General features: G+C 47.9%; 4 protein-coding genes and 1 non-coding gene across 8 annotated transcripts; 3 read left to right on the forward strand and 2 right to left on the reverse strand.

Moving 5' to 3' along the window:
• The first annotated feature begins 12,620 nt into the window (after positions 1–12,620).
• LOC144937792 (uncharacterized) lies at positions 12,621–27,612 on the forward strand. Its single transcript, XM_078865252.1, has 3 exons — positions 12,621–13,055; positions 23,662–25,002; positions 26,091–27,612. The coding sequence occupies exons 1-3, from the start codon at positions 13,013–13,015 to the stop codon at positions 26,849–26,851; spliced, it is 2,145 nt and encodes a 714-aa protein (XP_078721378.1). The 5' UTR covers positions 12,621–13,012; the 3' UTR covers positions 26,852–27,612.
• Positions 27,613–35,922: 8,310 nt separating this feature from the next.
• Positions 35,923–41,611, reverse strand: TMEM169 (transmembrane protein 169). 3 transcript variants are annotated; one of them, XM_078868859.1, is made up of 5 exons: positions 41,347–41,611; positions 40,770–40,911; positions 40,074–40,137; positions 39,269–39,603; positions 35,923–38,546 (listed from the first exon to the last, which is right to left on the reverse strand). In XM_078868859.1, exons 4-5 carry the CDS (start codon positions 39,587–39,589, stop codon positions 37,725–37,727), a joined length of 1,143 nt encoding a protein of 380 aa, XP_078724985.1. In that variant the 5' UTR covers positions 39,590–39,603; positions 40,074–40,137; positions 40,770–40,911; positions 41,347–41,611; the 3' UTR covers positions 35,923–37,724. The 3 variants fall into 3 exon arrangements, with proteins under 3 accessions (XP_078724985.1, XP_078724992.1, XP_078724974.1); XM_078868866.1 differs by lacking the exon at positions 40,770–40,911; XM_078868848.1 differs by lacking the exon at positions 40,770–40,911 and having other exon boundaries at positions 40,074–40,140.
• Positions 41,612–42,451: 840 nt separating this feature from the next.
• Positions 42,452–52,419, forward strand: PECR (peroxisomal trans-2-enoyl-CoA reductase). Of its 2 annotated transcripts, none has more exons than XM_078868892.1 (9): positions 42,452–42,670; positions 42,991–43,099; positions 47,541–47,674; positions 48,608–48,773; positions 49,643–49,724; positions 49,994–50,090; positions 50,832–50,942; positions 51,397–51,508; positions 52,040–52,418. In XM_078868892.1, exons 2-9 carry the CDS (start codon positions 42,997–42,999, stop codon positions 52,123–52,125), a joined length of 891 nt encoding a protein of 296 aa, XP_078725018.1. In that variant the 5' UTR covers positions 42,452–42,670; positions 42,991–42,996; the 3' UTR covers positions 52,126–52,418. The 2 variants fall into 2 exon arrangements, with proteins under 2 accessions (XP_078725018.1, XP_078725026.1); XM_078868900.1 differs by lacking the exon at positions 42,452–42,670 and adding an exon at positions 42,693–42,746 and having other exon boundaries at positions 52,040–52,419.
• On the forward strand, positions 45,283–45,389 carry LOC144947223 (U6 spliceosomal RNA). Its single transcript, XR_013640009.1, has one exon. It is a non-coding gene; the product is annotated as a U6 spliceosomal RNA (small nuclear RNA).
• An 866-nt stretch (positions 52,420–53,285) lies between the features above and the next one.
• On the reverse strand, positions 53,286–60,624 carry LOC144942122 (reticulophagy regulator 3-like). The gene is made up of 9 exons (XM_078868880.1): positions 60,264–60,624; positions 58,119–58,240; positions 57,989–58,019; positions 56,895–57,021; positions 56,719–56,803; positions 56,385–56,522; positions 56,091–56,170; positions 55,789–55,924; positions 53,286–55,456 (listed from the first exon to the last, which is right to left on the reverse strand). The coding sequence occupies exons 1-9, from the start codon at positions 60,437–60,439 to the stop codon at positions 54,630–54,632; spliced, it is 1,722 nt and encodes a 573-aa protein (XP_078725006.1). The 5' UTR covers positions 60,440–60,624; the 3' UTR covers positions 53,286–54,629.
• Positions 60,625–62,263: the final 1,639 nt, after the last annotated feature.

Raw genomic sequence — 62,263 nt, forward strand, 5'->3', positions numbered from 1 at the left:
CGGATAAATGTGAGGATAAACGAATCAGAAATAGGCTTTGTTCATGGACTAACCCCATGACATTCTGCAGCAGAATATGAATTGTTGTGGAATTCTTTTCAATTCTTGTAATTTTCTTGATGGAAGATAGCCATTTCAAAATTCAATTGGGGAGGGGGGGGGGCACTTGAATTTCGAGGTATATGCTAACAGTTACTTAAGGGGAGGCGGCAAAATGCAATTTCGCCAGTCCTTGCAGGGCTCCACAAACAGGTATGTTTGTCGTTAATTTAGGACATTGCCTGACGTTCTGCCCCAGACCTTTAGGAAACTTTGGGCAGCCCTGCGGACTCAGAATGGTGATGCATGGTCAAACATCTCCATATAGCTCAGTGGACCTTACCGAGTAAAAGATATCCAAGGTACCATGTTGTAGTTAATTCATGTTATTTCAAGTGTTGCAATAGTACCTCCGATTAGCACGGTTGGCTATGTACGGTGAGAAAGACGTTCAAACATTTAACAAATTTTAAAAAATTCACAAAATGCCTTTTAAAACACAGAACTGTTAAAATGCTAAAATACTACAACCAATTTACAACTTAATATTTGTCAGTTATTTGCAATGTCTGCACATTAAAATATTCTTCAGGGCAAGAGACAGGTGACAAACAGAAAATGGCACGCAGGAGGCGTTTTGAATAGAACGCAAATAGTACTGGATCACAACAAGACATTTTAAATTAGGATCCATCAAATGTGTTGCAACAATTCAAGCGTGACGCCAATCCTCACGGTGAGAGATGACCTTCTGGTAAATGACTTCGTGTAGCTAGCACCGTCGAGATCAATGTTCAAATCTGGACAACTGCCCAAGTAAAAAAGAAACTGGGGTCTGACGGTGTAACAAATTAGTCTCGGGTCTGGCCACTGCATAAACATATGTTGGCACTCAACATTTGATTTAATTGTCAATAATTAAATTTGGACTGCAAGGAAACACATTACATCTGTAGGCGGGTCGGTAGGGAAAACGCAGCTTACAAGTGTGGATAAGAGGTCACCCGAGAATTGGATTTCATCTCTGCGATATCGCCCGGAACAAGAGCACGGGGCCGTTGTAACTTCTGAAAGAAGGTTCCGAATGGCTTCATCGCATGACAATAGTACAAATTGCAAAAAAAAGGGGGAGGGGAGGGAAAAGTGAAGTTCAAAGAGATTCATGGTCTTGGGTACAAGTTTATTCAATATTGTGTTGTTTTTAAAGTTTCATCTTTGGTTTGCTCCATGAGGCTGAACATAGGATATCAAAGCATACATCATAGGTGTTTTAATTACTTTGTTTCATTTAAACTACGAGCATCAACATCAGTATCGCCAAGCACATACAGGACTTGCACAATGTTGGTATTCCAGTGAACATTTAAATGGAATGTGACAAGACTGCATTAGTAACAATACACATTATCACATGCATTGAAAAATATTAACCTAACACCATCTCCTAAGACTCGAGGCAATACCATCCTGCACACGAGAATGTGGGTGTAACATTTGAAAGGTCATTCAAGATTGAAAATATGCCCGATTTTCCAAAGATTGGCAAAAGAGGCATTTTCACCATTTATATTAAAATTGGCCAGGTACTTGCAAGTAGCCAAGACAACCCCTCTTAGAAAGTGGGTCTTGGACTCAGGACCGAGTTTACAGCAACATGCAATGCTTTCTGAAGAGATGCCGCGACTCTAAGGTAATACCGATCGCCTTTACACTCACATCTGCTGCTGTCACTTCTCAATTTTTCGGGCCTTAGCCGAGCTTACATTTACAAGCAAATTTCTCTCTCCTACTCACTCTCTCCTACTCGCTAACATTCGCTTCCCCGCCAATATCTAAACCTTTATAAACAGCCTGCCTCAGCAGATTTTCATCTGAAGACGATTGCTTGTGTGACGATCGAAACGTCGTGATTTTGGTTTTTGTAATTTTTTTCTATCTACGTGGCTTTATCGAAAGACCCAAAGAATATTAAAGAAATATCGTTAAAATAAAAAATTCAAAAAAACTTTACAGAATTGAAGGCGCCCAAGAAAAACGATTAAGTCTCACTTGCCTGGATTGTGTACGCCTAGTCTAAGAAAAAAAACCAGGTTAAATAATTTAGAGACAAAAACTAGCATAATTTTTAAAGGACACGTACTCAAATATCATGCGTTTTTTTACTTGCCTGTGGCATGCAAGCAACTTGGCCGAGTGTTGTAGACAGGAGTGGTGGTGCACATTATGGAACCCGTCTAAAAAAATGGTACGGATCCCATCATTAAACTATTGCAGACTTAAATCATTAACTTCCTTAATTCCACTCCAATAATCTACACTATTACAAGACCCCCCCCCACCAAGCGAAGAACTGCCCCCCCCCCCCATACTAATTTACTACAACGACATGTCTTTTTCGGCCTACACAATAGGCCCAAATAAGACAAAGCCATAAAAACAGGCAAAGTACACACATTTCCAATATCATGAATGTTATTGCACAAAAGGCTGTGCAAAGCAGAACACCAACGTCTGCACGCCCCGAGGCGAAAGCATAAAGTAAAGCTGACGGATACTTTAGGACAATCTGACTAAGGGGGGGGGGGTAGTCCACTACCAAACGCCGATGAGAAGTTGTCAGGTCTTCTCATTACAGCGATCGCGATGGACAGCACACATCACCACTACAGCCGCCAGGCACGAGCACCAAATGCTTCAGGACCGTCTCAATCGCTACACCACACACACAAAGCCACCAAAACAGCACATTGCCAACAGATTCGCGTATCTTTCAAACCTGGTTTAAAAAAAAGTCAGGTTGGACATCAAATTGAATTAATTTCAACCGTGTAACCTAAAGACGGTATAGAGATATATAACAGGTGGCTTGTCAAGGAAAAAGCACTCCTTTAGGGTTTGAAAAATCGATATTGCGTAGTTCAACTTTAGACATTGTGTTTTGGATGCGTTATATGATCGTAAAGCGATGTGTTAAACAAGTCTGCCGAAGTCGGACAAGGGTGACGCCAATTACGCAGCCGTCTTTAGGCTGTACAGAGCAGTTACACTAAACTACGATCTGAAAAATAAAAGGGTGCTCCTGATAGTGCGCTAAATGGCTACTCGTGGGAAATTAAGGCCTGGCAATCCACAGCAAAATTATCCGCTGAACCAAAAAACATCGACCTACATACACCCACAATTCCACCACAGCAACAAACACGTAGGCACTGGGGGGGGGGGGGGCTTAATGCCGAAAGACTTCTGGAGGCTGCTTGTGCCACGAGTGCAAAGTCAACGACGAAGACCGGCAGCCAGCGACAGTTCTACAACACGAGACCGGGCTCAACCCACATGCACTACACAACCAACGCACGCAAGGCTAATTTTTTGCACAAAGCCAACTGCAGCTGTTTTATTATTGAGAGGGCGCGGTCTGTAACAAGCGACGCAGTTTCCAATAACGTGCTCGTGACCGAAAACTCATCTCGCTCTGCTTTCCTGCAACTTGCTAGACCCCAGGGGTTGGTGGTCGAGGGTTGAGCAGTTACCCCCCCTCCCACCCCACCACCAGTTGTGTCGAGTGGAGGAGCATACGCGTGGATCTTGTTGGGCTCTTCTTGGAAGCAAGTAAACCGGGGAAAAAGTTGCAGGCCGTCAACTTGCTGCCTTGTCAACACCTGGGAACGACAATTTGTGCAGCGGTCACTTGGCAGGCAATGCAATTGTGCCATTGAGGTTATGCACCTGTAGGATTCTTTGGGTTCAATGTTATTGTCAGAGGCTTAGGGGCTCAACCAAGTTTGAGCCTTGTCTAGGTTTCAGCATTAGTGTATAAACTCAAATTCAGTACAACTGTCCTGCCTAAGAAGACTTGGCAAGTTGTACTACCGTCTGCACTCGATTTGTCTTGCATTATACATTTGAAACTAGAGCAGAATCGCTTTGCTTTTAATTTAAAAAAAATTCGGACCAAGAAAACTCAATGCTTTTGCCCCGGTCAGCATTCACTTGGGGGAGGAGGGAGGGAAGGCAAGTGACATGCAGCAAGAGGTCAACTCCAGTTGAATCTTTGTCTCAAGGTCAGCACGCTGACAAAACGCGCTGCTTTGAATTCAAATACCCTTCAATTTGGCGTCTTCTAGTCTAACACCGTTTGAGACTAGGCTCAAAAGAAAGCTGTCTCTGGTGTGAACCAATCAGTTCCAAAGACAATGTATATATTAGCAGTGTTTTTTTGTTAGCATTCTGACCACAAGTATTGTGGTTAATGCAGACATGATTCCTCGTGAAAGGTTTCAGTTTGGTGTTTTAACATGTTAACACAACTGTTTTTTGTTGCCAGAAAAAAAAGGGGAAAACCTATTCTCATATTTTGATACTGACAAAAGGAGGTCCCATGCTCCTGCTAGATAGATCACGTTCACCTCCCACAACCACAGGAAGAACATTGGATGTAAACGTAAAAACCCACCACAAATGCGCACATTAGACTGGAGTTTTTTCTACCATTTTGGGTCTCGTAAGACAGCCCCCCTCCCCACGATCACGCCCCCGGATTCTATTTGTACAAAAATTTAGGACTCCAATGCGGTCTACAAATACAAGCTGCGGACGAAAGCACCGAACGAGAAAAACTCAGCGATCGGTCGATATGGCCGATCCATCCCGTAAAAAAAAAAATCGGCAATGGACCAGCACATAAATCGCATTGCGCAAACGATTGGAGCAAGCCTTGCGGTTAAATCAGGCAAGCCGGATAGAACGGGCCGGAGGGGCGACACGAGCGATTTTAAGTCCCGGCCGGCACACGCACACCCAAGACATGGACACAAAACCACACGCAAAAAAAACTTACCAGAAAACGCATTAGAAGTAACGTTATGTCGCACGAGAAATTTGAGCGCCCATAATGCCCTGAGAACAGAAAGAATGTCCAGCAATACGCAAATTACATGCGCTAAATTAGCTTAGCACCAAGCGTGTTCAAATGGCCATTAAAACAAGGACGTAAAGGCTGGTCTGCGGAAAGAGTATTATAGCCTGTGGAGAAAAAAATTGTTCAATGGAACAATGTAACAAAAATTGGTAAATTTTAAAGTCATTGTTGATCCACCGCTGGATGAGTTGCCACACCGGCAAATTTTTAAAATACCTGAAAAAAAAGTTGACACAAGTTCCCATGTTAGGTTAGAGCTCATTATCTGTGGCCCAGAATTGTCAAAGTTAAACGTTGAAGCACACTTTGGAAAAAAAAACGATGTTTGGTTCTTGCACAGAACAGTTTTAATATTTTTTTGTAGTTTGACGTCATTGCTACTCATTTTGCGATCACATTGTGTTTTTTAAAGAACGCGGGACTAAGTACGTCCCATTTTTTCGCAAATCCGTGGCTATTGTTAAAATCTGATTTTTTTTGATTGCACGGTGAAGAAATTTCAGACGTTCATTTTGCGTTTGGACATTGCAGTTTATTTCGATGTCACAGTTTAAATTTCATGGCGCTCCATCGCTCGATTTCATCATCAGGAGACAAGTTTCTATTACAGTAAATGTCCCCCCCCCCCCCCTCGGTTTCCGTTTGAAGCCATCAGAGCATTCGTGAATTTCAGGTCGTGTCAAAAAAACTTCGAACATTGCTACCCCTTTCCAGACAATACAAAAAATCCACCCTGCGTATCAACAGCCGTGTTAAAAAGTACAAACGGCGTTTACTGTTCACAGGACTCGGGACCACACATGGTTACCAACCGCGTGGATTTTAAGCAAACGCACACACACACACACATCTCGTTCCATTGGTGTTCAATTTTACAAAGAACACCAACAGCTTCCAAAACGCCTATTCCAACCGCTTACACACTTAACTCTATGAATTTCCTTACATTCAACGGCTATTTTTTCTCCCCCCATTGAAAAGCGTGACTTCATGGATTATTCAACGAGAGAATAAAGGGTTCGCCATGTACAATATTTACTTCCAACATGAAATAGATTCCAGTGAAAAATCCAAAGCGCAATAACCTTTTCGAATCGCATACTCGTGCCTTCAATCGGGACGTCGTCTTCGTAGAGCTGGGGAAATCAGTTACATATAGTTTGATGTTAGCAATCAATTAAACGACTTCAGGGCAAGGCAGGGTGTATGGTTGCGCTGCCACAGGGAACGGATCAGAGGGACAAGCGGATCGCACATTAAACGAGTTTCACAGAACAATTAAAACCCACTCATCGCACACGCCAAATCACACAAAAACGTCACAGTTCTTAAGATACACGGCGCGGACCGAAACAACAACGCGCATAACGCGTACAAAAATCCTGGGCCACGCTCGCTACCACCGATATATACAGAGGCGGCACTCACGTGAACCGGCGCACCTGCGCCAGATTGACGATTAATCAGATAAAGTCCGCTCCATTGTGGAGCCTTAGTTGAGTGTTACGCATTAGAGTGGTTTGTATGATATCTCTGCTTTAATTGAGACGATTACATTTAAGAGCGAGCGCTCAGTGTGAATGTAAACACGTATTCCCACGTTACGTTAACAGCGTTTGATTGCTTAGTGCGGCACGTGGGACGTGTGTAACAATTACAGAGGGAATGCAGCGTGGAACGAGTTAATTTGTATTTGAATGGGAAGTAAATTGATGAACGGGGAAAGACGGAGCGTGGTGGGTCGCGGGTACTCGAGGTTTGGGATAACCTGACTCGTAACGTGTCCCTATCATAAACAGGTGAATTGTCTGCAGGGTTCGTCGAGTGTACAGCGATAATGGGCCCCTCGTGTTATGCGGAATATTAACCGGCTTGCATGGATGGCAACGTGGACTCTATAACCAGGTGAGAGCCCATTCGAGACAAAACGTCTGCGTTGCAAGGCAGAACTGCAGCGTTAACAAATAGATTCAGACACAAAGTATAATTTCAGAAAACAACAAAACCCCAGCAAGACGATTAAGTGCGTACGTGAAGGACGTCTTCATTTTATCAGGAGCGGAGGGGGCTGGGTGCGGTCCTAAGCCGTATGCCTCACGACCTGCGGCAGCCTCCCCACGCCCCACGCCACCCCCATGGCACGAGCGCCCCCCTCCCACATCCCCCCTCCCCCATCCCCCCCTCCCCCATCCCCCCCTCCCCCATCCCCCCCCCATCCTCCCCCCCTCCCCCTATCCCCCATCTCCCCCTATCCCCCATCTCCCCCTATCCCCCAGCCCCACCTCCCCCATTCCCCAATCCCTCCCATCCCCCCCCCCATCATCCCCCATCCTTCCACCCTCCCCCATCCTCCCCCCTCCCCCATCCTCCCCACCCACCCACGGCGGCTACAATCGAGCCGTGAACCCCCTGCAACAAGCTTCACCGCGGTGCCGTGTCCTCGCCGCCTCGGCGGATTGAACGTGGCTAGTTAAAGAAGGACCCGAAGACATATTCTTTGGTACTTTCTACGTGGCTTTGCCGAAAGACCCAAATAATATGAATTCCTGCAGTCACGAAAGCTTTAAGTCAATAATCATACTGAAGACAATAATATTGTAAAGGGGGATAGGGGGCAGCTATGGTGGAGGCGATGCGGGGGGGGGGGGCAGGTGGTAGCTGCGAAATCAGCCGCCGTGCGTGGAATCGCCACCACTGACGACTGCTGCATTGCGTCACTGCAGCTCTCAGAAGCGCGGTCGAGAGGAAACAACGCGCAATTCAGGCGACGTAAAGGGCACTTGACCGATACTTCCTCGTCACCACTGCGGTGTCGTAGGGCACTCACGCGCGCGTGCCCTCCGTGTGTGTTAAGAGCGAGGCCTTCACGCATTGAGGGATCGCACTTTGTAAGGAAGGACGCAGAAACTTTATACCTCCGTGACGTCACTTTGCAAGAAATAAGAGCACGTGGGGCTGAAGTAGGATTTTTAATAGTCGAATACAAACGAGTAATCCTTCTCATCCAATAATTACACGTTGCCGATCTGATGAATAATGTGAACAGGTGACACATATTACACGTAAAAAAAAACTCCATGAAAATCATCCATCCGATCCTGTGCGGTTTTATAGACTCATCCATCATGAGCCATGTTCAGTCCACTGCTGAATGCAAATCTCTCGCGATGCAACAACAATCCATGAGTGACGCCACCCTGGCTGATCTCACCGCTCCATCTGCTGTGTGAAGCTCTCCCATTCTCTGGAAATCGTGGCGCGAGATGGAAGGCGATTCGCTGCTGTAATCTGCATGTCGAGTATAGGCAGCGCAGCTGGGCAGTTGGAGGCAGTCGCCCTTCAACAACAACGGAGGGCAGAGGAGCGACGCTCACAACCACGAGTGGAGCATCGGGCGTCTAAAACGCAGCAGATTGGCACAGTGGAGAGCACAGGTCGTGAATCTGTCATTCATCTCAGTCAGCCCATGGCACTTGGGTTTGTCCCATAACCTCCTGCTAGCGGGGCTTCGACAATTCACGTGGCCTCAATGTGCACCTAGTCTGGCCTCAAGCGCCGTGGTGACGTCGCCACCACTTAGTGGCGAACGGCGGTTGCTGTGTATCACTGCGTTACAATTCCAATAACCTGCGTTCGATTCCAGGTCGTGGATAGACGCGATGGTCAGTGGTAATTGAGCTTGCTCTGGGCTTCTCACAGGTCGGCTCAGTCTTCAAATGAGCACCAGCATCGGGGAGTTTGTGCATTCACGTGTGATATACAGTACAACGCATATCGCAAATGTATTAGCCACATATAGTTACATAACGTCAGGTCTGCCTTTTAAAAAGATGCTCTCAGTCCCAATTCGATTTCAATTGGTTAAAGTAGGGTGCTCATCGTCGTCAGCTGTAGTCAATCCACGACTGGATGAAGAGAATAATTCTACTGACTTGAAGAGGATTTAAGAGTCCTTTATTGTGACTCAATGTGCAATACAATCATGGAAACCTCAACGAACGCTTAGCACGCGCGGATTGCTTTTAATAAACTATGTTAATCCAGTCCACATCCTTATGGAAATGCGTCTGTGCTCTCCCTTTGTGCGTCCTGAGGGCTAGAGACACGCTAGCGACGGTAAATCGCATTAATAAATTTAGAGCGAAGGGGCCCTGTGGATGCTGGTCCTGCGTGTCTTCTTTTAGGTTTTGCGAAAATCTATACCCATGGAGACTCATGCCAGAGAGACGCCACATTCATTTACGACCACTGCTAAATCCGCAGGCTTTTGCGACCAATTTCATCCATAATACAGGGTTTTTGGGGGGTTAGATCGCGTAAATATATAAATGTGTCGTTAAACCCGCAACCACCTGACACAGCCAATTAGTAAGGTTTGTCACGTAAACAGAACGTGGCCAATTCGTTACTAGTACATCACACCGGTGTGTTGGAGAGCAGAGCCACAACATTTACAATCTGAGTACGACGTTTCGCCAGTAATTACAACTAGCTTCATCAGGCGACGCCCAAGTAGTTGCGTTCAATCTCAGTGTCGCGACTTCGGCCGCTGGAATGCGCATCACGTCGGGAGTGATTCGAGCAACGGCCTCCGGAAGTTAACATCTCAGAAGTAGTTCTCATGTGGGCAGCTTCTCTAACGTGGGGTGACGCTACGCTGGGATTTTTTTCTGCCAGAATTCCAAATGGTATTGATGGGTTTTCGTGTCGTAGGATGACGTAAATTAGCACAAGTGTGTATGGGACACCTGGTCCGTGGGAGAGGTAACTACAACAACACACACGCACACTGTAAATTATACCATATTAGAAAGAAAAACGTTTTGATGGCTGGCGGGATGGAGGGATGGACGGACGCGTCCAAAGGAAGTGCGGACTACTCGCCAGAGTTATACAGAAACACTAAAGATAACGCATTATACTGGATTTGATTTATTAAAGCGGGATTTGGACATTCATAATGCTTAACCCAAACTTCAAAATAACATAATCAAGATTATACAGGTTTTCAAACCATGTTTCACAAACGCCATCATAATGTCGAAGGAATGAGTATACAATATAGCAGGTGGTCGAGATTAACGGAGTGGCAGCCTTGGAAGGGTCTCGGCCGAGAAGATGTCAATCAGTGGAGATGGAGCGGTGAATTCAGTTCTTGCGCGGGCACTAAATGGATCGTCGCATTGCAGGGACCGTTAGGGGAAGCCTTCACATAGCAGTAGATAGACCACGAATCGTGGTGATGATGATGATGAACGTGTGTGGATGTCGGAAAAGACGCGGGAGTACATTGAGCGGTTTTAATCGAGCCATGTAATTATTTCCACCCTTCCCACTCGTCCTTTTGTGCTGCATTGTCAGTGTTACGATTCGTTATTGAGTAACAATTCCTTAATATGCTACAATTATGCAAAGTGTTCATGTGTTATGTTTTTTGAATGTGTGTTACATACATTTAATGTCTTACGAACATGTCTGCTGGCAGTGAAAGTATACTTTGCACAACCTGTATATTTACGATTACGATCTCATAAAGGGACCGGGTGTTTATAGCCGGAATAAATTATTTGTTTTGGGGTTGCTCATGTACCCCCTGTCCTGAAGGAGTACCCTTGCCCGTAAAGTTAACCTGCTTAACACATCTTCTTTCCAGCCGTCGCGATGGAATGTGGTCAGTAAAATAATACAACCACACACACTGCTCTGTTTCACTGAGAAAAAAAACCACATCTAATAACTTGTTGATCCATCACCATTCCGTTCTATTTGGGGGAACGATATCTATCAGTATTTGAAGATGCCGTTACAATGTTGCTGTGTTTCACTGCATGGGCCCATGGTTTTCTTGGAAAGCCTCTTGTAAATAACATCAGGCGACCCAACAGCATCTGACTAACTTTGCTGATGAGACTTGGAACGTTGAAACCTGGCTCATCAACGTTTGTTTACGAGGCCCATCTTTGTTCGTGACTCGGCATCAAATGGGAGAATATGGAAAGCATTGCTCCACACTTAACCAACATGTCGTTTCATTTTCACGTGACGCAACATCAGTCTGCTCACAAATGTCGTATGCACTTTCTATTGTTGAATTAACATCTGCCAATTGTAACTCGGCGACCTCTAATGACGACGGCGCTCACGTGTTCCCACGAACCAATTCTGATACTTTCTGTGGACGATGAGAAACTCACCAGAGAGGAAAGTGCACATAGGCTCGACGCAAATACGAGCATTAACGCGGGCACGAGGTGTCAGAGGTGCGATTGGGCCCATAAACTTGTTCCTCTCGGCATGTCTTGCATGCCGCGTGTATGTTTGTTGAACTTCTTTCGCGCCGTACATAGCCAACCGTGCTAATCGGACGTGTGGGGGAAGGACAATAAACTAAACACAAAGTGCAGTGACATCACCATACCGTTTGTATAATTATAGTGCACAACAACAACAGCTTTTTTAGACCACCCAACAATCACTTGATGGTTTCTTCGGATGAATCGAGATCGGAGGGCGGCGAGTCACAGATATTCAGTATGCCGATGACATCATTTTGCAAGCTGGTCCGAGGTGGCGTTGCAGGAGTTGCCAGATCGCTTAGATCGGATCAGTCGCAAGTTTAACCTCCTCATCAATGTGGACAAGACCAAAGTGATGGTCAGTGATGTAGGAACCTGCAATATCTGGATACATGGCATCCAGCTGGAGCAATTGGACAACTTTCCATATCTTGGATCGGTCATCACTGAAGATGCAAAGTGTTCAAAAATAAATTTGAGCTAAACTGAGTAGAGGTCAGGCGATTGGGTCATCCCTGAAGAAAATGTTGACGAGTGACAGCATCCCCATGGAAATGAAGATCAGACTTCTGCATGCCATTGTGGTGGCCAGTTGCTGTGTTTGGTTGTGAAAGTTGGACAATCAGGAAGAACGACGAGGCACGAATACACGTCTTTTAAATTGACTCGGGCGGATCTTACTGCGTGTATCGTGGAGTGAAAAGAAAACAAATGAATTGGTTCTGGAGAAAGCTGATGTTGAAAGAAAACTTAGAGGCGATGAGAAAAAATGGAACTTGTTTTGGAAAAGCAGATTATGCGAGGCACAATACCCGGTTCACGCGCGCGAGTAAGACCAACGGTGGCATGGATGGATAACATCAAAGCATGGGCGAGGCTCACGCTGGAACAGACAATGAGGATTGCAGAAGACAGAAGTCCGTGGCGAAGGATTGCCCACGGTGCGGCCAGCCCTCGGATCGAGGATGGCCGAAGACAAGAAAAATTTGAATTGTGACTTTTTAATTACAATTATTCTGGGAGCACACACTTTGTTTTGCGTGTCATAATGATACATGAATATGTTTTTAAATGCCCGTCTGCGTGCACCAGTAATCTTAAAGTGTTCTCACGCAAGACTTCCCCAGCCAAACCAGTTCCACGGTGACCTCTCCTCGTTCCACGCGAACTCCGGCGTCGACGCCGAGGACAGAAAAATACCCGGCCCGGCCCTGCCCGGCCTCGCACGGAAGGAGTCGAGATGCAGCCCCCCCCCCCCCCTGCACTACAATGAGACATTATTCCGTGCAGCCGCTCACAAAGGGGTTCAACACCCAACCCCACTATCTCCCCTCCCTCCCTCTCCACCCCGCTCTCCATCGCGACCAACAACCAACCAATCAGCATCCTACCCCCCCCCTCCACATCTTCACTCTCCCGCCACACAAAACTTCGAAGTTTTTTTTTAACTGCGACCCTTAAGTGAGCTCCAACTTGATTTGGCAGATTAAGAGGATAAATCGTTTCCCTGAGCTCCGTGAAGGCACTACGCGGGGAGCTCGTGCCTTCAAGAGCCGAGTGGGCACGGTGACATTGGGGGGTTGCGCAGCAGTTTGCGTTTGTGGAGGGCGATTGACGAAACAGCTCGGATTGTGTCGTGCGAGGTGCGCCAAACGCTGCAGCTCTCGATCCTGCAGTGGCCCTTTGCCTGTGCGCACTGCGCCCGGGATTGGCGGTGAACCCGTCTGCTGGAGGTGCGGGGCATGCGGGATGCGTGGGAATGGGGGCCGTGGGAACGAAGCCGCGAGCCCCAAAGTCAAGAGGTGAGCGTTCTTGCACACCAGCTCGCGTGCGTTCGACCCACCTACATACACGCACATACATTGCACAGACATACATACATTGCACACGCACATACATTCATGCGCAAACGTGTATGTGTGCACACATATTTATACGCGCACTTGCAATGCAAAAACAAATCGCCGTTCCGCTTTCCCGGCATGACAGCTGCAACGAGAGCCACGTTTCTGAAGTCCCCTCGCCTTTATCCACTGAGCAGTATAAATGGATACAACCCACAGTCTGTCGGCAAGCCGCGTATGGTGGGGTACAATGTGGGTTCTCGCACCTCTTCCAAGACGTCTGGCCAGCAGCGTGGAAGAGTAGGCAAAATACACCCTGAAAGGGCCTCTCCGGAGCTCCTTCGAGTAGAGACCCTTCCACCAGCAGTGGCGCAAGCAAGCAATTGCAGGGCTGCTCCTTTGCCTTTTCGGCGAGATAGCGAAGTCTCCGTTACCAATGAACGTGGAAGCCTTTCGAAGGCGATTCGTCATTGAACTGCCGTGCCTTACTGACCGCTGTGGCATCAACAGCAATGCTCTAACACAGACGCCTATGAACCGTTCGCAATCAGTGCACATTATTCGCTCTGGCAAAACGATCCCATATAAGGACATTGACAAAGGAGGTCATATGAAAGCGGAAACAGCGTGGAGAGGAACGTTCTTCCAAGGAAACTGAGAGACCTGGAGATGAGCGCGTGAATCGGGTAACAAACGCAAATCAGAGACACCGGATTGACTGTTCAAAAAAGTAAGCGGGCCTGGGCAGGATGAGTGGTGTAGCCAAAGTAGGACGCGCGCCCGGAAGGGCGACTCCCGCGGAGATGGAGCGAAGAGATCGACTCGCGTGCAAGCCGAAGATACACTGTGGTATCGCAGAACCGCGAGAGATGGCGACGTCTCGGCGAGGTCTTCATCTAGCAGTGGATAGACCACGGCTCATGACGTTAACGATGATGGACGTGAGTGGATGTTGAATCGGACAATTGCACCGCGAGAGAGAACGTAATTTATGACTTATTGTATCCAGGAAAGCTGCACTTGGGACTCGTTTCCAGGAGGGTCCTGCGTTGTGTGTGTATGTTTTAGGATGATTTCAGGCCATTCACGAGTGTTTATTTATACAAGTGGGAGGAAACCGGAGCACCCGGAGAAAACCCACGCGCTCAAGGGGGCAATACGACATCCCCGTACAGATGGAAACAGATGACGATTTGTTCACTTGCTCTACTGCCTTCTCCTGGCGAGCCAGGGCACGGGCACACCGACGCACACGTGATGACAGCTTCGCAACATGTGTGTGATTCACCAACCCTCGGCTCCACAGTGCTCAATTACATGCCGCACGTAGCCACCACCGCCGCACAGCAAGTGCATTTATTGACGTGCGAAGGCACAGACCGGAGCACTGCTTATCCACGATGCTCCCACGGCAACGCATCATGAGTGCGAGTACGAAAGGGAGGATCGAGTCTGGGGTGCGAAAGCAGCAGAGCCGTGCGGACCACCGGCCTGCCGGGACACAGTCCGCCCCGCCGCGCCGCACAATAAACAGCCGTGATCACCGGCCCGGGTTTAATTTGTCCAATAATTGATGATGGATTGACCGAGCAATGTCAAGGAATTCGCCTCCCATAGACTGACTGCAACCCCCCCCCAACCACTGCCACACACCCAACCAAAGCCGTCTGTATCCAAGGCTCACGCCCACTCACCAGCCCCACCACACACTCTCACCCCCTCCGCACTTGCTCGTTTAAAGTTGAATCTACATCTCTCCTTCGACGACATCTCCTTTCCTTCGTTTGATCCACGCCACGCTCTCGTGCATTCAACCTTCCTCTCTTGAGTCACACCACTTCTTTCTGAAACACACCACTCCCCACGCCAGCCATTATATCCATACCAGAACAACCTCTCCCCCACTACTCTACCCAAGCTACCCACCTCGCCACAACCTTTTATAAGTCAGCCCACCGCCCCGCCCCTCCTCGCCGAAGCGTGAGACGCGAGTGGGGCGTGAGAGAGAGGAGGGCAAGAGAAAGAGAGAGGGCCAGGGAGAGGGCGAGAGACGTCCAGTTGCGAGCGGGTCACGGCCCCTTGGGAAAGTGAACGCGACACAGCCGGAAATTAATGAAGCCCTTCGTGTTGCTACCAGGGTTACCACCTGTCCTGGTTTTACCAGGTATCTGTCCTGGGGAAATCGGGTATATGTCGTGGGACATATGTAAGTTTTCCCAGGACTTTAAAAAGGGCAGGTTTTTTGTCAGTTGAGTAATAACACACCACTCAAGACGATGCACGTACATGTAGTTTTCCCTCTCTTAGTGTATTGCGGGATGGTCTTCCGTTTTTCTTTTGTGCGCCAGAGGTGGCAATCACTGGCCATTAACAGGCGGGTGTTACATAATCTTTAACCTTTTTCGTTGCCATTAAATAAAACACGGAAGCAATGGACTGCATGGGCAGCAGTGCACAAGCCCGTGTAAATCCCCACGCTGGCAATTTACACTGGCTATAGCAGAACACAAATAATGATTAAAAGGTAACGTTTGAGACAATTGCTCTTCAGAATAGAGAGAAAGGGCAGAGAGTTTGTGTGACTTGTAGTGGTGCGGTAGGATACTGCTACCACTTGTAGATCCAACTCACCCTTGCCAACTGAACTTGGTGTCTCGGTGGGTTTGGCTGGAAACGCTATCATTGTGGTCGGACGATCACGTAAGTGCATTGAAACGAATGTAAGGATTCATGTAAGCCGAATGTGAGGAACATTTGATGGGATAAATATCGGCATTAATCTAGATGGAGGACGGATAAACCTTCTCAGATTTACAAAATGATTAATATAGAAAGAAGACTGCAAAATAAAAGTGACGCTCAGCCAGTTCGCTAGTCTAGAATAAATAACTGTTGGTGGGTCACGACTAAAAAGCAAAGCAGGATATATGTATGATGAAAACAATAAGACTAGCATATTATTATATGTTTAATCATTTGTATATTGGCAAAAAGGTCACACAGCTATAACTGCTCAACCTGAGCTATTCAAACGTTGATACTTGCATCGCTTTTGTACTGTTCGCCTTTTGGCGTTTTCTGGTCAACAAAACTGGTGAGACAAGGCCACAAATAAGTCTATCTCTGGTGTAGGCTAATCAGATTCAAAGACAATGCATACATTGCCAGAAAGGTTAAAGTGTTTTCTTGTTTTTTTTATCAGAAGAAAAAAATGTTCAGTTCGTGCACATTACTCGCAGTGGCGATATATTATCTCCATCGCCTGCTATGCAGGAGGTCGTGGCTTACATCTCGACCCTGACTCCTGTGTATTTGGAGTTCGCGCGTTCTTTCCCAGTGGTCGCACGGATGCTTCTCCAGGTCCTTGGGGTTTGCCCTCCATATTTATGCATTCAAATTATATGGCTACTATAAATTCCCAAATTCAAGCCACGTCCATGAGCTGTCGTGTGTGGCCAAATCGCCTCTGCAAAAATAGATAATTCTGTAGCTCCGTGGGTTTTACCTGGTGAATAAAATGGGTTAGTGTATTAAATATGGAGAATAAACATTGACACTGACAAAGGAAATGGAAAAACAGCTGAAAAGTGCAAAAAAGAAGCGCGGAGAGATGCTTGCTGGGATTTGCACTGAGAGATGCTTGCTGGGATTTGCACTGAGAGACGGAAAATGAACACATTGATCAAGGAACAAAGGCAAATTTTAGGACATCGTATTGGCTGGTGAAAAAAAGTGAGTGGGCTTGTGAAGGACACGTCGCTTGAAAGAATGATAGCCGATGGACGAGACAGGTGATAGAATGGCAACCAAAAGAGAACACTGGCTCGAGAAGACAACCACCACGGAGATGGAGCGATGAGATCGGTGAATATCACTGAGCGAGAAGGGCTGTGTCATCGCCAGACCGCGAGTAATGGCAATGGCGTGAAGAGGTCTTCAATCCAGCCGTGGATAGACCATGGCTGCTGATGATGTTGATTCGACCATGCATGCGTCTCTCCCTAAAACAAACGGTGGAAATGTCACGTTTCTATGACGGGAGCCAGTCTCTCCAAAAGACCACATAACTGCTGGCTTCTCACAGAGTAGGGTGGTTATTTATTTATTTTATCAACCCCGACTCGAGGACGGGTTGGGTCGACCTAAATCTACGCGAAATCATACGGAGTTGTCAGAATTTCACACGTGTCTTCTTCGGAGGACGCATTCCAAATGGAAAGTGACAAAAAATAAACAATTGAGAATTCGGCTCCGCGTGTGCTGCTCAACTATGCGTGATGGAACGCGCGCTTGGGTCTTGCATTCAGACTGCGGCTGGAGGGTAAGGGCGGGGGAGGGATAACAGTGGGGGTGAGGAGGAGGAGAGGGGGGTTAGAGAGTGAGTGGGTTGGGTGGGTTCAGATTGTGGGGGAAGGGGGGAGTGTGGGGGGGGGCGAGCATCATTTAGCGAGAATAATTAGCAATCGGTATCATGCAGGTGCGCGTGTCGCTATGGGCTGAGTTGCCCGCGGCATCGTAATGCCAGCGAGTAATATAGTCAGGTGACACTGCTGAGGTCTGGTACACACGAAAGTGGGTGCGGTGAGAGTGCGTCCGTGAGTAATCGAGTGCGCACACGTGCAGTCCGCACGAGTGTGTGGGATTCTATTACGTATGTTTTTCTGAATTCTGCACATTTTACAATGTTTTTTTCTCCCCTTCCTATTACACGGTACAATGGGGTGGAGCGGTGGCGCAGTGGTTAGCGTACTGCGCTGTGAAACTCGGCGTTCGATTTCCGACGACGGATGACAGGAGTGGCGAGTAATATCTGAACCGGTCCTTGGCACACCTTTCACCAAGTACGGTTAAAAACAATCTCCATTATGAGATCTCTTTTACCAGTGGCAAAATATAGCAGTAGGTTTTTACCCTTTTAAACTGGTACATATAAAGGTGTCAGTTTTGTACCAGTTTAAAAGGGTAAAAACCTACTACCAACAATCTACATGATAAACGTGGCGTGGAGAGGTATTCATTAATTGGTGGATTGACAATGGCTGGAATAACAGTAATACTGACCACAATATGCGCGTGTGTTGGCTCGTGGTGGGGAGCAGTGGTGTGCTACGAACCTGGTGATCCGAGTTCGATTCCCGCTCACGGCCAACACCGGTGACGATTATTTGAACCGGTCCTGGGCATCCCCTAGTGCTTTGTGGAAGAAAAAAAAACATTGCCACCAGGAAGACAAAGGCGGCCGGGCGTGGTGTTGGCCAACCACCCCCTCGTGTGCCGTGCCGGCCTTTATAGGTGCTTGCTAACAGCACTTTCCCCAATAGTCTGTTAAGGCTATATGGGGGATCTTTGTCTTTTTTACATATGAAATTGGAATGGCTGGAGAAAATTCACGCGTACCGGGGGCTAAAGCTCGAAGCTGCACACGGGTACATCAATAATACACTTTTGTTTTGACATCTCCTGGCCACCTCGCAGTCCCAAGAGTAATCAATCTCCCAACTAAATGCGAGGCAGGCTGAAAACCTGCTGAACTTCCCAGATCTGACAAGGTCGGGCGCAGTCAGTGCGGTTTGGTCGTAGGCGTGACGCATGCGTATTGAAGTCAAATGAAGAGGGATTTGTTTCGGCGGGGAGGAGGTGAGAGGCAGAATGCAGAGCAGGGAGGCAGACGAGAGAGCACGCTAAAGTGAAGGTGGAAATGATGACAATTCAAAGAGACAAACAGTAAAGATAAGGCTTTGCACTTATTGTGGGCTTAGATGTCTCAACAACTTTAAAGCGCCAACCATTTCGATTCCTTGCTGCAGCGTATCCAATGGGATCCACACGAATCTCAAAACTCATTTTTTTAGGAGAGTCTTGCATTAAAATAAATTGCGAATTCATTTTTCAAATTTGTGTTGCGATGTGTGTGGGTGGGAAATCGCAGTGACCCGAGAATTCCCCACCACTCATGTGACCGTCCGAAACGGACGGGTTTCACGAAGCCACGTGCGGTCACTACCATATCCTGGTCACCTCGCAAGTTACAGAGATCTCGGCGTGATCCACCAACCCTTGGCTCCAAAGCGCTGGATCACTGCCGAGCCCCGCTCCCGTCAGTGACGTCTGCTTTCCACGCGGTCGTGACGCCCGGTGGAGGGCGGTGACGTCGTGAATAGCGCACTGCGCGACGAACCCGGCGACTCCTCGAGTTCGATTCCTGAACAGGGCCAACATCGGTGGCGTATATGGGAGTTGGCTCGAGGTCTCCCACAGGTCAACTTAGCCTCGAATGAGTACCTGGTGTGGTGCCGAAACATCAGACCGCCGCTGGTGGCCACACCACCCCCTCGTGCGCCATTCCAGCCTGAATGTGGTGCTTGCTAACAACACTCGACCCAACAGTCCATTACGTCTCCATACGGGGAGGGCTGGCTATCTTTGTGGTCTCGCTAATGTGCCCTTAATGGAAGTGCGAATTCACACCTCACGTTGACTTTGTTGAATTGAAAACTGGGCTTCTTTCACAATGCTCGCGACACCACACTTGCACTGCACACACACGCAACGCGGATTTACCAACGTAATCGTGAGCGTCAGGCTGTTATTTCTAATGAAATATGTGATGAGGTGTCCCCCTCTCACACGGCGTACATTGGGCATGGTGGCGCACATTTAACCGAGATCCAGCGTATTCGGAGGCAGGAGTTCGTGGATCACGAAGAGATGTGTGTCAAACTCCCTATCCTGCTATGAAACGAGGTGACAGAGGAGAAGGCAGTGAAGCTGAATCCAACTCACTCCCCCAGAACCCCACTCAATCCCTCCCCCATAACCCCACTCACTTCCTCCCCAGAACCCCACTCACTCCCTCCCCAGAACCCCACTCACTCCCTCCCCCAGCACCCCACTCACTCCCTCCCCCAGCACCCCACTCACTCCCTCTTCCATAACCCCACTCACTCCCTCCCCCAGAACTCCACTCACTCCCTCCCCCAGCACCCCACTCACTCCCTCCCCAGAACTCCACTCACTCCCTCCCCCAGCACCCCACTCACTCCCTCTTCCATAACCCCACTCACTCCCTCCCCCAGAACCCCACTCACTCCCTCCCCCATAACCCCACTCACTCCCTCCCCAGAACCCCACTCACTCACTCCCTCCCCCAGCACCCCACTCACTCCCTCCCCCAGCACCCCACTCACTCCCTCCCCAGAACTCCACTCACTCCCTCCCCCAGCACCCCACTCACTCCCTCTTCCATAACCCCACTCACTCCCTCCCCCAGAACCCCACTCACTCCCTCCCCCAGCACCCCACTCACTCCCTCCCCAGAACCCCACTCACTCCCTCCCCCAGAACCCCACTCACTCCCTCCCCCAGAACCCTCACGCACTCCCTGCCCCAAGTCTACCACTTACTCCACCCCCTGATGGGAGACGTTATGGGATGAGGGACAAAAGAGCAGTGAGCGTTAAGATTCAGGCCGCTCTCTGGGACAGAGGCAGCTCGTTCGCTGCGTGAATGCCAATGAAGTTGGGACAGCACAGTTTGCACCCCCTCCTCCACCTCCCGCGATCCACCTCCCGCACCCGCCGCCTCCACCCCCAAGCCCCTGAGCGGCCCCACCTCTCTCCCTGCCTCTGCCACGAATGGGATCTCGCGCAGGCCTGCGGTGTCTGCGGAGTCCAGTGGCGCAATGTCTGCGTGCGATGGAGAAGCGACGGCGTGATTTGCAGTTAGTAGGACAAGCGCAACGGCGCTTCGATTTATGAACTCAACCAGATGGCGTTGCATCGCATAAATATCGATTATTTTCACATGCTGGTTGTAATTGTACGGCTTTGTTGTTTATCCACTGCTGGATGCGGGCTCCTCATGGCAGGGCATGCTGGTCGTAGGGGTTATTCGACCATACATCACCACGGGTTGGTGAAGACGGGCAGTATAGACGTTGGGATCTAGGAGTACTGAACCATCACGCTGGGTGATGGTGCATTCTGGGGCTATTCACCAAGACTCTGGAGAATGTCGTGAGAAATCCAGGCCATGCCTATGCATGTAATGTGTGGGCTGCTCTTTTGAAATGTCCCCTGCGAACCACTGATATTTAACTTCAACCCGGGCCAAACAGATGGGCGAGCAATAAAACATCAAGTTAATCAACCTCCTGAATTAAGTCCGAGGGCTGCTGGCCTTGGGCCTCACAGTGGGGAGATGTTCACGACCTCGTCTGCTATAGAGGAGGCCCTGGGTTCGATCCCTGACCCTGACTCCTGTATATTTGGAGTTTGCATGCTTCTCTCCCCGTGGTCGCATGCATTTTGTATCTATGTCCTGCGGGTTTCCCTTCGACATTTAGAAGCACGCTTTATACATTTCCACATTCGTTGAGCTATCACTTGTGGCCAGGTCGCTTCTGAAAAAAGCGATATATAGCTCATTGGGCCCTACCTGGTATAAAAAAAATAGTAAATAAATAGTGACGTGCCGTGTAGATTTATAACAATTTAGGGGGAGGGGTTATGAGGGTAGATGGTGGCCTTTCCGTCACTGCAATGTACATGTACTGCCCGTTCGTCAATCCACTGCTGGATGAGGGCCTCCCCACGCCTCACGGCTCGTGAGGGTTGTTTGAGCACATTTCACTTTTCTCACGGCATTTTGTTGTGAGTGCATAATTTCATCAGCATTTTTTTCAACACAAACAAACACTGGACTGATTTTGACACACACTGTCTCATCAGCAGAGTCGGGCTGATTAGTTATGTTTGAATCTCTGCTGAGCGTCTGATGGGATCGGGCTCATCCGAGGCGATTTGGTCACACTTAGGCTGTGGGGATGATAACATCAAATGCCCGCCCGCCTATCCAGACCAAAAAACACCCCCGACAATGTGGAGACATTTTACGAGCACCCCTTGACTGCCGACACAATAGCGCGCCTGTCTTACGGCCCAGCGGCTGCTCTCGTGTGTGGAGGAATATAGACTCGCCGCGCTTTATGAACGTGAACTTAGCAAACAAATGTCAATCCGTCGCCGCTCCTGCGAGCAGACAGAGTGGTAATGCGTCCTCTATTCAGCCAGGCGAAAGACCATTGAGATTTATTATCTTTTGGCTTGGGAAAACACGTGTGGAGTGATACGAGTCTACATTCAATGCAGTGGATTTACATGGGGCTGTAAATTATTACTGTTAATTTTACATTTTGAACGGAGCTGGCCCAAGTGGCGCTCCATCAGATCGTATTGACTCGCAAATGGGAAGATTGTGAGTTCAAACTCTCGTCGGGAGTCAAACTCAACTCAGCCCCATCATCTCTCCGTGGTCGATAAAAAAAAATCGTGCCACCTTTGGGGAAGTATAACGTGGATTCCTATGGCTAAAGCCTGGTTCCTGCCGTATGAGTGCGGAATGTCCACCACTGGATCAAGACCACCAACAAACATGACCATCCCCCAAGACTCGCTTAGAAATACGAGGCCACTTTGAATTTTAAATGTTTCTCATTACGGCACGCCCCCAGTTACATGTGTTTTGCTGTTACCAGGTTGCAATGGTGTAACCAGGTGCCCGTCGATTAATGAGAATGTATTACCCAATGGGTTAAACCTGTGCCAAAATAAAACCTTCAACCCAAACGCAACGAACGATGCGTGACTCTGAACATGTCGAGGGTGCGCGTCTTTCATGTGCCCACTGCGTAAATGTTCCCGCATTGTCGGGGGCCCGTTTTACGCATGAAAGGCGCTATAAATATGAGCACGATTATGATGTTCAGCCAACACCGCCCCGCGCGTGCATCGCATGCAACAACCAGGACCGCCGGAGGCGTTGCGCTCACAAGACACTCGCACTGCCGCAGACTGTGTTTTTAGCCAATGGATCAATTGATGGCCCCGACGCCATCCGAGGAGTAACTTCTCAAAAGATGACCTTGGTGCGATTCAGCGAGGCGCGCTGTGAGTGATCGCGTCTATTGTGAGCAACTGGGACCACGAGCAGAGTTTAATCGCCCGTTACGACCATATACCGCATCCAGCCTTGCAGACTGAGACCACGCATTAATCACCGATAGGAGGAGGGGGGAACGAGGAAGAGCACGGCGAGGAGCATTGTGGTGGTGGAGGAGGAGAATGTTTCCTGCATACTGGTCTAGATTCTGCCTGTGACAGCGGGGGGGTGGGGGGTAATGGAACGAATGAATTTAATTTCTTATGCAAATTTGAACTTCGCACTAAGCACCCGTGTAATCTGCGCACAATGTGCGCCCTGATGGGGGTCGTTTATTTTAAGCCACTTTACATGCGCGAAACGCTTCAATTGCGGATGTCCACGAGCGCCTGAATGGATGTAAATATCTGGCCGAGTGAAAACGGGAAAGGAGATAAAGCGGTAGAAAAGAGAACAACCAATCAACCACCTCAAATACACCTCGTGTGGTCGACTTGTGCGTGACCACGGACATGGTGAATGTGTCTCCATGAGACATCATGCCTCCACGTCGGGGAATTACGCGTGTGCGCGTTGGCGGGTGACTTTGACGACGCCTTGCATGGCGCGTGACTCTCGTCCACAGATACCAGGAGGCGCAGGGACGATGTGAGACCCCGTATCTCGGCCCCGCTGGCCTTCCTCTCCTCGCTCCCCGTGAGCGCCGAGGCCACCCCTCTCCAACCCACATCCCCGGGTAGTGGAGGGACCCCTCCGAGTTGCGGACCCTGCGCTCGCCCCCTGTCCACTCCCGAGCCCAGCAGCACAACTCGGGATGACTTCGACGGCGACGGCGCTTATGACGGAGACGGCGACGATGATGACTGCGATGACGATGACTGCGACGACGACGACGATGATGATGATGATGATGAAGAAGACAGCGGTGGGGGTCCCAGGTCGTTGTTGGGGGACCTCCTATCCTCCACCGAGCGCATCCCAGACGCGATGTGGACGCGCGTGTTCGCCCTCCTGCGCGCGCGCGACCTGTGCGCGTGTGCGCGCGTCTGCAGCCGCTGGCACCGCCTGGCCTGGCAGCCGGCACTGTGGTGCCACGTGGCCCTGGACGGGACCGTGCCGAATGCGGACCAGGCCCTGGAGGCCATCGCTGCGAACCTACGGGGCGCGGACGGGGAGGGCTTTGCGCCCGCGGACTCCGCTCCGCTCCGCACCCGTGGCCGAGCCGTGGTCCCGGCGGCACCGCTGAGCGAAGCGGCGGTGGCGGCGCGCGGTGCGGGCAGGAGAGCGAGCTCCCACGACGCGTACGGAGCGGTCATCAGGGCCTGGCCCGACGAGACGCGGCGAGGGGGCCAAGGGGGGGAATTGTCCCCTAACTGGAGCTCGGCGACTTTGGGCGGCTTCTACCGAAACTCGGCGCACACCCTCACCATGCCTCGCAAGAGCACCGGCGTACGGAGGAACTTCAGCCACGGGGACTTCTCTTGTTGTGGGGACTCGAGATTCAACAACAAAAGCAATGCCGCCACCGGTCTGACTACTGCCACCACCAACACAATCACCACCGCCGCCTTCGCAACTGCATCCGCCACGCTGCAGAGCCGCAGGCGCCGAGTAAACCACGGAGACTCCCTCTCCCTGAGCTCCCCTCCAGAGCACAGGGGCTGGGACTGTTGGACGCGGGGCAGCAGCGATCGGTGGCTTCCCCGGGTGTCCGCCCACCTCGGCGACGAGGAGGCGTGGAACGACACGGCCGCGTGGAGCGCCCGCCAAGAGCTGGCGCTGAGCGGCCCGCGGGTGCTGGTCCTAAGCGGGTGTGCGTCGCTCACGGACGCGGGGCTGCGAACCGTGGCCTCGAGGTGCAGCGACCTGCGCCGCCTGGAGGTATCGGGCTGTGGCGGCATTACGGAGGAGGGACTGCGGGAGGTGGTGCTGCAGTGCCGGAGCCTGCACCATCTCGACGCTTCTGGTAACGGGGGATGTCGTAACTTTAATAAGCATCAGCGCTTAATTTCAGCCGGAGCTGTCCGGGGCTGAGCACCTGGAAATATTTTTGGAGAGGTCCCGGGGGTGGGGGTTTGGGCTGGTGGTTGGGTCACCCCAGAAATATTGCATGAGAAATTAAGTTCTGATCATCATCATTATATTTCCCTTAACCGCAATGGTAGTGGGGGTGCCACTGATGGCTTGTCTTTTAACTCCCTACACTTTCTTAACCTTTCCTAACCTTCGCAGACTTCCTAACCTTCGCAGTCTTTGTTAGGTGCTGTGTCGACTTCTCTGTTCATATTATCGGATTTTTTATCCAATTTAAACTATGGTGTTTCGTGCAGTTTCTGACTCTGATCCTCTCTGTCTCTGTGGCCCCTATCTATGTATTATGAATGGCCTTTGACCGAAACGTCGCCTATTATATATTTTCCTTTTCAGATATAGCCGTGTTATCTAGTGGCCATCTCGTAGCTCATGCCTACAATGCTTGGTATTCCCAGGAAGTTACCCATCCAAGTACAGTACTAACCAGGCTCAACCGCCTGCTTAGCTTCCGAGATCTGACGAGGTCCGAAGCATTAATTATCTGAATGGTTCCTACCGTGATGCGCAGAGGTGGAGAGCGGGTGTTTAGGTCATCGCTTCCACACGTGGCAGGATAAACTGATACGTGTGGATGCCCTAATTAAATAATGTGTTTGCATGGGAGCTTTTACCCTGTTTATTGCACTGTGTGAATATAGAATGTGTTAGGTGAGTGAACATTTACACACTGGGAGCTGATAAAAGACACAACGCACCCGCTTATTGTATGACAGTGATTTAGATTAAATAAATGCATGGTATATAATAATAGAATAGACATATCACTCATGCTAAATTGCTTAAACATTAATTGGCCACCTAATGCAACACTTTCCTATGAATGACACAATCACCTTTTGAAAGAGACATCTTGCCTCAATGGGCTCTCGCCTACGCATAGAGGTCATCTGCTTTCCGGAACAGTTTATCTATGAAGTTCGAAATCCTCTTTCGTTCGAAATCCTCTTCCGTTCGCTCCAGACTGCCCTTGCGTCTGCGGCCTGGGCCTCCACACCAGGGCCGACCACATGGCCCTGAGGGCGCTGCCAGCCGTTTCCTGCGGCGCCTCCCTCTCGCTGCGGCGCCTGGACCTGAGCGGCTGCTCTTCCCTGGAGGCGGCTGCCCTGCGCTCCCTGGCCGTGCACTGCCCGAACCTCACGCACCTCTACGTGCGGCGGTGCCCCGCTCTGGGAGACGGCGCGCTGCGCGCACTCGCCAGGGGCTGCCCTCGCCTGCGCGCCATCAGCTTCAGCGACTGCCCTTTGCCGTCCGACCTGGGGTTGCGAGAGGTGGCCGCCGCGCTGGGCGCCCGCCTGGCTTACCTGGGCGCGGCGCACTGCAGCCGCATCACGGACGGCGGCGTGCGCCACCTGGGCCAGAGGTGCCCGGCGCTGCGCTACGTGAACGTGCGCGGCTGCGAGGCGGTGACGGACGCCGGGGTGGGATCTCTGGCCCGTGGCTGCCTGGCGCTGGCCGCGCTCGACGTGGGCTCCTGCCCGCGAGTCTCTGACCTGGCGCTCGTGACGCTGGCGGCCAGGCAGCCCGGCTTGCGCTGCGTGGGTCTTCGCGGCTGCGGAGCCGTGAGCGGCGCGGGGCTGCGCGCCCTGGCCGACGGCTGCCCGCAGCTGCGGCGCCTCTCCGTGCAGGGCTGCGACGAGGCGACCGCGGAGTCGCTGCGCTACGTGCGGCGGCGGTGCCCGGCCTGCGTCATCGAGCACACGAACCCCGACTTTGAGTCGTGATGCGTGGAGGGGGAGGTTGCGTGTGGCACGGCTTTGAGAGACACGGGGGTCCTGTGCCTCTCGCCGCAACCCGTGTGGAGATGTTGGGATGGACTGGAGAGAGAGTGCTGTGCCCGGTGCGTGCTGTTGGCGAGCGCGTGTTGAGGCCGTGTCACGCGATGGGAATTTCCCCCAATCGCACTTTGTCCGCCCGGAAAACCTTCCCCCGCTATGGCAGATCTTCTCCCGCATGATTGGCTCACCATCGGTCCTGTGCGCTGATAAAATTTGGAGCAGATTGAGTCCTAACTCTTGCGAGAACATGAGGACATCGAACTCTATTCCAAACCCCCCTCCCTTGGTGCTTTCATCGCACACAACATGGGCGTTCATACGATTATGCATGTGCACATCTTGGGTTGTGAAAGAGATGTCGTACTCACTGAAAAATACGTTTCTTTTATAACCTCTTTAACAATAAAAAAAAATCACGTCAGTAAGCTGTTGTGGCATCATGGCGAGTCTGTGCCAGGCTAGGTGCCCTTTGAGGTCGCGTGAAGTGACAAAGACTCGCTGGCATGTGGTCACGGGATTGACCCCGGTGTTAAAGAGTAACTGGCTGTAAGGTGACTGGCAGATGCACCACGCCTACCACCCACACACATTTGCATGCACACGAATATCTCTGCACTCACTCAACTGCACACACTCTCCATCTTGAGGTGATGGACATAGACACGTGTAACTAACCCACTTTATATTTGAAATATCATCAAGCATACTGCCTGCCTATACACATATATTATTCTCACTAAGCTCCTTTGAATTTGACAGCTGTGAAATAATATCCGGCTTGAAGTAATGGGATATAATTCAGACGACACGGGCACGGGTGGGAAAATCTTTAATTTTATTGAACGTTCTGAAGTCACAAGCTGCACTCCATCTATTAATTACATCTCTGCAATGGAATCATCCGTGATATTTTTGTATAATTCTCACGAAGGAATGGCTGTGGTTTTATGAGTCGCGAAACAATACTGTTCATTCTGTGCAGTATTTTAGATTATGTTTTTATCTCAGAAAGTCCAGCTACTGTCGTTGTTATCCGAGGGAGATTAATGTCATTAATACTATACATGTACAAGGGTCATTTTTAACATAACATACACGTACTGTATATCATTTTCGGGTAACTTTTCAGTTGACACTAATGTTTTAGATGATATTATTATTATTACGTAGCTTCAACACATGTCCATACAGTTTGGTTGCTCGTATGTCTTAAAATTAGATGTTACACGTGACGTACGTACGTGCGTGGATGGCAAGCGATGTTAGTTTAAATGTAACCCACTGTTGGATGAAGGCCTCCCCACGGGTCAAATCTGGCCATACTTCACCAAGCTGGTCAACAATGATTGCTGAAGGAAGACGCAGAACTTTGTTGGGCTGTCACTCGCGCTACTGATTATATCAGTGGAAATTACTCACGTCAAAGCGGTTCAGTCAAATAATTGAATTAACACGTACGCTTCCGTTCGATATCTGCACGTAAAAAACGAGGTATATATTTTAGCCGATTGGCCTATTGGTCTATCGAACTGATGTCCACGAACAGCATTTGTTTAAGCACACAATCTGTGGAGCGATACTCTGTTCTTCTGTGGCTTATCGGTAGAGTCAGGCGTGCTCAACAAATGCTGCTGGATGGAAGCTGAATCTGATTCATACGTTACTTATTTATTGTATGCATCATAGTTAAACAAAATCAATGTTATATGCAACACAGGCGTTTTGAATACTACACACTGCCGTATAAATAGCTAACAGTGGTACGCTGAACATGTTCCTGTTGAAAGCACCGATTACGGATGCTTATTTTATGCAGCCACCGAGAATGAGATGCGCAGTTTATATGCTAATGGCAACAATGCAATTCATTAGCTGGTCATATAACAGTGAAAGTGTTAATTAGGGGTGTAACGATTCATTAATCTAACTCCTCACCCTCGTTCGATTTAGTGTCGTTTTTGTCGTCTCGTTAATATTTCTCTTAGTCGCTCTCTCGTTTGCAGTTTAACTCGCTCCATTAGCCTAAATGTAACAACGACAATTATTTTCTAAAATCTAAAAGTATCGATTTTTAGACGTGGAGGAATTCGACGCGTGTATCGCGAGACTTAAAACTCGCTTGTTGATCGATGATTCTTGCATCGCAACATTCGCAGCAACGAGATTGCTGAGGCTTACGTCACGTGACAGTGAGGGATGATGACGGCTTTGAGCAGGCATTCATCCAGTCGTGGATAGATAATGACTGGTGATATGTTGTGACATTCATACAATAAAACGGCTAATCTGGTATGTGTCCGGAGATCTCCTTCTACTCGACCATTGCCATCCATTTTAACCATTGAGTTATTTGAAAATAAAATCATTTGCAGTCTTTGCTTATCTAACATTTACAATGACCCTGCACGTGATTGTAGGCAATATTTCTTTATAAACATACAACGGACAGGTAGGTGTACATACCGTTGGTGTCTCTTTTGTAATTGTTATATTGGCCTCGTGAACCTAGCGTTTAACGCAATCGTGTTAGATGTGTATTATTACGGTATATTATGCTCAACAAATACTGGCTCGTGTTGTGTAATTAAAATTAATCAGACGTATCATCTTAGAAACATCACATCACTGGTGAGTGAATAAACTCCCTAGAAGTAAGAATGGATTACCATTTATCTCAACGGGCTTGCCAACGAGTGTAATACGAATGCATAGTGGGTAATGCACATGGCAGATTAAATGCAAATAGAAGCGTCTACGGGGTGGAGCGGTGGCACAGTGGTTAGCACACCGCACTATGAACACAGATTACCGCCTACGGATAACATCAGTGGCGTGTGACGTTTTGACTGATCCTGAGACCACTGACCAGTGCGGTGAAGTAAGGTGGAAAAACGCCCGAGAGCGACCATGGCGTTCAGCAATGGATTGGCAAAGGACCGCACACTAGTATTTGTCTTTTGATGAGCAATATACACATGACAGATGTGAGCTTTCGCTCGTTTAAATATAGATGCACGCTTCGCCTTATCAGGCCAGGCATACAAGTGCAAATTTATGTAAAAATGGAGAGTGTGGGGGCTTCCTGTGGCGAGATGTTAACTCCTTACCCGACTATACAGGAGATTGTGGGTTCGATCCAGGGCCTGACGCCTGTATATTTGGAGTTTGTATGATCTCCCCGTGGTCGCGTGGATTTCTCTCCGGATCCTCTGGGGTTTCCCTCCAAATTTAGAATCAACATCACGCATTTAGAGTATTTGGCTGCTATATATCGTCATATGATAAGCCACTTTGTTGGGCGATCGATTGTGGCCAGATCGCTTCTGATAAAATGGCTGTATAGCTCAGTGTGCCTTACCTGCTAAAATAAAAAAAATATATAGTTTAATAGTTTATATCCGTGACTTCCTTAGTGACCCGAAGGAAATCACAATTGCCCTGTTCTCAACCACCGTGTCCCATCAAGACCCGTTCTGAACCACGCTCTCCCATCACCACAACCGTTAAAGGTCCCTCTCGCGAGTGGCTGACCTTATCCTTGGGCGATGTGAAGTTTTATGTGTATAATTGGACATATTAAAACATACATAGCGCATCATATATCAAATCGGACGTGTATATTGCACACAGACTGCTTGAAATGGAGGGAGGATATAATTCACAATTAGGTAAATTATTGTGATTTCGTTGGGACAAACATTTGTTACTATCATGATCAGTCATGTTCTATTTACTGTTGGATGAAGGCTTGCCCAGGCCTGTGACAAACATTTTGAGCGATGTTTACGCACCGGCCCATCTCATTTACGGTTAATTCGACCAAGGAAGGACCGGTTTGTATAATCACCGTCGCTGTAAATCGAATTCAGGTCACGGGGTTCACACACATACACCGTCAAATGCGTACATGCGTGCATGCTCTACTTAGAGTGTTGAATACAATGGCGGTCGGCTACGGTTCAGACCATATACATATTTAAATCTCTTTCGTAAGTGTTGCGTATTAAAAAAATATTCGATAATTTAGAAAATATTTGCTTTCGTAATTGCCTTCGTAATTGCTTCATTATCTGATGCTGTCGTTAATGCATTGTACTGGGGGGTGTCCTTGTATACCATCACCACAATGCCTTAAATGTAATTAATAAATACAACCCTTATTGAGAGCAGTCTGTCGAGGAGATGGATCGATGAAATCAGCTGGTGTGCAGGTGTGACGGGGATTCTGCCATTGCAGGATCGTGACAAATGGCGACGGCTTGGGGAGGCCGACATCCAGGCAGTGGATTGATCATGGCTCGTAATAATGGAACCCCTTTGAACCCTTCACGATTACGAGCGCTGCCCGACAGAGGATGTCAAGCGCGCTCTGTTGAGATTTTGTTGTACAAATGTAAGCAGGCGCTTTACGCCTGAATACATTCTCGATAATGTGTGAGCCTCACGGCAGCGGTGGTAAGATGCATCTGATGAGAGCGCCGCGACATACCCCCAGATGTCGAGCGATGTATGCATTTGCTCTACGGTGGCCACACTTTGCTCCCACGTGCATGTGTCAGGACCACATTTTTTTATGATTAGGGGCCGTCCATAAATGACGTCACGCACCTTGGGGGGGGGGGGAGGGTCAGACATTTGTGACGATGTGTGACGAGGCGGGGGGGAATTGAGAAATGTGACGTCACATCAAAATGCGCAACTTTAAATAAATATGGACAACACGTTCTACTTAATTAAATAGACGTTTTAATAAATGTTTTCTCCTACAACATTAAATACGCACTACAATGACAATAGTTTAAAGCGATTTGAAGCATGTTTTATATTTGGGGGGGGGGGGCAGAGCTTTGTGACGTCATATTTGAGGGGGGGTTTGACTTTTTGTGACGCCGTGTGACGAGGGGGGGGGGGTCAAAAATCGTAAAAAAATCGCGTGACGTCATTTATGGACGGCCCCTTATGATGTAATTGCTTTGCTCGCGCCGCTGCTGGAAGAAGGGTACGCCATTGGAGGGAACCATATTGAGCCCCTGTAAATTATACAGTATTTGGCCTACTCTTTCACGCTCACCTTACCCACCACTCAAGTCGTCAAACAGCTTCTCATTTTAGTTCAACGTCCTGGAATCTTTCACGTCCAATGCTGTTTCTGCAGCCACATCTCCCTATAATTCATTTCCTCTCATATTCTTCAGGTGTTGCAAAGTGGACACCAGGCATCCCAGGTATGCTCTTACAGGTTCATCATCACGAAAGCCACCATCTGGCGTCAGGTCTTCCTTTGGTCGCAGACCTCTGGGTGCCACTCCAGTGCTTGTCTCGTAACATCGTCCAACCACCACCCTGCACCAGAGGTCGCAAACGGGTTTTGATTCCTTACCCGTACCCTTACCCGGCCGCACCAGGGTCGCAAACGGGTACCCGTACCCGGCCGTACCCGTACCCTACCCATACCCGGCCGGGTAGGGTACGGGCATCGGGTACCCGATTGCGACCTCTGGGATGAAGCCATGTTGCAGGCGCGGGTGGGTTGATTCTAGGAACTTGAATTGTGAGAAGAGACAAGACGTTGGGAAATGAGTGACAAACAGTTACTCACCAGTGACTCACGGCCTACTCGTACCCGGCCGCACCAGGGTCGCAAACGGGTACCCGTACCCGTAGCCGGGTATCGGGTAGGGTACGGGTATCGGGTAGGCAGTTGCGACCTCTGCCCTGCACACGTGTCCCCCCCCCCCAACTCGTCGCAACATCCTGATTACACCTCTGTTGCTTTACTCCCACGCTCTATTCACAACTATCAAGTCGCTCCACTGTTTCTAGTATAGCATCCACGTAACACGCTCCCCGCCTGTTATACAGTCTGCAGGTTGATTGCATGAATCGTCACAGTGGGTGATTCATGCAAGCGGAAATTGGATGTTGCTGAGATTGACCAACTAAGTGGAATGCACTTACGGTGTTTGATGCGGCGGGTATGATTAGCGTCATGTGCGCGCGGGGTTAGTCGTGACTCATCGGTGCAGCGCATCAGGCTTTTCCTGCGGACCAGAAAATAATACGACTAACATCAAATAAGTTTCAATTTTAAACAAAAAGCAGAAGATGTAGATTGGGTACATCCTCAGATGCGTCCTCTGGTCTAACACTGTTTTGAGACTAGGCTCAAAAGAAAGCTGTCTCTGGTGTGGACCAATCAGTTTCAAAGACAATGCAGAGGATTTTATTTCGATTTAAAGCTTTCGTGACTGCAGGGATTCATCTTCTTGGTTCTTTCGGTAAAGTCACGTAGAAGGGAAATAATAAAATAATAAAAAATAACACGTAATAAAATCATTCTTTATTATGTTTTATTTTTATTATTTTATTATTTCCCTGCTACGTGACTTTACCGAAAGAACCAAAAAAATGCAGAGGATGTTTTTGTTGGCATTCTGACCACAAGTATTGTGGTTAATGCAGACATGATTCCTTGTAAAAGGTTTCAGTTTGATGTTTTAACATCTCAACACCTGTTTTGTTGCCAGAAAAAAAGGGAAAAACCTATTCTCACGATCAAAACAAATCAAACAATTCACGTGGACATTTTATTTTGTGCTTAGTCGAGTCGTAAGTTGAGAGGAATCTGACCTGAGTACGAGATTAATTGAGGGCTGTTTGAGTTGAGAGCTGCTTCAGTTGAGGGCTAGTGGAGTTGAATGCTGGTTGAGTTGGGGGCTGGTTGAGTTGAATACTTGTTGATTTGAAAGCTGGTTGGGTTGAGGACCGGTTGGGTTGAGGGCCGGTTGGGTTGAGGGCTGGTCGAATTGTGTTGGCTGTTAATGTTTGTCGCGTGTTTTAACGCGCGCCGCAGCTGGGTTGCGCTGTCCTCTTCCTGCAATCCTGGCCGTGGGCGCTTTGGCCAGGAGTTGCCTTTTCACATTGGGGCCGCATTATCGTGAGCCAAAGCGCCCTGGCGTTAAAGATTATTGTAAGAGATTTAGACAGAACAATGGCATTCCCCCGTAACAAAGCCGCTTGTTCGTGACCTCATTTTGTTGGTTTTGAGCCTCGGCAGCCTCACTCGCCCACGCATCTCTCGTGGTGCACACCAAAGAGGTGCATTTATTTGGACAGCGTTATTATTATTACTCTCCTCATTATAGCTCATGAACCATTGGGATTGGTAGGTTCCACCCGGAGTGGCAAATGCCACGACTGTGTGTCCTTCCAACCACATCTCCGATTAACACGGTTGGCCACATACGGTGCGAAAGAAGTTCAACAAACTTACATACTGTTGTAGCCTTCACAAAGAGCATAAATCATAGGCTATCGTATATTCTATGTTATATAAATACTTCATTTCTACGTTAATATCCTGTAGATGTTCAATATCGCATTTCCAAACCATAACGATAATCTGTCAAACGTACTACGATACCCTTCTTTGACATTTTTCTCATAAGCAGCTGCCACGATCACCATATATATTTGTGATATAGAGATAAAATGCTTCAAGAAAGTCATTGGTAGCATTGGCCACACTGGGTGGTACTGATAAGATATTTTACAGCAATGGCCCAATGACCTTTACCTGTACACACTTTAATTGCTCTCACTTGTGCCTGGTACGGTGTTGACTTTCTCTTCCCTATGTTTGTCTTTATCCTGAAGTTCACCATGCCATTGGTTCACTTCTCTCTTGGCCCCTGCAGCCTCTCTATATAATAATGTACAGCCCTTTGTCAATCCATTGTTGGATGAAGGCCTTGCCACGCCGATCAGGTCGTAGGGTTTATGTGACCATATTTCACCACACTGATCTGAACGGGTTAGTATTGGTGGCAAGGGCTATATTTTATTGGACTAGGAATCAAAATCAAATTTCAAGATTACAGTGCATCAACCACTGCGCCACCACTCGACCACCTCATTGAAAATCTTAAAATGTTTTAAGAAATAACCTCCTCCAAACCCCCTGGGTGTCTGTCCTTCTGATTTGTGGTGTGTCCTTCTGATTGGTTGTGCCTGGAGACGGGGCACATTTAAAAGCTTAATGGATACAAATTGTCTCGTATGTTTGTGGTCATGTGGATATCCTGGTATCTGTCGTGAGAATGAAGAATTTCCACCATTTTTTCAAGGTAGCCAATGGACATGGGTGTTGCCCTAATGCTTATCTGAGGAAGGACATTTTATTGCAAGAAAAACATTCTTTAATAACATCAGACATAGAGATGGAAATTGTTTCGAGAAATATTTCATGGAAGGATTGGTGGTGGCTCGTTGTGGGAGGGGCCGACCAGCAAGAGCATGGAATGATTGTGAGTACTCAAACCCTACAATGGACTGAGAAAACATCTGAAACATCTGCTAGGATATCACTAATGTTAAGATTTAAATACATGGATTTAACATAAAAATGCAACTTATACTATAATTATGAACGATAAAATATGAATCACAGAATTGCAAGTTTTCTTTCAGACTGCTGATTTAGTGATTGCCTGAATTGAGACCAAGCTGGTGTGGCAAGTGGAACAATTATTGAAAAGTCATGGCTAGAAATGTCCTACAATACTGCTCACAGGTTTAAAAACGAAATAATTGCTTCATCTAAATTAACGTGTATAAAAAGGTGACTGGTAAAGTTGCTAGAAGGAATGACAGCGGAGGGCCAATAACAATGACGGAGTGGCAGCCAAAGAATGGAATGCATATAAACGGGCATTCGCCGAGATGAGCTATGAAATAAGGTCGTGTGCAGGTGCAAGTTAGATTATATCACAAAATTGCGAGAGATGGGGATGGCTTGGAAAGGTCTTCGTTGAGCAATGAATTGTCCATAGCTGATGATAAACTAAGCATGAACGATTACACTTTCCAGTGGTTTGGAAAATGACCATGATTTGGTTCCTTATTCCATTCAATAATCGATTTATATATATGGATTGGTAAAATTTCACAGATTCAGTGTATATAGATTACATACATGTATTAATATCAAGCATAAGTACTGTGCAATAACATGTCCACAAAGATGTATTTTATTGGTTCACATTTCACTGTAAACAGAACGCACACAAGGAATACTAGAAACCGACAGTTGGGTCATTAAAACAGACACCTGTGCGTAGCTCAACTCAGGAGGCACTGATGTAATGAAGACAGCACACTCACGACACGAAAGCCAACAAAAGGCCATGCTAACTCCAAGCATTGGGGGGCGAGGTGACGCGGTACTTGGGTCCATTCATCAACTCGTGCACACAGCCCAGCCAACATCATCTGTTAAATAAAACAAGGGCATTACACCGTACTAATTCACTTCATCCTCCTGCATGACCGTCCCATGTGAATGCCATTACAACCTGGATTTTTCCAATTAGGACCTTTAGTCGGCTTGTGTAGAGAAGCTTGCGAAAAAAATGCAATCAGTGTATTGCACAGCACCATCTCAAAAAGCCTTTGGGTGTAAGATCCAGAATCCACCGTTGACAATGCAGCTGAAATTTTTCTAAACAAACCGAATGCAAGTTATTGTAATTCACTGTGGCGTCATTACACAGAACACTTGCTCTCGTATTTTTTACAATAGAAGACGATTGGAGAATTAACTACGATCGCTGTTTTTTTGTCGGGAGGTATCTCAGCGCTTGCACGATGTACCGCGAGAGAGAACAGAGTGGTAATTTGTATGCGATAATATACTGATAACGTGCATTTTTGGCACAATAATAAAGTGTGAATAGATTACAAAGCTCTTGCGTGATGCACCGAGGACAATTACCACAATGGTAGTGCAAACCACAACAGCATTCTCAGGATCGCGGTCTACAAAACAAACGCACTTCACAACGCGAGTCACAAGACATAGTAGTCATATCTGGGTACAATTTGAACAACATAAGGCTGTAAACTTTAATGTGTCAACAATGCTTCTGTAAATTTTAATTTAAAAAAATGAGTTCCAATGCACTGCATTAAGGTATAAATATTAAATTTGTTGCCTTTGATTACAAAAATGTTCCATATTTAGAAAACATTTATTTTCATCCTCTGTTTAAAGGTCGTTTTCAAAGGGTTTAGGGTTATAAATATTGCAACAGCTCCTACTTCATAAACAGGACCCTGTTTTGTTGATTCGAAGTTCATAAAAAAAAGATCAATGCAGCCCGGTGCAGAACACTCATCACACACGGCATTTGCATTAGTTTGCTTCATCTGCGCGAATCGACAGTAGTTCACGCTGGGAGGATGCACCTGTTGCTTGTGCTGGGAGTAAACTTCACTTGAAAGAGCAATTGGAAAACACGTACAAGCGCCACTTGACGAGAGGCCCTGACAGATTCTTAACGCTCGCCCACAAGCGATTAAAATTAATTAGGCTATATCACACTGCAGATCGTTAAAACATGACTGTCATTAGCAATGGATTAAAGAACTTAGGGCGTTTCTTTTTCCCCATTAGTATTTCTTAGTTTAGTATTAAAAAAACACGTGAGAACCTTGCATCACACACATTTGTAAATAAATTCAGTTTGCTGTCCAATGTGCATTCTAGGGGTCATACCATGTTTTGTTCAGCAAGATGTCTGACATTTCACTCCAATCCACCCACAACCTGAACTTAACTGAAACTGAAGAATCTTCAATTTAAGTTCGAGGCGAGCTCAGTTGAGTTTCTAAAGAGGCTCACAAGACACTGAGTGAGAGGTCGGACATCATGCCGAACGACACGCGGTAGACAACCCGAAACCACACTGGAGAGCTGTACAGCACAACCGCAAAAAAACCTATGCAGATGTTCCATTTGCTCACGTGTGCAAGCGCGTCTTCACACGGAAGACATTTGAATGCCTTGAGCGAACGGCCTCCGCACGGCGCCCCTATCCACGTCGCTATCGTCGCCACCGCCGCCACCGCCGTGACCGGGCGGTGCCGCGCCGGACTCGATGAGCTCCACGATGCTGTAGGGAGCGCACTCCTCCAAGCCGAGGTGCGAGCACAGCCAACCAAAAAAGCCCTTCTCGGGGTCGCTGACGGCCCCCCACCAGGCCGTGAAGGACCATGACAGCTGCGCCACGGCCGCGTACGCCGCCAGCGAGAGACTCGTCACCGCAATGAGCAGAGGGTAGAGCAGCATCAGCAGCGGGCACAGCGTCACCTTGTGCCAGAAGGTCCGCTGCTCATTGTACACGAGGAAGACGTTGTACCAGGTGATGGTGCCGTAGTAGAAGGCCACGACCAGCGATGCGACAAAGGCGAACGGCAGGCACAGCAGGCTCCACAGGCTGGCATGTGGCCCGTGGTTCAAGCCGCACCGGCAGCGCGAGTGGCACTTGTTCCGTTGGACCCCGTGCGTCTGAGCTGGCATTGTCGTCGGGGCGTTTGTGCCGCCGCCGCCGCCGCTGCCTGTGACCGGCGCCTGGGGAGGTGGTCCACAGCCCAGCTCGAGCAGCTCCTTTTCGGTAAGGCTCAGGTGGATGTCGACGAGCTGGCCTTTCTTCTTGCCGCGCGTGATGGTGCCTGTCAGCGTCACATAGTGGCCGTCGGCGCGGTCCCACGGGGCGCCGGGGACAAGTGCCGGGGGGAAGTGACGAGTTTCTCCCGCGGATTCCAAGCACACGTCCTCCACCTCGGCCCTGCCGCTCTGCTCCTGTGATGCATGTAGCATGACAAAGCAACATTGAGGACAAATGGAAGTGATCTCAAGCAGAGTTCAGATTTTATATTTTGTTTAATTTAATTCATGTATGTTATCTATCATGCATTTGTTTTTACATTGTATTTAGTCTGATATCACCTCCTTGCTGAATAATCATCCCAAATATCCTTTGTTCTGGCACTTCCAAGATGTATTCCATGTAAATGACGATGGTGTTTTTTTTCAGAATGACAAGTTACGTTAATGTTTAATATACTTCAGTGGTGAACGTGGAGCGTATAGAAGTACAGTACAGTAATTGATATTCCATAATTCAGGTTTTTTGGGTTAGATCACGTAAATATATAAATGTGTCGTTAAACCTGCCACCACCCGACACAGCCAATTAGTAAGGTTTGCCACGTAAACAGAACGTGCCAATTCGTCACTAGTACAGCTACACCGGTGTTTTGGAGACCAAAGCCACAACATTTACAATCTGATATTGCTGCACTATCCTCTGCTGCCCCCAACGTAGTCTTACAGTGACCTACAACACCTGTTTTACGCGTGTTGGTTGCCCATCCAAATGCTGTCTCGGCTCAGCTCTCCTTAGCTTCCAAAATACAACAAAATTGGGTATATTGTGGGTGATTGTGGCCATAAGCAAACGGTGACGTAATAAAACAAGCAACACGGAAGTGGCAGCTCAAACATCAAGAAGTCGCCGTCACCTGCACATTCTCGTCGCCGTTCTCCTTCTCCTCCGTGCGGAAGATGATAACCGACTCGGGCCTCGGCTCCCTTTTCTTGCGGCGCTTGCGCTTCTCGGCGGTGCTGCTAGTGCTGGCGCTCTCCCCGTCGGTGCCACTGGGCACGTCGTGACTTGAAACCTCGCTTTTGTGCGCTGCCCGCCGCTTCTCCTTTAGCTGATGTTGCTTCGCCAATGCCGGCCGCTCGGACTCTCCTTGCTCCGTTCTGCCCGCCATCTCTGCCGTGTGATTTTTCTCCTCCTCCTCCTTCTGTGCCGATGGGTGCCACCGTCGTTCCGACATGCACACCTGTGGAGCTGCGAACACCAAAAGTGAAAAGATAAAAAGTTGTAAAAGGGAGATAATTGTTACATTGTGCAGCGCACTAGCCAAGCAAATATAGACTTTGGATAATTATAATTTGTGGGCTGGTTCTAAGTGGCAGGTCGCATGTAGCCGCAGGTTGTAGGAAATGACGTCGCATGCCATAGGCTCCCCACCACTGCGTTGGCCTAATGAGTTGTCAAGTAATGATTTGCACTTCTCTGATGCAATAAGTGATCACATTTGAGACCTACAATTGAATAAAAACGTTAGTAGTTTTCTTCATACCTTCTCATTGAAACTGTTGTACGTTATCCCTGTTCATTGAATTTGCATACACGATTGCAATAGTCGATGAAGACACTTGTGATTCGGTGCATGTACAGCGAGCATAGGAAACGATGTTTAATTGATGAATCAGTACAACTCCATCCATAACCCAAACCGACCACTGGGTCCTCACCTTGATACTCAGTACTCGGCAGACTCTCTCACCAGGCCATTTCCTCCTCACGTTCGCCGCATCACTGCTGCCCGACAAAAAAAGCAGGGAGAGTCAACATCATCAACCATGATCAATCCACTTCTGGATGAATACCTCCCCAAGCTCCCTCCCACCTCTCACGAACCTCGGATATAACCATTCCATCAAACACCTGCACAAGAACCGATTTCATTGCGACGGACAGCCTCTCGTGCGTGTTCTATCCCCTCAATACACCGGCCATCATCCCTTCCACACACCTTTCTTAATAATGAATATGATGAGTCTAACTTGCGTATGTTCTCTGATCCATGTGTTCCACTTCCTGTGTCTGTCTAATTCCAAGCGTGAACCTCTCCATGTTGTTTTGCACACTTTTTAGCTTTTGTTACATTTCCTCTGTTAATGTCCACGTTTCCTATCCATGTCACAGCAGGTAACCGAGTGCCTTTGGGAAACAAAAAAGCAAACGTATTGAGACGAACAAAATATCTGTCTCTTCGCACACACAACATCCCACATCCACAAAGTAGTCGACCAATGTGCAGGAGACATCCAGCAGCAACAGCACAGAACCGTGAGAGGGATGTCGACTGCATACGGGAGGTCTTCATCCAGCAGTGGATAAGACAACGGCTGGTGATGATGAACAGCAGGCCATAATTGTTTACGTACGTATGTAGATTGAACTTCTTTCGCGCCGTACGTAGCCAACCGTAGCTGGATTAGAGAGCGAGAGAGCATTCGTGCCGGGTAGCCCGTCTGATAGAACACGACACCAGGGCAGAGAGATGGCAGGCAGCTTCGGGAATAATCCCTGGAGAGAGACGCATCGAACGAAAATAGAACTCCCCACAACGCCGCCTCGCCTTGCTCGGGAAACAAAGAAACGAGGATGCCGAGTAGGAGGAGGAGTCAAGGAGGAGGATCCAGCATTGATGTCAGGCGTCTCACGGCGACGCTGCATTGCACGGTCCCAGCCTTATTCGCCCGTCTTTACAGAATCACCCAAATCCATGTTCATTAACACACACGCCCACAAAATATAGATTTGCTATTGTACTCTACAGTCCAACAAATCAGCACGTGCCTAGGTGGATCGTTCGCATCGGTGGATCGTTCGCATTGCCGGATCGTGTGGGATTACGGCGACTTGAGGAGGCGTCGATGCTGATGCTGATGATAATAACTACAACAACGGGATCGCATGGCCCCCACCCCAGCAGATCGCCACCCTCGCTCACACGCATACCTTGCCGCCTGGGAGATCGGAGCTCGGGTTGCAGGAGACGGCAGAGAGCGAGGCAGACGCCGGAACCGGTTTTTGGCATTCGCTGTGGAGCAGTAGTCGAGGCGGAGGAAGTGACCCCTACGTGGTGAACCCGGGGTCACCGAGTCCGTAGGCCTGCGACCTCCCCCACCCCCAGCCACCCCGGCTCGGCTTGACTGCCGGGACCCAGGCGGACCCCGTGGTCGCTCCCACTCCTTCCTCTTCCTCTGCACGTGCGGAGCCTCCCTCCCTCCCTCTCGCCACACACACAGACACACACTGCGCATGCGTGCCGGATGATGTAATGACACAAATGTAGCGGAGCAAGCGGACGCGTCTGGGTGATGCGGGCGGAGTGGGGCGGGGGGTCAACGCGGGTCACGCCGCGCCCTCCTCCACACCGCACAGTGCCGGATTGTCCTCCTAGCAAGAGTAGCTACATAAGCTACGGGTCCCGCACTTTCAAGTGCCCCGCGCTAAATGCTTTCAAGCTATCAATTCGGGTTCAGTGATTCTGCACTTGCTCTATTACTGTAGTACTATACTGCCTTCAACTTTTATGAGGTTAGCGATTTGCCGTATTGTATGGCTGTATAGCAAATTTAACAATACAATTACTTTACTATGCAAGTTAAAAATGTGTGTTTTAATATTTGTGTGTTTGTTTTGCGCAAACTGCGCTAACTGCGCAAACTGCGCCGTATGATTGGGCCAGAGCCCAGCAGCGAACCCCGTTAACGCTCGCATTATTTTTTCATCCGGCCAATTTTTTTTATTTGTAGCAAAACACATGGGATGGACTTTTTATAGTGTATTTCTCCGTTTTTTTCTTTTTTACCTTTTCTTGTTTCATTGTATGTAATGGCAGAGATATAAAGTACAACCATAACCACAATCATATAAACAGAAATTTATGCATTGTTATATGAAGACAAGTCCAGATATTGTGGCCAAGGTTTAGCAAATCGTTGTTTTTATTTACATAGCATCGCAATTATTATTTATAAAATATATTTTATAGCAATATATGGGGGGGGGGACATTTTGAGCATATTTGATTATTGGGGGGGATGTGTGTAATTACGGCCTTGGGTTTAAGGGCACACCGTGTCTACGGGGAGTTTCATCAAGCCGGCAAACTTCCACCGATTCTCTGCATGGCCACCAGCGAGGGGCGGCACCGATGACGAGTTAGGAGTGGCTACGAGTTGGACGGCTCGGCCACTTCCCGAGCCAAGCCACCCCCCCCCCGCCGTGTCACTTGGAGCCCCGTGGTGGACTTTGTTCAGCGGAGTCGGGTGTCTGAGTGAGTAGTGTTTGTGTGAGGCCAGGGCTTCTGTGCTAGCGTCCGAGCGCTCCGTGTTGAGAGGGTGCCGTCTTGAGTTGAGTCGGTGTTCAGTGAGCGAGTGCTGAGCGAGTGTTGTCTAAATGAGTGAGTGCTAGGTGAGCATTGAATGATAATGCTTAGTGATGTCTGAGTGCTAAGTGTCCGAGTGCAGTAAGCGAGTGCTAAGTGAGTGCTTTCTGAGTGAGTGAGCAGTGCCTGAGTGAGTGCGAAGTGAGTGCTGAGTTAGTGGTGTCTGAGTGAGTGGTGTCTGAGTGAGTATTGTATTGTCCTCGCTGCAGGTAACCATGTCTGTATTCCGAGCCGGGCTGTTCAGCAACAAAGTTGCGATCGTAACTGGCGGAGGGACCGGCATCGGGAAGGCGATAGCAGCTGAGCTGGTGTCCCTGGGTGAGCCTGCACGACCACCACTACAACACGTGTTTTCTATTGCACAAACCGAGCGGCCGTGCCGAGCCAGCCCAGCATGGTTGTGGAGGCAGCATGTTATTTTCCCACTAGCAGAAGCCGTGAGTTGAGACGCACCATGCACTGAATATGACGCAGGGATTATGTGCCCTCACAGTGGACAGACCGACAACACAACGCAATGAACGCGTCATTAGAGCCGCCCCTAGTCCTACATGATCCCAAGCCAGATTCAGATGTACGTATTGTGTGAGGCTAGTGCAGCACGGTTCGATTCCGGCTCAGCACTGGAAAACCGCTCGTATCCGCCAGGGCACCGCAATGGCTCGGCTCGGATACGTCATTGAAAACAAAAGCATGCACATGGAGCTTAATTGTAAACCCACACATGAGTAACATGGACGGGTATGGGTGAATGGTGACGCCGCCACTGTTCACCCAGACGAGATATACTTTCACAAAGGCGATTGGCGCCACCTGCTGGGAAAATCTGCTCTTGACTCTGTGCACTGCTTGTGCATGGGCGACAGTACCACAAACTCCAGGAGAGCTGCCACCCTTGGGAAGTTGCGGTGTGTCCTTCAAACGAATGCTTCCTCGCAGTAGCGTGGGGGCAGGGGGTGCCTTGCTCCCCCCCCCCAACCTCCTGGTGGTCAAAGCTACGAGTTGGGTACTCTTAGGTTTTTTTCGGTAAAGTCGCGTAGGTAAAAAAATAAAAATAAATAATAAACATAATAGAAATAATAAAATAAATATTAGAAATATTTTATATATTTTATTTCTATTATTATTTCTATTATTTTTATTACTTATATTTATTTTTTACCGACGTGACTTTACCAAAAAAAAACCTAAGAGTATGAATCCTTGCAGTCACGAAAGCTTCAAATCTAGAACTACGAGTTGGGGCCTCCTTGACAACTATGAAAAAATATATAAGAATAGGTTTGACCCTTTCTGGCAATAAAACCGGTGTTAAGATATTCAAACACCAAATAGAAACCTTTTGCAAGGAATCATGCCTGCATTACTTGTGGTGAACATGCAAACAAACTATGCATTGTCTTTGAAACTGATTGGTCTACACTAGAGACAGCCGTCTTTAGGGCCGAGCCTCACCGATGTCAGACCAAAAGGCGTTCTCATACTTTGATACTGGCAAAAAAGGTCCCATTTTTAACTACCATGTTTCAACATTATTGCCCCCCACCACCAATTTCCGCACCAATCTGAGCTGAAAATTTCGCTGCTGCCCCGTGGTTATTGGGTAGATTGCAGATGCGACCCACGACGTTATGGACAAAGAGGAGTTCTACTGTGGACTCGTGCAACTATGATCAGTGGCGTCACCAATGACAAATACTCAGTAAATGATTAGGGGCCATCCATTGAGTAGGTACGCAAAAATCTGTCAAAACTTTACCCCCCACCCATCCTCCCTGTACGCACGCTTATATACGATTTTCTTATATCCAGCTTTCTGCTGGATATCAGTTCGAACAAAAGTACACATGCTACTGGGCAGACAATCAGTAACCTGCACATGCAGGTTACTGATTGTCCATCTGCCCAGTCAACATTCCGACGTTGCGATCGATTTGTGGTTTAATGGCGATGATTTAGGAAGGCCTTCATCTAGCCGTGGATTGACGATGGATGAAAATGTATGTTATGGAATTTGTATGTTACAAAACTCGACAACATTTAATAAACGCATTTAACGTCCTCAATTATCGATACAATGTAAACAATTTCAAGAGTTTTAACGTACGTTGGAAGGGACGTATTAAACTAATATAATATACGTTTGATAATCGAGGACATAAAATCAACATGGATTAAACTATGAAACATGCCGCATTTAATGTCGATTAGAAATCGACAACAACGCCACCTTGAGGCCACGAACGCAAACCGTCCGCGTGGACCCACAATGCATTGCACACAGCTATTGCGCAAGTTCGCAAATAAAACCCTTAAAATATCTGCCTAATAACGAAAAGAAATTTCGTACACAATATTCACAGACGATATTGGTTAACTATGATGATGTTTGTAATATCTCAACGCGTAATTAATACAATAATTACCTTCGGGGGTCCCATGGTGTAAAGAACATCGCTAAAAGGTTGGTATAAATAGTGGACGTGGCATACTATGATTCTGTACTTGCTCCGGCAGTACATATACTAAAATTGGAACGATACAGAGAAGATTAGCATGGCCCCTGCGCAAGGATGACACGCAAATTCGTGAAGCGTTCCATATTTTTGTTTATTTTAATCAGACCAAAATTACATCGTGTGTCCGCAATGTTGGAGACAAACATCGCCTCACATCGTGGAATTATTTTTGGTTTGGAATGCCCAGGCCCACCTAATTTTCTAAACAGTCCTATTTTGTATTGAAGGGGGCCGTCTATAAATGACGTCACGCACCTATTGGGGGGGGAGGGTCAGACATTTCTAACGATGTATGACGAGGGGGTGGACGCCCGGGTGCGATCAAGGGATGGCTCCCTATTGGTCAACCACGTTATGTATGCCGATGATTTGGTAATAGCTGCTCATTCAGAAGAGGAGTTGGAGACGCTGCTGCTGAGGCTGGAGTGTGCCACTAAGAGGTGGGGCCTTACCATCAGCCCCACCAAAACTAAGCACCTGCCTGGGTATTTTGTACCATCGGGCACTCCGCCCCCACAACTCCCAATCGGTGATGGGGCAGTTGTGGAGAGAGTAGAGAGTTTCCCATACCTGGGCAGTGTGCTCATGACCAGCTCCAGTTTATCAGCAGAGGTCTCACTCCGAATCAGTCGAGCGGCAATATCTTTTCATCGGTTGCGTAACGCTGTGTGGAAGCTACCTGGTCTGTCGCTCCGCACGAAGCTTCAGGTCTTCTCGGCCACGGTCATTCCCTCCCTTCTCTACGCTTGCGAAACGTGGACCCCCCTAGTGGAGCATCTTCGCCGGTTGGAAACATTTAGGCTGGCCTGCCTACGATCCATCCTGGGTTTGACCAGGCTGGATTGTGTGAGGAGCTCACAAGTCCTTGAAAGATCTGGGCAAAGTCCCATCAGTGAGCTCCTCCGGCAGGCAAGGCTGCGTTGGCTGGGTCATGTAGCCCGCATGCCCAGCCACCGCATGCCTAAACAGCTTTTGTTCGGCCGGATCGAGGGGGCTAAACGGGCGCGGCACGGGCTAGAGAAGAGATGGAGTGATGTGGTACAGGAGGACGTGGAGCTGAGTGGACTTGCCGATGACTGGTACCAGCGGTGTCAAGATCGGCCTCAGTGGAGGAGGCTCGTGAAGGACGCTACTGGGCAGTTGGAGGCAGTCGCCCTCCAACAACAACGGAGGGCGGAGGAGCGACGCTCACAACAACGAGCGGAGCGCCGGGTGGCTAAAGCACAGCAAGTTGGCACAGTAGGGGGCACAGGTGGTGCATCAGCCAGTCATCTCGGTCATCTCGGTCAGTCGACCCGTGGCACCTGGGTCTGCCCCGTGACCTCCTGCCAGCGGGCGTTCGACACTTCACGTGGCCTCAAGGTGCACATGGCCTGGCACAAGCGTCGTGGTGACGTCACCGCCACTTAGTGGCGAATGGCGGTTGTTGTTGTTGTTGTTTGAGAAATGTGACGTCACATCAAAATACGCAACTTTAAATAAATATTGACAATTAAATAGACTTTTTAATGTTTTCGCCTACAACATCAGAGTGCAGCGCCATATTAAATACGCACTACAATGACAATAGTTTAAAGCGATTTGAAGAATGTTTTATTTTTAAAATGGAAATATGGTTGGGGGGGGCAGAGCTTTGTGACGTCATATTTGAGGGGGGGTTTGACTTTGTGACGCCGTGTGACGAGGAGAGGGGGTCAAAAATTGTCCAAAATCGCGTGACGTAATTTATGGACGGCCCCAAAGCCCTTCATCCACCAGTGGATTGATAACGTGTGGTGATGATGATGAAAACTCTACATACGCAATGTGCGTTAGAAACAGCGCCACCTTCAGGCCTTCTAGCACAAACCGCCCTCTGATATCCACAATGCATTGCGACTCTGTAATGCACGGTCGTCACAGAGCGCAAATGAAACCCTTCAAACATTGAATTAACATACTTATTCACGTAAAATACGTTACCTGATGAAATTAATTACGTGTATAGTTTTTTTCAATGTTAAATTTATTGACAAATCGCAAATTAAAAAAAAATTTGGGGGGGGGGCACCAATGGCGTAAAGCAAGTCGCAATTTGGATGATATTGTAAGGGGCCTGTCACGAACGCGACATCATATGCTATTGTACGCGATATGGCATGATGAAATTTGCCACATTACTTTATCCTCATTATACTAAACACATCCATCCGTATCCAGAGATATGTATTAGTTTTCCTGTGGTGCCATGTGTTGGGCAGGATGCAGCGTCGTGATCGCGTCGAGGAAGATGGAGCGGCTGCAGGAGGCTGCACAAGAGCTTTGTGGCTGCATCCCACCCAGCAGCTCCGCCCGTGTCACGACCGTGCAGTGCAACATCCGTCACGAGCAAGAGGTGTCAACCAGATCCTCCAGACAGATCCCTTAACCAAATACACCAAGCAAATCCCTCAACTAGATCATAAAAAAAACACTCAGACTCACACACTCACTCTCAGACTCAGACACACTCACTCTCATACTCTCAGCCTCTCAGGCTCACACACAGACTCACACACTCACTCTCATACTCTCCGGCACACATACACTCACACTCTCAGACTCACACACACACTCACTCTCATACTCACACTCTCATGCTCACTCACTCTCAGACTCACACACTCACTCTCAGACTCACACACTCACTCTCATACTTTCAGCCTCTCAGGCTCACACACACACACACTCTCAGACTCACACACTCACTCTCATACTCTCACACTCTCAGGCTCACACACATACACTCACACTCTCAGACTCACACACACACACTCCCCACCTCTACCAATGACGGCCCCGCTCGGCGTTTGGGGGGGGGGGGAAGTTGGATGATTGGGCGTGTTTACCTTCCCCCCACCCTCCCCGACATCCTCAACCAATCGTGGCCCTGCTCGGCGGTCGGTGGGGGGGTGCATGGGTGGGCTGCATTCCGATGCACGACGGACAAATAATCCCTGGTGGGCAGTGTGGAACCTGTTGTTCCTACCTGTATAAAAGATAACTTGACTTGAGTTAGCCAGGCAGCCAGCCAGGTAGCCAGTTCGGTAGCCAGCCCCTCCCCCTTGCTTAGGCCCCTCCCCTTACCCCCCCCCCCTCCCTTAGGCCTCTCCCCTGACCCCCCCTCCCTTAGGCCCCTCCTCTGACCCCCCCCCTCAGGCCCCTCTCCTCACTCCCCCTTCCTTAGGCCCCTCCCCTGACCCTCCTCCCTTAGGCACCTCCCCTTCTCCGTACCCGGCAGTCGGTCTTGGCCGAGAAGTGTTAAAAATGGAACTCTCGTCACCCACAGGTACAGGGCTTGATGAGCACCACCCTAGAGAGGTATGGAAAGATCGACTTCCTGGTGAACAACGGAGGTGGGCAGTTCCCCAGTCCGGCTGAGGGCATCAGCACCAAGGGTTGGCACGCCGTCATCGAGACCAACCTCACCGGCACCTTCCTGTGCTGCCGCGAGGGTGAGCGTCGCCTCGGCCATCAGCCTCAGTTCTACAACTTCACGACAACTTCCTCTCTATATTGTGTTATTATACACAGGAGTCTCCAGCTCACCTTTTTTTATTTGTGGCAAGAAACACATTCCTGCGGAGGGAGCTGGTAGGAACGTTGAGTTGCTCGGTCAATGGCCAGGGTCAACGGCGGCGTGGTGTATTCCGCAAATATGGCCGACTGTGAGGGCGGGCACAAGCTGGCGTGAGTAGGTTAAACGTTGAGTTTCATAAGGGCACCACGGGGTGACCAGCCCCTCCTCACCCAGCCCCACCCCTCCCACCCCCCACCCAGCCCCACCATCCCCACCATCCCCACCCAGCCCCTCCCCTCCCCTCCCCACCCAGCCCCTCCCCACCCAGCCCCTCCTCATCCTCCCCTCTCCACCCAGCCCCAGCCCTCCCATTTTTTGATGCAGGACAGACGGACACAATAATCCCCTGTGGGCTGGTGTAACCAGGAGGTTCCTACCAGGAGAGGATGACCCAAGATCAATTGGAGACAATCGTGATAACATGGACATTGCAATGAAAATATAGATGATGCTAATACAAGGGACATTCGGGGGCAACATATTTGGCTAGCAGAGAAGATCAATGAGCACAATAGTATGGAAGATGTATTTATATGGTCATTCCAACTACATTGCGGAATATATTTTCCAGAAGTTTATCACTTTTGTTTCACATGAAGTTTCATCACCAACATAAGGCAAGGTTTTAGTGAACATGGCTTTCACCTAAGTCCATCATTATCCATAATTTATGTGAATGTCAACGTGTTTACAGCACTTCCTTATATTGGCTTCTCTGCTAATTTGTCGTTTTGTGTGGTGCAGTGTACAACTTGTGGATGAAAGATCACGGTGGAGTCATCGTAAATATAATTGCTGACATGTGGAGAGGGTTTCCGGGAATGTCGTGAGTACATTTAATTCCTTGCCTATGCAGTCGTGTGTACAAGAAAAATCTATTCCCACCAGTTTTTACGTTTTTTGCAACTTGCTAAAATAATTATGCTATATAGCCAGTAAATATTCATCAAGTCTCATGACACTTTTTTCAGGAGGGTGCTGCATTACCATGTTTGACCAATTCCCCGTTTCAAGGAGTGTTTTGTATTTGGGAGGAAACTTTAGTACCTGGATAAAACCCAATAGAATAACAATTAACGTGCACCACCTTGCCAGGCACACGGGCGCGGCACGAGCAGGCGTTGACAACCTCACTAAGAGCCTGGCCATCGAGTGGGCGAGCAGCGGCGTCCGCATCAATGCTGTTGCACCGGTACGATCACAGCCTCGTGGTTCCAGCCAGCATGGTGCAGCAGTTAGAGCGGATTTTAAAAGTGCGGTTCAAATCCTAGTCGGGGGAAAACTCAGCGATTTATCCTTTCCGGGTCGATAACATAACTCAAACTAACTTCATCCCTTCACAGTCTGCCTATGGATGGAGGCTTCTCCATGCCAGGTTCGTCATGGGGTTTATTTGACTATATTTGACCATGCTCGTTGAAGGAGGGGAAGACAGACGTTCTGATATCACTTGCCACATTTATTCACTGAGAATAATGCTCAGGTCGCCAGGTTATTTTCCCAATGCACCAACCACTATGCTATTGCTGCAAATTTTATAATTCCATTTATCTTGGAAAGCAGCACCGTCTCTCAAAATTCGATGTCAGGACATTCTTGCAATGGAGAGTTTAACCAAATCAATTTAGTATTGGAATACCATTTTGTAATGGCAGTAGTGTTTGTTCTGTGGATAAACGTTCCCTTGCTTCAGGAATGTGATTTCTTGGTATGCAGAAGCCTTCGTGACTTTCCCGAAAGAATCAGAGTAAGGAATGTGATTATTTAACCACTGGTTTGGGAGTGCAAATGGGAGATTAGCCTACCCCACGGTAATTTTATTTGGAAACATAATTTCTTGACCTGCCCTTCAAGCAGTATTTCATAGAAATGTTAAATTCTATGTATTATTTCCATTTCCAGTAAAGTGATTGTTGTCTCTTACTCTTGACAGGGAACAATATTTTCCCAAACTGCATCTGAAAACTATAAGCATTTGTCAGTATCTCCATTTGATATGATGAAGCCAAGGATCCCTGCCAAGAGGCTTGGTTTACCAGAGGAGGTATGTCACTACGTGTTCAATCCAGAATTACCAGTAGCCAGAAAACGTTATTTAAAATCAGAATACACACAAGCCAGTGACCTAAAATGTGTGAATTAATATCTACACAGTACACAGATAATATCCAAAGCTATTAAATGTTCAATAATTCCCCCATAAAACTTTGAAATGTCTCAAAATTTGGCAATTTTATTAGCTTTTAATGTCCTCTGTAGTTAAATGAACTACTTGACAAACACGCACCTTTCAGGTTAAGTTACTTTGCTTTTACCGAAGCATGCTTGAATATTTTAATGCACGTATCCAACAAGTATAGCTGCTTGTAAAAGCAGGCCACCTGGGAGTTATCCCAAGGCATGTTCTTATTTCCTGCTTATACATTTTGAAAAAGTATATAAAACAATTGAAGAAATATTCCGTTTTCGGAGTAGTCATAATTTGTATTCCTGGCCAGGTGTCACCAGTCGTTTGCTTCCTGCTGTCACCTGCTGCATCCTTCATCACTGGGGAGACGGTGAAGGTGGATGCAGCACAGAGCCTATACCAGTCTCCGTGGGATATTCCAGGTGGGTGAAGGTGATATCAAACACACGCAGCCACACAAGCTGTGGAGCAGCAAATTGCAATTTAATGTAATGAATGCTTTAACATCGCTATTTTGCTTTACATATATTTTAACCAAGATTACCTGGCTGTAAATGTTATGTACATTTTATTTTAAATAAATATGGACTAAATTAAGAGGGGGCTACAGAAACAAGCAATGCAACGCTTCAATGGCAATCAAGCTACCCATACACCATAAGGCAATGTTTAATAAGTCTGATGATGCTCCAGCACCACTTACAGCAAAGTTTGTTTTGCTGACTAGAGATACCTTTTCATTGACACTTATAAAACTAGACTAATTTATTTTAAGCTTTTCTTAAAGTGCAGGGTAGGCAATATAACTGAAAAAAGCAAGTCGGGTGACGGAATAAAGCACTCACACACAAGTCACAAACCACCATCGCAAAGCAGTAATAATCAGCAAATGCAGGCCACTGATCTCGCCCACTGCAAAAGCGTTGTAATGTCATATTTTATCCCACTTACAGATCACGACAAGATGCCCGCACCAAAAATAGATGTGTCTGCAACGGATTCCGAGGGGCATGCAAAAGTGTCCCCATCCAAACTGTAATATTGATCTTGGGAATTGTGTGGTTAAAACAGTGTCAGGCTTTGTTTTTGCTGTCGTGGACGCTATTGTGTAAATTTAGATAAAATCAGCACTGCTGTAAATCTGGCCACGCACATGGTGCCAGATACAAGCTTAAATTACCTGCTACTTAGAATTAAAAATAATAAAGCACATGGTGCCAGATACAAGCTTAAATAACTTGCTAATTCGAATTTAAAATAAAGCTCATTTAAAAAAGCAAGTAGATAAGTGTGAGAAAATGCATTATGCAGTATAGGATACGTATGAATCTTCTTGGTTCTTTCGGTAAAGTCACGTAGAAGGGAAGTAATAAAATAATAAAAATAAAACATAATAAAACAATTCTCACGACGTTTCGGCCACAACGCAAGCAGCCGTCCTCAGGAGAAGAATGAGAACATTATCAAGCTAGGAGCTTATATAGGTGTTGCGAGGAGGAGCGCCTTAACAAAAGAATGTGCATATGAAGAGGAATTTAGCATACCAATGGACAATGCGTAGGAGGTGGGCGGAGGGGTTTCAAAGTCCCATTATGCCCATGCATTATGCAGGATCAACAGCACCACGGGGGGGCGCAAGGAACAGCGTTAATAAAGGAAAGGAATGTTAGTGATATGTAGCTGCATTTACCAAACAACCACGTGCGTTGTGGCCGAAACGTCGTGAGAATTGTTTTATTATGTTTTATTTTTATTATTTTATTACTTCCCTTCTACGTGACTTTACCGAAAGAACCAAGAAGATGAATCCCTGCAGTCACGAAAGCTTTAAATCGAAAGATACGTATGAATTTACAATGCATTATGTACACATTTCAAAGAAAATTTACAGTGGTTAACCTGTGAAGTTTGCAATGAACCGAGTGGATGTGTGGTACAAGTCATCATATTGTACAAGACATTGTGATGTTCGTAATGTTACATCATTAAACACATATATATTTATCACGAGCAATACTTACATCTCATTGAATTTAACAACATTGCGCAACACGGTTATATGATTTCACGGAATGACATGCATACACCACGCTGAAAAATTGTAATGCTCAATTATTCTGCAAGGCTATCAAAACGTGTACAGTATACGCAAAATCGTGTTCTGATAAGACTGCAATTGTTTTTAAACAAAATCAAATAGCGGCAAAATAAGCATTGACAGAAGCACATGTGACTTGAATGTTTAATGCAATTCTCATAGAACATACATTAATGGTCAAATTGTCTGGGACTGTTGTTACAATAAATGTAATAATCACTCTTTTTTTGCTTCCTGTTACACAATGTTATTCACAATGGGCAAATTGCACCACAACAAATATAATAAAATTATGGTCTACTGGAGCGTTCTTCAACTATATCTTCGAGCGAGCCACAAAACAACGAGCATGTGCTGGCAGGCCACATGCAAATCTTAAAATCAGTGTCACCTATACATAAATTACGATGTCACTTGGCATTGACATAATACCTATACATCAGCAATGATGTTCTTCTTGTGAGATGAAGGCCTACCCTTCCACCCCCCAGACATCGCCGTCTCTCGGTCATGTAATGCAACAATCCATTTAAATCCTGAACACGAGACGATCTCATCGCTCTATTTCTTACGGTGGTCATGCGCTGGGGGTGTTTTCCCACCTTTGGCTGCCACTCCATCGTTACGGCCAACCACTGGCCATCAACCCCTATTTGTGACGTATTATGCCCAAGTCCACTTACTTTGCTTATTAGTCAATGTAGCCTTTAACTTGCAGTCTCTCACCAATCCACGTGTTCTTTTTTCTGTTTCTCAGTTTAATTCCCAGCATGCTTCTCAAGCTTCTTTTTGTACTTTCAGCTTTTGTTAAATTGTCTTTTGTCAGTGTCAAAGTTTCTGATGTATACTGTACTAGGGATGACTGAGTACCTCTGGTCTCCAGATCGATCATCTCCATCTCGTTTATCTTGCAGTGATCTCACTCAACTTATTTTTTGTCTACAGGTCTCATCTCCATCTCTTGTTTATTATTTAGCTATTTCACCAATTTGTATCTCTGTCTCGGCAGGCCATAGCTCAGTGGGCCACTCCAAGAGCAATGTGGTCCGCAGATCGCCAGTTGAAGAACACTGGTCGAGTGCACCCATGAATTGCCACTATTTAAAAATAAAATACTAGCCACTGCCAAGTGCAATGTTTTTTCCAATCGCAATTGAAAAAAATGCTATTATACACACAATTATACACAATAGATCTAAGCAATATCTTTTTGTTAATACTTTGAGCACATTAATCCAGAAACGTGTTGTCATTAATTTGTTCAGAAGCTGCATTCAAGTGAAAGGCAAGTCCAGTGATCGTGACCATTTCCACTGCTAACCTTGCAGTTGCCGATAGTGTCATATGATGAAATACGGCGAGTCACAACAGAGAAAAATAAGAGATAAACAGCCTATTCTGGACTATGATGAGCAGCAGTCAACTAGCGCGGGGAACTTAGTGCCTTAATGCCGCTTGCGAAGCAGCTTGGAGAGGAAGCCCGAGCTCTGGCCGCGAGTCTGAGCACTGCCTCCCAAGGCGCGCCCTTCCCGGCCGTGCTGCCCATCCGTGTCAGAGCGATCCAGCTCGGTCTGGTCCAGTAGCTCAAACCCGTCATTTATCTCCTCCGCCTCTTCGTCCGTGTCCGCATAAAAGCTCTCTGCATCAGCGGCAGTCATGGGCACGCGCTCCGCAGCCACAGCGCCTGTTGCCCGAGTGTGGTGCCGCCGGTTTCCCTTCTCAGCTCTGAGAGCGGCGGTTTGCCGAGACCTGCCTGCCGGTGCCGCCTGGTTCCGGGATGTTGCCAAGCGGGAGTCGGATGAGGTTGAGTCAGATGATGTAAGTGCCGACAGGGTGTTCCTCACCATAGCCGTGAAGGCCGCATTTACAATTTCGTTCGCCAGGTTCCCGCTGCTATTCCCACCCATAAACATTGAACTGTGCTGCTCCTCCTCACAGTTCGCCATGCTTGAACCATCGTCTGCAGGCAGGAAGACGTCCTCGGGCATCCTGTCTCCCACAAAGTCATCGGGAGAGGGCAACCCACTCATGGACATCTCACTATTGATAGCGTCAGTGTCCGAGTCATAGAAGTCTTCGTTGTCGGCTGGGAGGCTCTGGCGTAGGGAGTTAGGGCGTGGACGGCTGGGCCGTGTCTCCAGGATACTGGGAATTCCCAAGGTGTCATCATCGTCGCTGTCCAGGCCCACGCCACCTCGCTCTGACGGGAAGGCGGCCAGGTCACGCGCAAACGTGTCTTCCAGGTCACTGTGCTGGCTGTGATGCTCCATGTCTAGAAACACCAAAATGTGGATACGCCTTCCTTATTACATTCGTAGTCAGTCTTCTATTACATTGGTAAATCTTCTGGCCGTGACAGAAAGTTAGGTTTGTTTGATCATGTGCAAAGCCAAAGCACCAATATTTAATCTTATTTGATGATTATCAGTAATATTTTGTACACCAATATATAGTATGACAAATTTTGATATCATTTTCCAATACTTTTTGTATATTAAGCACTTTTAAATTTGTAGGCATAACATTATACATACCATCATCTCACCATCCACCAAAAGTGTAAATGTACGTGTGAATATAAAATTTAACATAAAAGCTATGCACCATCGGAGCCATCTGTAAGCTGCGGCGTGCCTCCCCTCATCAGACCCAGTCCTACGGCCTCGCGGTACGATGCCTCGTCATCCGATGGCTCTGACTCAGACAGTGCCAGCGCCTCTTCCACTGTGGCAGGGTCCAGCTGTGCTCCAGGTAGGGGTGGTACAGGAGATGCAGCACAGTAGTTACACATAAAAGTTGGTTTCACACTTGAATGTAGTTTCGAACTCGTTTTTCGGTTATTATTTTTATTATATTAAATGTGATTTTTATATTTAAAACAGCTAAATATCAAGTGGTGTGATTACCTTTGGGTAAAAGGCAGCCAATTCATCTTCACTGTCAGTTTCCACCTCATCTTCATCCAATGTTCCTTTTTCATCATCTCCTTTAATTTTAAAACATAAGAGAATACAAAAATTGCAACAATAAATTACAAAGTATGTAACAAACAAGTTCTTATTGCTCCAAATAATTCTGCGATGATTGGCATCTCATGATAGTGATTCAAGACTCCCTACCAGCAGACAGTGCTTTATGTTAACAAGCAGCAACAAAAATACATGTAAACACGGAGCAGACTGTAATCATGCCAAGCTCACTTCTTCCCCCTGCAGATCTATGAGCGATTAGCGCCTGTCGGCTGTAGTCCAGCATGTGAAGAAGTCCATCAAACAGGTGGCGTATCTTGTGTCCTATGCCGTAGTATGAAGCCAATGGCCAGAGAAGGGCTGCCAGTACTATGCGAACAGCAAAAAAAGGAACATTTGATTACACTCATCTTGCAGATGATCACAAATTATAGTTATGTTGAACAGTGACATAAGTGTGTTCGTTATGGGAATCCATTTACAATTGAGCAAGGATGCTGAGTAAAAATTATTTATGGTAATATATTATTTAATGGCCTTTTGTGGTTGGTACGAGCATACTTACAGATGAGGTAGCAGACTACAATACCAGGCACACGGCGTCCAACGTCAGCCAGCACAGCACAGCAGATGCAAACTATCAGGCAGAACTGTGTCAGAAAACAAAGACAGACGAAACAATCAGCATCAACTCAATCAGTTTATTATGCCAGTAGTGCGATGGGAAAAATGTGTGCTTACCTTTCCACGATTTTCTCTTTTAAAAGCGAGTATATTGTGCAGGTAGGTAAGGAGGGAGATCCAAGTCTCAGCCAGCCGACGGCAAAGCTCTGGTACACTCAGCAGATCAGGATGAACTACTGTCCAGCTGTGCACATACAAGCCAACACACACACATGCACGCATCCATCCACTCACTAAACACTTTAACCCCATAAAAGCTGGGTCACATGAGTTCTCACATCACAGGCAGTTTACCGTATGACAGGAGGCCCAACATATCACACTTTATGGTAGCTAATGGTATAAGCACAAGACTTTTATGATAAAAATGTATAGCGTAAAATAATCATGAGTGCACTATCTTAAATAACTTTACATAGCAAAATAAACGTCATGCAACAGCTATGAAATATCATTGTGATGACAAATTCCGAACATCAAATTCAACAACGGTCATGTTCAAACATGTTTTTTTTCCTGCCGTGGCAGTGCTATAGTAACCATTTTTCCCACAGGTCGCAAATGCCCCCTTCTCCACCCCCAACCTCTGCGTCAGCAATGCCCGGGGCCACATTGCAACCTGATCCACATAGCACTTAGGATTCCGGAAAGCTTGCCATCAAGAGTTAAACATGAAAATATGCTCGTTATACAAATACTGCGCTTTACAAAACGGATCTCACGGGATTCTTTGAACGAAGACTTGAAACATGACCGTTTTAGCGAGCATGTGCTTAACAAATCTCTTTTTCAACTTGCCCAGTAATGGGAGCGTTTCTTTAAATAAGTTCTGAGTATACTTTACAATATGGCAGCTAGCCAGGGTGCGGACTTGAACAACACCTGATCACATCCTCGTCTAGGCTAAAAATGACAAACATCACAACTTAAACTGGAAGCTAATAAATCTAAAATATTAATAAGTAGCGATTATACAATTCTAAGACCTCAATAATTTTTTCTTGAAATAAAAAGTAGAGTATTTGTGACTGACACCATAATTGAAACTTACAATGTGTATTTTGACAGCATTTCTTTTTGCGGTGTTTTATTAGTTTATATTAAGTGAAGCAATAGGTAGTTCTGAATGTGAAGTGTTGATAATTAATTACCTTTCACTTGGTGAGTCATCTCTGCGTCTCCCTGAAAAAGACAGAACATGATAATATAACAAGGGAAAACAAATCCGATGTGTGATATACATGATATTTTTCATGTGACTTAACATTACTGAGTACGTACCAAAGATGCTGGGTATTTTAAGCCACTTTCTATATTTCCATGACTCTATAGATATCAGCAGCAGCAGAAATGACGCCAGTACAAAGTATGGCCTGAATGTGAGCGTCATCTTGGATATACCCCTGGAAAATATAGAAACATCAAACATCGTGTTAATGCATAATGTCAAAAACATCCACTGTCTGTGCACAGTAAATGGTCGCATTCATTTTATTCCTCCATGCAGTGACACACCCGTTAAGTGGGACCTAAATATAAATACAGTTACAAACGATCTTCCAATAATTATAATTTACATTTGAGTGGTTAGGGGTTATTTGACCATCACTCCATGCAAGTTAAAGTGGGGGGGGGGGGGGAGGTTGAACCAGGGCCCAGCTCTGATATCACTTGACACTGATGTTTGCCATAGTCTGCAATGGAATTCATGCAGCAGGGTTCACAGCATAGCACAGAATAACATTTGAAAGTTCACGGATTCAAAAAGTTCACGTGAGTCATTGTATTAAACCGTGTATATATATATAAAAAAAGACACGTTACACTGTCCCGTCACGCCACTTCACGGTTAACTATTGACTTAGAGAGCACCACTACAATGTACAGCCCAGGCAGGCACTTGTTCCATGGACCATACACACTTGTGCGCTGCCCAAGCACGTCTGAGATTCCAGCTGTGCTGCCAATGGGTTCCCGACACCGACATGAGTGGGGGGTTATCAGCTGGAAGGACCGGTCAAAGACAATGAGACCTATCCAAGTGTCAAGTGCAACCGTGTCCTGTTTTATCGCATATCCACAGGATCTGAAGAAGCCCAACTAGAATGCGGAGTTTCATCATCGGCCACGATCAATCCACTGCTGGACTAAGGTTTATTACTTTCGTACAACATTAAATTGTTTTTTTCTGCCGAGCATAACGTTATGCGGCTGGCCGAATACAACACCATAAATGGTAATTTGAAGTACTGTACATTGGTAGATAAAAAATATATTATTCAACCGGCCACTGGGTAAGTTTGGAATTTGAAAGTATTCATAGTAGCCTACTGTACATCATTTAATGTTATCATCACAAACCACACCGCCGCAATGACAGCGGTGTTTGTGTTTACCTGCAAGATCACTCCACCACAATCCAGAGGTGTGGACTCGAGTCATGTGACTTGGACTCGAGTCAGACTCGAGTCATGAATTTGATGACTTGCGACTCGACTTGGACTTGCATAACAATGACTTTGTCCCACCTATGAGATGTGGACTCGAGTCATGTGACTTGGACTCGAGTCAGACTCGAGTCATGAATTTGATGACTTGCGACTCGACTTGGACTTGCATAACAATGACTTTGTCCCACCTCTGCCACAATCACTAAGCGTGTAGTTGATACCTGTCAACCCATTAAGGTTTACCCCCATTCTTGTACAGTGTTCAGGTCCATACGACGTAAAGCCGTTTCAATACGGGCAACAACATTTATTTTTGTCTATTTGTTTGTCTTTCTCCCTTGTGATGGGACTTAGTAGGACGAACGTTGAGATTTATCAGGGCACCGGGGTGACCAATGAGGTCCGAATTTGTCCGTAACAAGGTAGGGAGGGCACTGCTAAAGGGCTTGATACAGGCATGGTATTAATCAATGCGTGGCAGAAAAAAACCTGTACCATAACGTAGCAACGCATTCATTTCGTTAGAAAAACATACTACGGGAGGTGGACGTCCCGGTCGTGTCGCATTATAATCATTATTCCACCCGACAACCTCAATGTTGTTGGCCGTGCCGACACTGGCGGCTCACGACACGAAACAATCGTCGCTGTACACACCACACCACACACACGAGCGTTGTAAAATAACCGACTCACGTACATCAACCCACACTCCCCGACTCGAATACGTTCACAAGTGAAGCCAACAAAACGCAACCATCGTCATCCCTCACTCCAACCCGACTTTAACCTCCACCGCCCTTAAGACAGCGGTGAGGCGAGGTGGTGTTGGGGCAGGCGGGGGGGGGGTCAGGCCTAGGGCAGGCTGTCGCGGGCTCTCAGCGACCCAAAGCGGCAGGGCGTTCAGGCAAATCCCCCCGGACATGAAAAAAAAACCAAACGCCTGGTGGTGGTGGCCGACGACGGCGTGACCCACCAGAAGAGGCCGTGCAGGGCGAAGAGCAGCAGAGCGCTGTGGCGTGGCCTGTGCCACAGCAGCACGCCCTGCGCGTACAGCACCGCCCGCTCGCGTGGGCCCAGCGCGCCCAGCAGAGCCGCCTCCAGCGCCGAGACGGCGGTGGGGCCCGCGGCGTCCACTTGCTCGCTCGCCATGACGATCCTCTCCTTGTTCTCGTCTCCTCCTTGCTCTCCTCGTCCTCCTGCTTCTCTCCGCTCCTGACCTCCCTCCTACTCCTCCTACTCTCTCTCCGCTCGCTCTCCTTCTCCTCCCGGTCTCCGACTCCTGCTGTCCACGCCTCGGCCCTCCTCTCTCTGTCTCTCCGCCCTCCTACTCGGCCTCTCTCTCTCTGCCACCTCCCCTGTTGTTATTCTCCCCCCCACCCCTCGCCGTGAGTCTGCTCCACCTCCGCCGTTCAAGTCGCCCGCCCTACTCCGGTATTCTCAGGGTTCCCCCCCCCCTCGGCCCCCCCCCCTCGGCCCCCCCCCCCTCGGCCGCCCCCCTCCCCCTCGGCCCCCCCCTCGGCCCCCCCTTCGGCCGCCCCCCCCCCTCGCCCCCCCTCGCGCCCCTCGCCCCCCCTCGCGCCCCCCTCCCTCGCCCCCCCCCCTCGCCCCTCCTCCCTCGCCCCCCCCCTCGCCCCTCCTCCCTCGCCCCCCCCCCCTCGCCCCCCCCCTCGGCCCCCCCTCGCCCCCCCCCCCTCGGCCCCCCCCTCGCTCCCCCTTCCTCGCCCCCCCCCTCGGCCCCCCCTCGCCCCCCCCCCCTCGGCCCCCCCCTCGGCCGACATTCGTGCTCGTGGCTCAAGTGTCGAAGCCACGGAAAAGTCGTCGATTTTAATTTTCAGTCGGTTAATCAACCTGATCGACTTAACCGCCCCCAGCTCTAAACATTAGTAATCGGAGATACGATCGAATGTTGTGGTTCTTATCATGGGGGTTGTGCACCAAGGCCCATTGAAACCTCGTTAGCAGGGACATTTAAAATATATAATTGACGTCACTTGGACATCAAACGCATACATTTAACAGAGTACCATCTAACATGGAATTTGGCCAAACTTCCCAATGCAATCTCCCTCCTGAAAAGTCTGGATTTCCAGGATCAATTAATTACAAAAGAAAGTGACAGTACAGAGGTCAATGTCTTCTGTAAGTGCTAAATCCATCCTGTTATCCAATAATTTGCACAAATAGGAGGAACAACATGTAAGTGGTGGCAAGTTCACCCTGATATGTGAGCCTTGTCTTGAGAAATCAGCCTTGGAATGCTCAAGACCTTAACCTTGAGGCTGGCTTTGACGTGTTCTCAGGTCTCATCCCTTAACCTTGACCTTACGAGTGTGGCCTCAGTCCATAGACTCGGTTTCAGAGGCACTCGCCTCGACTTCGCCCTTGCATTATGGGTCCCTGCCCTTGAATCCAATACTTAAAAGGTATCATCTGGAAGTTGGTCTTTGGCTGCGCTAAATTCATTCTATTCTGAGCCTTCGCGAGGATAAGACGGCGTCGCAGAAGCTGCGGCAAATTAATCGTATTCATGTTTTTGGAGTAATTTTGTGCGGATGTAAATAGAACATGCCCCAAGTGGCCCCCCACAACATCAGATACGTTAAGTACAGTGCTGTTTTCTATTGCACACATGTCAATGCATAAAGTACGAAACTGTGCATGGTGAACACTTAATATTATACAAGCCAAACTTGATTTGAAGCTTTCGTGACTGCAGGAATTAATCTTTGGTTCTTTCAGTAAAGTCACGTAGAAAGAATTTTTTTTAATAAGCCTCTGTGTTGTCTCTCTCTCTCTATGCTTGTGTCTGTCTGTGTCCCCGTGTCTGTTTTGTCTCTCTCAAATTTAGCAATCTTTGGAATAACGTAATCAACCAGGTAAGGTGCTGACTGTTGTGTTAGCCGACTCTCTGTGTTGGATTGCATTGTATTGTATTTCTAAGTTCACGAGGTTTGTTTTCTGATGACCATTGCT

This window comes from Lampetra fluviatilis, chromosome 2, assembly GCF_964198595.1.
Source record: "Lampetra fluviatilis chromosome 2, kcLamFluv1.1, whole genome shotgun sequence".
Lineage (NCBI taxonomy): Eukaryota > Metazoa > Chordata > Hyperoartia > Petromyzontiformes > Petromyzontidae > Lampetra > Lampetra fluviatilis.

Excerpts from the sequence above, each read along its gene's own strand:
- LOC144937792 (XM_078865252.1), top strand. The coding sequence starts at position 13,013 with ATGGGGGCCGTGGGAACGAAGCCGCGAGCCCCAAAGTCAAGAG. Across the intron at positions 13,056-23,661 it reads GCGAGCCCCAAAGTCAAGAG|ATACCAGGAGGCGCAGGGAC; the intron begins GTGAGCGTTCTT and ends TCTCGTCCACAG. Across the intron at positions 25,003-26,090 it reads GCACCATCTCGACGCTTCTG|ACTGCCCTTGCGTCTGCGGC; the intron begins GTAACGGGGGAT and ends CGTTCGCTCCAG.
- PECR (XM_078868892.1), top strand. The coding sequence starts at position 42,997 with ATGTCTGTATTCCGAGCCGGGCTGTTCAGCAACAAAGTTGCGATCGTA. Across the intron at positions 50,091-50,831 it reads GCATCAATGCTGTTGCACCG|GGAACAATATTTTCCCAAAC; the intron begins GTACGATCACAG and ends TACTCTTGACAG. Across the intron at positions 50,943-51,396 it reads GGCTTGGTTTACCAGAGGAG|GTGTCACCAGTCGTTTGCTT; the intron begins GTATGTCACTAC and ends ATTCCTGGCCAG.
- LOC144942122 (XM_078868880.1), bottom strand. The coding sequence starts at position 60,439 with ATGGCGAGCGAGCAAGTGGACGCCGCGGGCCCCACCGCCGTCTCGGCG. Across the intron at positions 56,804-56,894 it reads AAAGAGAAAATCGTGGAAAG|TTCTGCCTGATAGTTTGCAT; the intron begins GTAAGCACACAT and ends TTTCTGACACAG. Across the intron at positions 55,457-55,788 it reads GCTTACAGATGGCTCCGATG|ACATGGAGCATCACAGCCAG; the intron begins GTGCATAGCTTT and ends TGGTGTTTCTAG.
- TMEM169 (XM_078868866.1), bottom strand. The coding sequence starts at position 39,589 with ATGTCGGAACGACGGTGGCACCCATCGGCACAGAAGGAGGAGGAGGAG. Across the intron at positions 38,547-39,268 it reads ACGGCGACGAGAATGTGCAG|GAGCAGAGCGGCAGGGCCGA; the intron begins GTGACGGCGACT and ends CATGCATCACAG.